At 44.7% G+C, this 57802-nt stretch overlaps 2 protein-coding genes across 4 annotated transcripts; one reads left to right on the forward strand and one right to left on the reverse strand.

Annotated features, from left to right (window-relative positions):
* Positions 1-6486: 6486 nt before the first annotated feature.
* On the forward strand, positions 6487-22687 carry LOC109879618 (zinc finger protein 395). Of its 3 annotated transcripts, none has more exons than XM_031800310.1 (10): positions 6487-6836; positions 8526-8671; positions 8859-9055; positions 9535-9653; positions 13704-13942; positions 14196-14296; positions 14794-15163; positions 15714-15821; positions 16075-16196; positions 18006-22687. In XM_031800310.1, exons 2-10 carry the CDS (start codon positions 8555-8557, stop codon positions 18115-18117), a joined length of 1485 nt encoding a protein of 494 aa, XP_031656170.1. In that variant the 5' UTR covers positions 6487-6836; positions 8526-8554; the 3' UTR covers positions 18118-22687. The 3 variants fall into 3 exon arrangements, with proteins under 3 accessions (XP_031656170.1, XP_031656168.1, XP_031656169.1); XM_031800308.1 differs by having other exon boundaries at positions 6489-6836; positions 14791-15163; XM_031800309.1 differs by having other exon boundaries at positions 6489-6836; positions 8535-8671; positions 14791-15163.
* LOC109879632 (proenkephalin-A-like) lies at positions 22685-44597 on the reverse strand. Its single transcript, XM_020471795.2, has 3 exons — positions 44485-44597; positions 29686-29927; positions 22685-27071 (listed from the first exon to the last, which is right to left on the reverse strand). The coding sequence occupies exons 2-3, from the start codon at positions 29830-29832 to the stop codon at positions 26412-26414; spliced, it is 807 nt and encodes a 268-aa protein (XP_020327384.1). The 5' UTR covers positions 29833-29927; positions 44485-44597; the 3' UTR covers positions 22685-26411.
* Between the last annotated feature and the right edge of the window lie 13205 nt (positions 44598-57802).

A 57802-nucleotide genomic window follows, 5' to 3' on the forward strand; every position in this document is an offset into this window, starting at 1 on the left:
AGGACCGGTCACGCCTCAGAGCCAGGTTCCTCTCTAGGTTTATAATCTCCACCCGGCACAGCCAGAAGAGGACCGGTCACCCCTCAGAGGCCGGTTCCTCTCTAGGTTTATAATCTCCACCCGGCACAGCCAGAAGAGGACCGGTCACCCCTCAGAGCCCGGTTCCTCTCTAGGTTTATAATCTCCACCCGGCACAGCCAGAAGAGGACCGGTCACCCCTCAGAGCCCGGTTCCTCTCTAGGTTTATAATCTCCACCCGGCACAGCCAGAAGAGGACTGGTCACCCCTCAGAGCCCGGTTCCTCTCTAGGTTTATAATCTCCACCCGGCACAGCTAGAAGAGGACTGGTCACCCCTCAGAGCCTGGTTCCTCTCTAGGTTTATAATCTCCACCCGGCACAGCCAGAAGAGGACTGGTCACCCCTCAGAGCCCGGTTCCTCTCTAGGTTTATAATCTCCACCCGGCACAGCTAGAAGAGGACTGGTCACCCCTCATAGCCCGGTTCCTCTCTAGGTTTATAATCTCCACCCGGCACAGCCAGAAGAGGACTGGTCACCCCTCATAGCCTGGTTCCTCTCTAGGTTTATAATCTCCACCCGGCACAGCCAGAAGAGGACTGGTCACCCCTCAGAGCCCGGTTCCGCTCTAGATTTATAATCTCCACCCGGCACAGCCAGAAGAGGACTGGTCACCCCTCACAGCCCGGTTCCGCTCTAGGTTTATAATCTCCACCCGGCACAGCCAGAAGAGGACTGGTCACCCCTCAGAGCCCGGTTCCTCTCTAGGTTTATAATCTCCACCCGGCACAGCCAGAAGAGGACTGGTCACCCCTCAGAGCCCGGTTCCGCTCTAGGTTTATAATCTCCACCCGACACAGCCAGAAGAGGACTGGTCACACCTCAGAGCCTGGTTCCTCTCTAGGTTTATAATCTCCACCCGGCACAGCCAGAAGAGGACTGGTCACCCCTCAGAGCCAGGTTCCTCTCTAGGTTTATAATCTCCACCCGGCACAGCCAGAAGAGGACTGGTCACCACTCAGAGCCCGGTTCCGCTCTAGGTTTATAATCTCCACCCGGCACAGCCAGAAGAGGACTGGTCACCCCTCAGAGCCCGGTTCCGCTCTAGGTTTATAATCTCCACCCGGCACAGCCAGAAGAGGACTGGTCACCCCTCAGAGCCCGGTTCCGCTCTAGGTTTATAATCTCCACCCGGCACAGCCAGAAGAGGACGGGTCACCCCTCAGGGCCCGATTCCTCTCTAGGTTTATAATCTCCAACCGGCACAGCCAGAAGAGGACCGGTCACCCCTCAGAGCCCGGTTCCTCTCTAGGTTTATAATCTCCACCCGGCACAGCCAGAAGAGGACCGGTCACCCCTCAGAGCCCGGTTCCTCTCTAGGTTTATAATCTCCACCCGGCACAGCCAGAAGAGGACCGGTCACCCCTCAGAGCCCGGTTCCTCTCTAGGTTTATAATCTCCACCCGGCACAGCCAGAAGAGGACTGGTCACCCCTCAGAGCCCGGTTCCGCTCTAGGTTTATAATCTCCACCCGGCACAGCCAGAAGAGGACCGGTCACCCCTCAGAGCCCGGTTCCTCTCTAGGTTTATAATCTCCACCCGGCACAGCCAGAAGAGGACGGGTCACCCCTCAGAGCCTGGTTCCTCTCTAGGTTTATAATCTCCACCCGGCACAGCCAGAAGAGGACCGGTCACCCCTCAGAGCCTGGTTCCTCTCTAGGTTAATAATCTCCACCCGGCACAGCCAGAAGAGGACCGGTCACCCCTCAGAGCCAGGTTCCTCTCTAGGTTTATAATCTCCACCCGGCACAGCCAGAAGAGGACGGGTCACCCCTCAGAGCCCGGTTCCGCTCTAGGTTTATAATCTCCACCCGGCACAGCCAGAAGAGGACGGGTCACCCCTCAGAGCCTGGTTCCTCTCTAGGTTAATAATCTTCACCCGGCACAGCCAGAAGAGGACCGGTCACCCCTCAGAGCCTGGTTCCGCTCTAGGTTTATAATCTCCACCCGGCACAGCCAGAAGAGGACCGGTCACCCCTCAGAGCCTGGTTCCTCTCTAGGTTTATAATCTCCACCCGGCACAGCCAGAAGAGGACCGGTCACGCCTCAGAGCCTGGTTCCTCTCTAGGTTTATAATCTCCACCCGGCACAGCCAGAAGAGGACTGGTCACCCCTCAGAGCCCGGTTCCGCTCTAGGTTTATAATCTCCACCCGGCACAGCCAGAAGAGGACTGGTCACCCCTCAGAGCCTGGTTCCTCTCTAGGTTTCTTCCTAGGTTCCTGCCTTTCTAGGGAGTTCTTCCTAGCCACTGTGTTTGCTTGCTGTTTGGGTTTCTGTATAAACACTTTGTGACATCTGCTGATGTAAATAGGGCTTTATAAATACATTTGGTTGGATCTTCTATCTAAAGCAAACAAGGAGCAGCTCAGAACATAGCACCAACAAGCTTTCATCTGGGTTGTTATAAATCTGACATGGTCACATGATTTAATTAATAGACAGGATTCCGTCTAGATTGGGTTTGAGATTGGCAGTGGGATTGGGTCCACTGTCTGTAACTCAGGGACTGAGTAGTGCTGTAGCTCAGACTAAAATCCCTGTCTGTGCAGCGTCTGTCTGTCTGGTCTGCTGAAGTAACTACACATTCATTCCAAAAACACAGACAGGGTTTGGGCTGTAATCCACTCACAAATATGCAGGGCTGTAGACACATATGAGGACACAGAAGTCCAGACCTCAATTATATTATCTAGGAACTCAGTCAGGGTCTAAAATGTACTTTTGAGAGTTAGAATTGTAGAATACACACCAAAGTGCAATTTGAAATGTTGTTGTGCATCAGCAGTTTTCCTCTTGTTATATGTCACTCACTAACCAGGTTTCCATGCAACATTTTTATGTGAGTAAAGTACAAAAATGTCACAACAGGCCTGATGGAAACCACACATTTTTCGTTAAACTTTCCAAATGTCGACATAAAAGGTGAGATCTTTTTGTGTTGCAAAATTAATTGTGTGACAAATGTCGTTAGGGGAAACGTTTTTTAATGCGTAAATGTTGATTATAATAACCATCATATTGAACTATACTTGGAGCCATCCGATGACATGTTGTGTGGTCCTCCCACTACGACTAATCGGGAAACCAGGTTATTAGGATACAGATTAAATACATGATGATGAACTTCCCAGGGAGGTGAATGGTCCTGTATGGCTTAGTTGGTTAGAGCAAGGCACCAGCAATGCCAGGATAGTGTGTTTAATTCCCAGGGGCCACCCATAAGGGACAGTAAATTGCTTTGAATAAAAGTGTCTGCTAAATGGAATTATTATTCTACAAATTGCAAGGCGATAATTGAGATGTTCCTTTTCAAATAAATATTGTGGGTTTTATATATGATATGATGATTGATGCTTTGCTACGGTTTGACAAACAATAATTTAGTCATGTAGGCTATAGGCTACCCGCACTATATCTGCGAGCTGTTGGCTAGAGCACAAGTGTCCATACCAGAGTGGCCACACGTGTCCATACCAGAGTGGCCACACGTGTCCATACCAGAGTGGCCACACGTGTCCATACCAGAGTGGGCACATGTGTCCATACCAGAGTGGGCACACGTGTCCATACCAGAGTGGCCACACGTGTCCATACCAGAGTGGGCACACGTGTCCATACCAGAGTGGGCACACGTGTCCATACCAGAGTGGCCACACGTGTCCATACCAGAGTGGGCACACGCTATATAGTGCACATTTTTTTTTGTGAGAATATCATGAGTAGAGTTGAAAATCCGATGGATTTTTTTATTCGGTATGTGGGAATGGAACAGTAAACTGTGTTTTTATGTGTACTCCAACATCACGCACAGCCTTTATCTGCAATAGGACAATTTGAGGAAAATCTGGTGGGAAAATGCACATATTGTTTCATGCATATTTTTTCCTGAACAAAAATATAAAGGCAACATGCAACAATTTCTACGATTTTGCTGAATTACAGTTCATATATAGTTAAAGCAGGGGGACTCGTCTGGATGGAAGGAGATGTATGGCCCCATTGATTCTTTCCTTTACACGGATCAGTCGTCCTGGTCCCTTTGCAGAAAAACAGCCCCAAAGCATGATGTTTCCACCCCCATGCTTCACAGTAGGTATGGTGTTCTTTGGATGCAACTCAGCATTCTTTGTCCTACAAACACAAGTTTTTACCAAAAAGTTATATTTTGGTTTCATCTGACCATATGACATTCTCCCAATCTTCTTCTGGATCATCCAAATGCTCTCTAGCAAACTTCAGACGGGCCTGGACATGTACTGGCTTAAGCAGGGGGACACATCTGGCACTGCAGGATTTGAGTCCCTGGCGGCGTAGTGTGTTACTGATGGTAGGCTTTGTTACTTTGGTCCCAGCTCTCTGCAGGTCATTCACTAGGTCCCCCCGTGTGGTTCTGGGATATTTGCTCACCGTTCTTGTGATTATTTTGACCCCACGGGGTGAGATCTTGCGTGGAGCCCCAGATCGAGGGAGATTATCAGTGGTCTTGTATGTCTTCCATTTCCTAATAATTGCTCCCACAGTTGATTTCTTCAAACCAAGCTGCTTACCTATTGCAGATTCAGTCTTCCCAGCCTGGTGCAGGTCTACAATTTTGTTTCTGGTGTCCTTTGACAGCTCTTTGGTCTTGGCCATAGTGGAGTTTGGAGTGTGACTGTTTGAGGTTGTGGACAGGTGTCTTTTATACTGATAACAAGTTCAAACAGGTGCCATTAATACAGGTAACGAGTGGAGGACAGAGGAGCCTCTTAAAGAAGAAGTTACAGGTCTTGAGAGCCAGAAATCTTGCTTGTTTGTAGGTGACCAAATACTTATTTTCCACCATAATTTGCCAATAAATTCATTAAAAATCCTACAATGTGATTTTCTGGATTTTTCTTTTCATTTTGTCTGTCATAGTTGAAGTGTACCTATGATGAAAATTACAGGCCTCTCATCTTTTTAAGTGGGAGAACTTGCACAATTGGTGGCTGACTAAATACTTTTTTGCCCCACTGTATAAGGCAATCAGTCAATTGAAATAAATTGAAATAAATTCATTAGGTCTATACACTGGGGAGCCAGGCCCAGCCAATCAGAAAAGTTTTTTCACACAAAATGGACAGAAATATTCCACAGCACCACGCCCTCCACCCTCAGACGATCACACAGGTGAAGAAGACACGTGGAAGTCTTGGGCTGCCACGGTTACACGTGGTCTGCGGTTGTGAGGCCAGTTGTCACGCCCTGGTCTTAGTATTTTGTGTTTTCTTTATTATTTTGGTTTTGTATCATTTGTTATTATCTTTATTAAAGATGTGTCAAAATAACCACGCTGCATTTTGGTCCTCCTCTCTTTCATCGGAAGAAAACCTTAACACCAGTTGGACGTACTGACAAATTCTCTAAAATGACATTGGAGGCGGCTTATGGTAGAGAAATGAACATTCAATTCCCTGACAATAGCTCTGGTGGATATTCCTGCAGTCAGCATGCAGCATTTCCCCTCGACTTGAGACATCTGTGGCATTGTATTGTGTGACAAAAGTGCACATTTTAGAGTGGCCTTTTATTGTCCCCAGCACAAGGTGCACCTGTATAATGATCATGCTGTTTAATCAGCTTCTTAATATGCCACACCTGTCAAGGGGATGGATTATCTTGACAAAAGTGAAATGCTCACTAACAAGGATGTAAACAAATTTGAGATAAATCTGCTTTTTGTGCCTAAGGAACATTTCTGGTATCTTTTATTTCAGCTCATGAAACATGGGACCAACACTTTACATGTTGTGTTTTATATTTTTTGTTCAGTGCAGCATATTTACATGAAAATCTGTCACCAATTGGATGGAACACTAGCTACTGACAGTCATTCAATTAGACCATGTCAGTTAAAAAAAAAAGTTAATTGGTAAATGAGTCTCGTTAGTCTAGCCAGGGTGAATCAGTGTAGACGTGCCAGGGTGTAGTGTTCATGGCCTAATTACCAACCAGGGCACCCACTCATTTTGTTTAGTTCCTCTCACTCAGATATCACAGTAACATGGCATAAGATCGACTGAGGTGAAATGAAGCTACAGCAACCAACGTTTTAATGACTGGTGTACATTTTGCTTGTTTTTGCTGTTCTCCAAATTGATGAGAGATGCATTTACATTGTCTACTGGTCTGTTGTAAAAATAAAAATAAAGATTATGACAATTCTGAGGTTATGACAAATGTTTAGATTTAAGTCATTGAATGTGTTTTCAGCTCATATGTTTTGTTTATGTTTGTTTATTTTCCGAATTGCGAGAATGAGAGGGGGAAACACATTATGATGACGTTGCACAGGGAAACCCATTATGATGACGTTGCACAGGGAAACCCATTATGAACATTTATATTTGAACATAACTATCTGCGCATTGAAAACACGCATCAAAAAAAATCTGAAGAAGTAAAAATCTCTGGTCATTGTGTTTCATGTAGCCTAGTTTCTCTGGCGCAGTTCTCCCTCCGTCTGTCTGTGTCTGTGCGCCGAGGGTATAATTTTGATCTCGTAACCTATCACCCAGATCTGCCCTTGTGCAGTCTGATATCTCGCGCTGTGGCCAGCTGTCGCTCTCCGCACTGCTCCACCATACACGCGCACGTAGCCACATCCGCACAGAGCGCATCCTGCAATCCGTTCCCCATCCAGCCACCCTTTCACTGGTAGTCATCAAGGCAGACCCGGTGGAGACGCCTACTTTCATTCACTCTCCAAACTGGACACAAGAATCTCGATCGCTCTAACGGTAAATATCATCATGTTTTATTATTAAATAGGATAGTAGTAATGTTTAGAAAATATTAATAACGTTAGTGATGGGTTTAGCTTTTTTTATACATGTTTGGGCATGTTTGTAATGAGGGGGATTTCCAAATCGTTCTGGGTTGCCGGGTAGGATAGATGTTTTCATTGAGTTCATCGGTGTTGTTTTGAGATTTCTCTATTTTCTTTTCACTATTACAACACATGACTTCGGACTAATACGAAAATGGCAATATTCTCAGGGAAATTATACTACTTTTTATTCAACATTAAGCGGATATGACTATATTCACCATCTCCAACGCTCCGGCCGAAACTCGTGTCCGAACACGTTGTCAGAAAGGGGTGTGTAGCCTGGAAAGAAGCTCTCAGCCAATGAGTGGCCGTCTCCTCCACAGTAGGGCTGTTTACTAGTGGATGTGAGCGCCTATTGGACTAGATGACTATACCTCCAGGGTCTTTACTAGCCTATCGGCACAGTCCCCAAATAATGCAGTTTAAAACAAGTCTATGTTTTAAAATTATAAACGTTAGGTTAAACAGAAATGGGATATTGTGCTCCACTAAAAGCCACTCAGGAGTCCACACACACTGCACACTTGCTACCTCTCGGTCAGTCAGACAGAGAGGGGTGTGTGATCTTAAAAAAACAACACTCTCGGTACAGGATGATGTCATTGGTTGTGTGGTTGACTTTTAGGAATTTTCGCAACATCACTCCTTTGTTAGATGGAAACTGTAATTACACATGCAGGTGCCGATAAACATGTAATTACCAGTAATGATTGAAGTAAAACATTTTGTGCTGTGATTTACATTCCAAAACATTACATAATATTTATATGCACACAAAAAAAAACATTTGCTGCTTTCCTTCCAATGAAGAGATGGCTTTTATTTTATGGTTCTAGAATAGCATAACTTTTATTTTATGGTTCTAGAATAGCATAACTTTTATTCTATGGTTCTAGAATAGCATAACTTTTATTCTATGGTTCTAGAATAGCATAACTTTTATTTTATGGTTCTAGAATAGCATAACTTTTATTCTATGGTTCTAGAATAGCATAACTTTTATTCTATGGTTCTAGAATAGCATAACTTTTATTCTATGGTTCTAGAATAGCATAACTTTTATTCTATGGTTCTAGAATAGCATAACTTTTATTCTATGGTTCTAGAATAGCATAACTTTTATTCTATGGTTCTAGAATAGCATAACTTTTATTCTATGGTTCTAGAATAGCATACCTTTTATTCTATGGTTCTAGAATAGCATAACTTTTATTCTATGGTTCTAGAATAGCATAACTTTTATTCTATGGTTCTAGAATAGCATAACTTTTATTCTATGGTTCTAGAATAGCATAACTTTTATTTTATGGTTCTAGAATAGCATAACTTTTATTCTATGGTTCTAGAATAGCATAACTTTTATTCTATGGTTCTAGAATAGCATAACTTTTATTTTATGGTTCTAGAATAGCATAACTTTTATTCTATGGTTCTAGAATAGCATAACTTTTATTCTATGGTTCTAGAATAGCATAACTTTTATTTTATGGTTCTAGAATAGCATAACTTTTATTCTATGGTTCTAGAATCGCACAACTTTTATTCTAATACAACTTCATGATGTATCTTAGATTTTTATTTTATTTTTTATCCTGAGCTCCTCCAGCCTCTACCAGCAGCAGCACCATGGCAACCAAGAGACCAGAGGACAGGATCTCTTCTTCAGGACCACAGTCATGTCCCTCTACAGCAGTAAGACCCACAGACACCAGGCAGCCTGGGGCAGAGACACGGGAGACACTGGTAAGTGGACCCATACAAGCAGAGATAGGAAGAAGGAATCCATCATTCAATTTCAATATTTTGTGGGTATCTAAAAGTATTGTCACAGTTTTACTGTACAGGTGTCATTGTCTCAACTGTGCCTCCATCTCTGCGTCTTGCCCATATCTTATCAGTGTTGCACCTCTGTACCTGTGTCTGTCTGCAGGTTTACATGCAGTGCTGTGGGCAGGAAGCCCCTAACTTGACAGAGAGGAACGGTCATAGGAAAATCATGGATAGGAACCATCAGGGCCCAGTCTTGGTGCCCCAGAGGAGGATTGAGAGGGTCTGGACCCACCCCTCGGCTCCCCAGCAGACTACAACTCCCACAATACCCTCCTGCCCTGTGTCTGCCCCTTACAGGTAGGCTCTCTCGCTGTGGGCATCCTTCAGCCTAAAGCTGTTCTTCATCTTTTCACACCACCTTACAACATCAACTGTTATCTTGGTACTCCTCAACGGAGTCTCCGTTCTTCATCTTGTCACACCACCTTACAACATCAACTGTTATCTTGGTACTCCTCAACGGAGTTTCCGTTCTTCATCTTGTCACACTACCTTACAACATCAACTGTTATCTTGGTACTCCTCAACGGAGTCTCCGTTCTTCATCTTGTCACACCACCTTACAACATCAACTGTTATCTTGGTACTCCTCAACGGAGTCTCCGTTCTTCATCTTGTCACACCACCTTACAACATCAACTGTTATCTTGGTACTCCTCAACGGAGTCTCCGTTCTTCATCTGCTCCTCTTCTTTAAGTTGTCTGTTTAGGTGAAGATTGTGATCGTTGCCCCAAGACTAAATCCATCTTGTAATTAATTGCCCCCCCCCCCTCAGTTTCTGGAGCCCAGGGTCGGTGGAGATGGATGAGATCATGGCAGCCATGGTTCTGACCAGTCTGTCCTGCAGCCCTGTGGTCCAGAGTTCTCCTCAGAGTCAGAATGACTCTCTACCAGGTAGGTTAGTCAATAAATCAGAACCATCTTGCTCTTCCTTTTTTTCTCACTCACTCACTCACTCACTCACTCACTCACTCACTCACTCACACACTCACACACTCACTCACTCACTCACACACACACACACTCTCTCTCTCACTCACTCACTCACTCACTCACTCACTCACACACACACTCACTCACACACACACTCACTCACTCACTCACTCACGCACTCACTCACACACACACTCACTCACTCACTCACTCACTCACACACACACTCACTCACTCACACACTCACTCACTCACACACACACTCTCTCTCTCACTCACTCACTCACTCACTCACTCACACACACACTCACTCACTCACTCACTCACTCACACACACACTGACCCAGTACCAGGTAAGTCAGTGTGTCACGATCGTCGTATGGAATGGACCAAGGTGCAGCGTGGTGAGCGTACATTCTTACTTTATGCAAATGTCGCCAACAAAACAATAATACAACAAAATGAACCTGAAGCTCAGTAAGGCTGTACGCACAAACGAAGACAACTACCCACAACTACCAAAAGGAAAAAAGGCTGCCTAAGTATGATTCCCAATCAGAGACAACGATAGACAGCTGTCCCTGATTGAGAACCATACCCGGCCAAAACATAGAAACAAACAACATAGAATGCCCACCCCAAATCACACCCTGACCTAACCAAATAGAGAAATAAAACGGCTCTCTAAGGTCAGGGCGTGACACAGTGAGGCAAACACACAGAGAACCAATTGCAACCCAGGGTTCCAATTACACATTGACTCTTTGAGGAGCCCAACCTGCCCTAGTCTCCCTGGAATTGGAACCTTTTAAGACAGTGGTTGTAGCCCATGAACCAGCTCACCTGATTCACCTAATCAAGGGCTTGACAGTTGTCAATTTAAATCAGGTGTGCTAGCTCTGGAATACTTAAAATACATGGAAAAGCTGAGGGTTCCTGAGGAGAAGTTAAACACCAACAGAAGTCCCCCCCCTCTCTCTAACATGGTTACATAGTAACCACCAACAGAAGCCCCCCCCCCTCTCTCTCTAACATGGTTACATAGTAACCACCAACAGAAGCCCCCCCCCCCCCCCTCGCTAACATGGTTACACAGTAACCACCAACAGAAGCCCCCCTCCCTCTAACATGGTTACATAGTAACCACCAACAGAAGCCCCCCCCCTCTCTCTCTCTAACTTGGTTACACTGTAACCACCAACAGAAGCCCCCCTCCCTCTAACATGGTTACATAGTAACCACCAACAGAAGCCCCCCCCCCCTCTCTCTAACATGGTTACATAGTAACCACCAACAGAAGCCCCCCCCTCTCTCTCTTACATGGTTACATAGTAACCACCAACAGAAGCCCCCCCCTCTCTAACATGGTTACATAGTAACCACCAACAGAGGTCCTCCCCCCTCTCTCTCTAACATGGTTACATAGTAACCACCAACAGAGAAGTCCCCCCCTCTCTCTCTAACATGGTTACATAGTAACCACCAACAGAAGCCCCCCCCTCTCTCTAACATGGTTACATAGTAACCACCAACAGAAGTCCCCCCCCCTCTCTAACATGGTTACATAGTAACCACCAACAGAAGTCCCCCTCTCTCTAACATGGTTACATAGTAACCACCAACAGAAGTCCCTCTCTCTCTAACATGGTTACATAGTAACCACCAACAGAAGCCCCCCCCTCTCTCTAACATTTTTACATAGTAACCACCAACAGAAGTCCCCCCCCCCCCTCTCTCTAACATGGTTACATAGTAACCACCAACAGAAGTCCCCCCCTCTCTCTAACATGGTTACATAGTAACCACCAACAGAAGACCCCCCCTCTCTCTAACATGGTTACATAGTAACCACCAACAGAAGCCCCCCCCTCTCTCTAACATGGTTACATAGTAACCACCAACAGAAGTCCCCCCCTCTCTCTAACATGGTTACATAGTAACCACCAACAGAAGCCCCCCTCTCTCTCTCTAACATTTTTACATAGTAACCATCAACAGAAGCCCCCCCCCTCTCTCTCTAACATTTTTACATAGTAACCACCAACAGAAGCCCCCCCCCCCGTCTCTCTAACATGGTTATATAGTAACCACCAACATAAGCGCCCCCTTCTCTCTCTAGCATGGTTTTATAGTAACTATACTGACCACCATGTTGTCTCTCTAACATGGTTATATAGTGACTATACTGACCACCATGTTGTCTCTCTAACATGGTTATATAGTGACAATACTGACCACCATGCTGTGTCTCTAACATGGTTATATAGTGACTATACTGACCACCATGCTGTGTCTCTAACATGGTTATATAGTGACTATACTGACCACCATGTTGTCTCTCTAACATGGTTATATAGTGACTATACTGACCACCATGCTGTGTCTCTAACATGGTTATATAGTGACTATACTGACCACCATGCTGTGTCTCTAACATGGTTATATAGTAACTATACTGACCACCATGATGTCTCTCTAACATGGTTATATAGTAACTATACTGACCACCATGTTGTCTCTCTAACATGGTTATATAGTGACTATACAGACCACCATGCTGTGTCTCTAACATGGTTATATAGTGACTATACTGACCACCATGTTGTCTCTAACATGGTTATATAGTGACTATACTGACCACCATGTTGTCTCTCTAACATGGTTATATAGTGACTATACTGACCACCATGCTGTGTCTCTAACATGGTTATATAGTAACTAGTAACTATACTGACCACCATGTTGTCTCTCTAACATGGTTATATAGTAACTATACTGACCACCATGCTGTGTCTCTAACATGGTTATATAGTGACAATACTGACCCCCATGTTGTCTCTAACATGGTTATATAGAGACTATACTGACCACCATACTGTCTCTCTAACATGGTTATATAGTGACTATACAGACCACCATGCTGTGTCTCTAACATGGTTATATAGTGACTATACTGACCACCATGTTGTCTCTAACATGGTTATATAGTGACTATACTGACCACCATGTTGTCTCTCTAACATGGTTATATAGTGACTATACTGACCACCATGCTGTGTCTCTAACATGGTTATATAGTAACTAGTAACTATACTGACCACCATGTTGTCTCTCTAACATGGTTATATAGTAACTATACTGACCACCATGCTGTGTCTCTAACATGGTTATATAGTGACAATACTGACCCCCATGTTGTCTCTAACATGGTTATATAGAGACTATACTGACCACCATACTGTCTCTCTAACATGGTTATATAGTAACTATACTGACCACCATACTGTCTCTCTAACATGGTTATATAGAGACTATACTGACCACCATACTGTCTCTCTAACATGGTTATATAGTGACTATACTGACCACCATGTTGTCTCTAACATGGTTATATAGTGACTATACTGACCACCATGCTGTGTCTCTAACATGGTTATATAGTGACTATACTGACCACCATGATGTGTCTCTACCATGGTTATATAGTGACTATACTGACCACCATGATGTGTCTCTACCATGGTTATATAGTGACTATACTGACCACCATGTTGTCTCTAACATGGTTATATAGTGACTATACTGACCACCATGTTGTCTCTAACATGGTTATATAGTGACTATACTGACCACCATACTGTCTCTCTAACATGGTTATATAGTAACTATACTGACCACCATACTGTCTCTCTAACATGGTTATATAGAGACTATACTGACCACCTTACTGTCTCTCTAACATGGTTATATAGTGACTATACTGACCACCATGCTGTGTCTCTAACATGGTTATATAGTGACTATACTGACCACCATGTTGTGTCTCTAACATGGTTATATAGAGACTATACTGACCACCATGCTGTGTCTCTAACATGGTTATATAGTGACTATACTGACCACCATACTGTCTCTCTAACATGGTTATATAGTGACTATACTGACCACCATGCTGTGTCTCTAACATGGTTATATAGTGACTATACGGACCACCATGTTGTGTCTCTCTAGGTTCATCATCATGGGGCGGAGACATGGAGTGTAGGGGCGGAGACATGGAGTGTGGGGGCGGAGACATGGAGTGTGGGGGCGGGGAGCTTTCGGACAGTGGCAGCAGTGGCTACTGGAGCTGGGACCACGGCAACGTTAGTCCCGCTCCGTCCCCTTCTGTCGCCGAGATGGACAGCCGCCCAGATGAAGGACTGCATATGGAGCTGGGGGGTGAGCTACATACAGCCGCAAGGTCAAAGGTGAGGGGAGAGGAGGCTGTCACCATGAAGATAGAGAGAGAAAAAGGCAGTTGAAGAATCGGTGAGGTAGCTGATGAGATTTGTTTTGTTCTTCTGTCTTTCTCTCTCTCTCTCTCTCTGTCTCTCTTTCTCTCCCTTCCATCTCTTTTTCTTTACCTCTCTCTCTCCCTCTACCGGTCCCCTCTCTCTCTCCCTCTACCGGTCCCCTCTCTCTCTCCCTCTACCGGTCCCCTCTCTCTCTCTCTAATCACAGAGTTCTTTCAGAGGAACGTACAGATGTCTGTGGCCTAGCTGTGGCAAGGTGCTCACGTCTTCAGTTGGGATGAAGAGACATGTCCGTGTGATGCACCTGGGGTGAGTTTCCCTCTCAGCCATCTGGTTTAGAGAAACACATGCATGTAGCCCAATTATATTGTTAACTTACTCTGTCTCCCTATCTTTGTCTCTCCCTTCCAAATTAACACGCACAAACCACACCCTGGCACACACACACACCACACCCCGGCACACACACACCACACCCCGGCACACACACACACCACACCCCGGCACACACACACACCACACCCCGGCACATACACACACCACACCCCGGCACACACACACACCGCACCCCGGCACACACACACACCGCACCCCGGCACACACACAAACCCACCCCGGCACACACACACACCACACCCCGGCACACACACACACCACACCCCGGCACACACACACACCACACCCCGGCACACACACACACCACACCCTGGCACACACACACACCACACCCCGGCACACACACACACACCACACCCTGGCACACACACCACACACACACACCACACCCCGGCACACAACTACAGCAGTGGATCGGAGCAGTCCCCAAGAGAGGAGGACTTCTACTACACAAAGATTTCCTGCGAAGCTCCAGCAGACCCCTCTCTCGTTTCCCCTCTTCCCCCAGACCCCTCTCCCGTCCGCCCTCTTCCCCCAGACCCCTCTCCCGTCTCCCCTCTTCCCCCAGCTCCCCTCCCGGCTTCGTCCCCTCACGTCCCCTGGGCATCCTGTGGCTCCCCTCTAAGCCCTGATCCAGATTCCGGACTCCAGATCACCTCCTCGGGGTCAGGGAGCTCCAGGCCCAGCTCAGGTCCAGAGTCAGCCCCATACCAGCACAGACCTCTCAGCCAGTCTGCCCCTAGCTCCTCCTGGCAGATACAGACAGACCATGTCTATCAGGTAGGTGGCCCTGGTCTCTTTTTCATTTCATATATATTCCACTCAGTAACAATTGCCACTGCTTTCTAGGGCGGACTGGGTCTTTTTTAATTTATTTTACCTTTATTTAACCAGGCAAGTCAGTTAAGAACACATTCTTATTTTCAATGACGGCCTGGGAACAGTGGGTTAACTGCATGTTCAGGGGCAGAACGACAGATTTGTACCTTGTCAGCTCGGGGGTTTGAACTCACAACCTTCCGGTTACTAGTCCAACACTCTAACCACTAGGCTACCCTGCCATGACCTGCAGAGGGTTGGTGCTTTGGATGTTGAGATCATTTGCAGTTCATGATTGTTTATTCATTTTTATGGTTTTAGGCTGGTTTCTCATTTCAACCAACTCGTCTTGTATGGCAAGGCAGTGATGTTGCGTTGTTGAATTGTTTTATGCGTTGTGTTTAGAAACAACAGCTAGCCATCTTGAAAAGAGTTTGACTAGAATTGCAGTCAAATAAATGTATGGGAGTTTGAGAGATGTCTGGTCTGTTGTTGTCTTCCTGTCCACCAGGCCTGCACTCCCCTCCAGGTAACCATGTCCTCCTGCAGCCCCGCCCCCTGTTGTTGGACCCCTCCCCCTCTCACCGTCTCTAACCAACACAGCCATCACAACACCCAGGTACGTCTGCTTTCCTCTCCTCTTCCTGGTTAGGCTCAACCTCCGCCGTTCCTTCCCAGGTCTCTCCAGAACGAGAATATCTTGTGATATCTAACATCTATGTCCTGGTTAACGTCAGAGCATCAGTAGGATAACGGATGTGAGCCTATTAACAGTGACTATTTCATTATTTCTTATTACTATTATTATTATTATTAAGACATGCCTTGCTTTTCTCTTCCCCCTCTTGCTCCTTCTCTCCTGCCCCCTACAGGTGGTGACGGGTCGCTGCAGGTCTGTGAGTGTGGGAGAGCAGTGGCTTCAACAGAACAGCGCCACCAACAGGCTAACCACCTTGAGAGCAGCCTCCCCGTCGGGCTCTCACTGCTCCTTCAGGTTAGAACTACCTATGACTGCTCCTTCAGGTTAGAACTACCTATGACTGCTCCTTCAGGTTAGAACTACCTATGACTGCTCCTTCAGGTTAGAACTACCTATGACTGCTCCTTCAGGTTAGAACCACCTATGACTGCTCCTTCAGGTTAGAACTACCTATGACTGCTCCTTCAGGTTAGAACCACCTATGACTGCTCCTTCAGGTTAGAACCACCTATGACTGCTCCTTCAGGTTAGAACCACCTATGACTGCTCCTTCAGGTTAGAACCACCTATGACTGCTCCTTCAGGTTAGAACTACCTATGACTGCTCCTTCAGGTTAGAACAACCTATGACTGCTCCGTCAGGTTAGAACTACCTATGACTGCTCCTTCAGGTTAGAACCACCTATGACTGCTCCTTCAGGTTAGAACTACCTATGATTGCTCCTTCAGGTTAGAACTACCTATGACTGCTCCTTCAGGTTAGAACCACCTATGACTGCTCCTTCAGGTTAGAACTACCTATGACTGCTCCTTCAGGTTAGAACTACCTATGACTGCTCCTTCAGGTTAGAACTACCTATGACTACCTTCTGTCTCAACTATCTCTCCTCTCCTCTCTGTCTTAACTATCTCTCCTCTCTGTCTCAACTATCTCTCCTCTCCTCTCTGTCTCAACTATCTCTCCTCTCCTCTCTCTCAACTATCTATCCTCTGCATTCTGTCTCAACTATCTCTCCTCTCCTCTCTGTCTCAACTATCTATCCTCTCCTCTCTGTCTCAACTATCTCTCCTCTCTGTCTCAACTATCTCTCCTCTCCATTGTCTCAACTATCTTCTTTCCCCTCTGTCTCAACTATCTCTCCTCTCCATTATGTCTCAACTATCTCTCCTTTCCCGTCTCTCAACTATCTCTTCTTTCCCCTCTGTCTCAACTATCTCTCCTCTCCATTATGTCTCAACTATCTCTCCTCTCCATTATGTCTCAACTATCTCTCCTCTCCATTATGTCTCAACTATCTCTCCTCTCCATTATGTCTCAACTATGTCTCCTCTCCATTATGTCTCAACTATCTCTCCTCTCCATTATGTCTCAACTATCTCTCCTCTCCATTATGTCTCAACTATCTCTCCTCTCCATTCCTGATAACTCCTCTATCTTTCTCTTTTTCTCTGCACAGATTCCACACCTCTCCCAATGTGATGGGAGGGCATGATTAGATGGCTAGATAAGAAACATGATGGAGAATGTGTAACTTATTCTCTCTAACACAACCTTTTCTCAATATTATGTATACTATTAGTCTGCCAAATGTCCCCATCTTGGTTTCTTGTGTATCATCCCTGTAGGAAGGGACGAGGGGAGGCTGAAACATTTCTTGTGTATCATCCCTGTAGGAAGGGACGAGGGGAGGCTGAAACATTTCTTGTGTATCATCCCTGTAGGAAGGGACGAGGGGAGGCTGAAACATTTCTTGTGTATCCCTGTAGGAAGGGACGAGGGGAGGCTGAAACATTTCTTGTGTATCATCCCTGTAGGAAGGGACGAGGGGAGGCCGAAACATTTCTTGTGTATCATCCCTGTAGGAAGGGACGAGGGGAGGCTGAAACATTTCTTGTGTATCATCCCTGTAGGAAGGGACGAGGGGAGGCTGAAACATTTCTTGTGTATCATCCCTGTAGGAAAGGACGAGGGGAGGCTGAAACATTTCTTGTGTATCATCCCTGTAGGAAGGGACGAGGGGAGGCTGAAACGTTTCTTGTGTTTCATCCCTGTAGGAAGGGACGAGGGGAGGCTGAAACGTTTCTTGTGTATCATCCCTGTAGGAAGGGACGAGGGGAGGCTAAGAAGTGTCGTAAGGTGTACGGAGTGGAGCACAAGGAGCAGTGGTGCACAGCCTGCCGCTGGAAGAAAGCCTGCCAGCGCTTCACAGACTAAACGAGTGTGTGAACGAAGGATGATGAAAGAAAGAGACTGAAAAAGAGAGGACGCGATCAGGATCAGGGCCTGTAAAGCCATCAACAAAAACAACTTCCTTTTTTTCTACCTTGTTTATTTTCCCCTCGAGGAATAAAGTTCAGTTTTTTTATACGTTGACCTGAGAAGTACGTCAGTGTGCGATGGTGGTGCTAGTAGCTAGTAGGTTAGACTGTGTTATGTGGTAGGCCTACCAATGTTCTTCCGTCCCAGACCTGTTTGTGCTGTGTAGCATGGCAACAACCATAGGAGTTAGCTATACACAGGGATGGGCACTGGCTAGTTGCCCTGGGTAACATTTGGGTCCAAAGTATGCGCCATACAATATTTCTAAGAACAAACTTTGACTGGCCTGGTGTGATCTGAATAGTACTAGCGGGCTAGCTTCATATCCTACTAGCCTGGTCTGAATAGTACTAGCGGGCTAGCTTCATATCCTACTAGCCTGGTCTGAATAGTACTAGCGGGCTAGCTTCATATCCTACTAGCCTGGTCTGAATAGTACTGGCGGGCTAGCTTCATATCCTACTAGCCTGGTCTGAATAGTACTAGCGGGCTAGCTTCATATCCTACTAGTATGGTCTGGTCTGAATAGTACTAGCGGGCTAGCTTCATATCCTACTAGTATGGTCTGGTCTGAATAGTACTAGCGGGCTAGCTTCATATCCTACTAGCCTGGTCTGAACAGTACCAGCGGGCTAGCTTCATATCCTACTAGCCTGGTCTGAATAGTACTAGCGGGCTAGCTTCATATCCTACTAGCCTGGTCTGAACAGTACTAGCGGGCTAGCTTCATATCCTACTAGCCTGGTCTGAATAGTACTAGCGGGCTAGCTTCATATCCTACTAGCCTGGTCTGAATAGTACTAGCGGGCTAGCTTCATATCCTACTAGCCTGGTCTGAATAGTACTGGCGGGCTAGCTTCATATCCTACTAGCCTGGTCTGAATAGTACTAGCGGGCTAGCTTCATATCCTACTAGCCTGGTCTGAATAGTACTGGCGGGCTAGCTTCATATCCTACTAGCCTGGTCTGAATAGTACTAGCGGGCTAGCTTCATATCCTACTAGCCTGGTCTGAACAGTACTAGCGGGCTAGCTTCATATCCTACTAGCCTGGTCTGAATAGTACTAGCGGGCTAGCTTCATATCCTACTAGCCTGGTCTGAATAGTACTAGCGGGCTAGCTTCATATCCTACTAGCCTGGTCTGAATAGTACTGGCGGGCTAGCTTCATATCCTACTAGCCTGGTCTGAATAGTACTAGCGGGCTAGCTTCATATCCTACTAGTATGGTCTGGTCTGAATAGTACTAGCGGGCTAGCTTCATATCCTACTAGTATGGTCTGGTCTGAATAGTACTAGCGGGCTAGCTTCATATCCTACTAGCCTGGTCTGAACAGTACCAGCGGGCTAGCTTCATATCCTACTAGCCTGGTCTGAATAGTACTAGCGGGCTAGCTTCATATCCTACTAGCCTGGTCTGAACAGTACTAGCGGGCTAGCTTCATATCCTACTAGCCTGGTCTGAATAGTACTAGCGGGCTAGCTTCATATCCTACTAGCCTGGTCTGAATAGTACTAGCGGGCTAGCTTCATATCCTACTAGCCTGGTCTGAATAGTACTGGCGGGCTAGCTTCATATCCTACTAGCCTGGTCTGAATAGTACTAGCGGGCTAGCTTCATATCCTACTAGCCTGGTCTGAATAGTACTGGCGGGCTAGCTTCATATCCTACTAGCCTGGTCTGAATAGTACTAGCGGGCTAGCTTCATATCCTACTAGCCTGGTCTGAACAGTACTAGCGGGCTAGCTTCATATCCTACTAGCCTGGTCTGAATAGTACTAGCGGGCTAGCTTCATATCCTACTAGCCTGGTCTGAATAGTACTAGCGGGCTAGCTTCATATCCTACTAGCCTGGTCTGAATAGTACTGGCGGGCTAGCTTCATATCCTACTAGCCTGGTCTGAATAGTACTAGCGGGCTAGCTTCATATCCTACTAGTATGGTCTGGTCTGTACAGTACTATCGGGCTAGCTTCATATCCTACTAGCCTGGTCTGAACGGTACTAGCGGGCTAGCTTCATATCCTACTAGTATGGTCTGTACGGTACTATCGGGCTAGCTTCATATCCTACTAGCCTGGTCTGAATAGTACTAGCGGGCTAGCTTCATATCCTACTAACCTGGTCTGTACGGTACTATCGGGCTAGCTTCATATCCTACTAGTATGGTCTGAATAGTACTAGCGGGCTAGCTTCATATCCTACTAGCCTGATCTGAATAGTACTAGCGGGCTAGCTTCATATCCTACTAGTATGGTCTGAATAGTACTAGCGGGCTAGCTTCATATCCTACTAGCCTGGTCTGAATAGTACTAGCGGGCTAGCTTCATATCCTACTAGCCTGGTCTGAATAGTACTAGCGGGCTAGCTTCATATCCTACAAGCCTGGTCTGAATAGTACTAGCAAGCTAGCTTCATATCCTACTAGTATGGTCTGAATAGTACTAGCGGGCTAGCTTCATATCCTACTAACCTGGTCTGTACGGTACTATCGGGCTAGCTTCATATCCTACTAGTATGGTCTGAATAGTACTAGCGGGCTAGCTTCATATCCTACTAGCCTGGTCTGAATAGTACTAGTGGGCTAGCTTCATATCCTACTAGTATAGTCTGTACGGTACTATCGGGCTAGCTTCATATCCTACAAGCCTGGTCTGAATAGTACTAGCAAGCTAGCTTCATATCCTACTAAGCTGGTCTGAACGGTACTAGCGGGCTAGCTTCATATCCATCCCTGGTTGAACTCTTGAACAAGACACTTAACCCTTAACTGCTCTCCATCCAGGATTCTTCTTCTTCTATACAGGAAACCGATCTGTCCCCAGGTTCCTTCCACCTTCCACTGAGAGCATCTCTACACACCTTCCACTGAGAGCATCTCTACACACCTTCCACTGAGAGCATCTCTACACACCTTCCACTGAGAGCATCTCTACACACCTTCCACTGAGAGCATTTCTCCTCACCTTCCACTGAGAGCATTTCTCCTCACCTTCCACTGAGAGCATTTCTCCTCACCTTCCACTGATAGCATTTCTCCTTCTCTTCCACTGAGAGCATCTCTACACACCTTCCACTGAGAGCATCTCTCCTCCTCTTCCACTGACAGCATCTCTACACACCTTCCACCGAGAGCATCTCTACACACCTTCCACTGAGAGCATCTCTCCTCCCCTTCCACTGAGAGCATCTCTCCTCCCCTTCCACTAAGAGCATCTCTCCTCACCTTCCACTGAGAGCATTTCTCCTCACCTTCCACTGAGAGCATTTCTCCTCACCTTCCACTGAGAGCATTTCTCCTCACCTTCCACTGAGAGCATTTCTCCTCACCTTCCACTGAGAGCATCTCTCCTCCCCTTCCACTGATAGCATCTCTCCTCACCTTCCACTGAGAGCATCTCTCCTCCCCTTCCACTGAGAGCATCTCTCCTCCTCTTCCACTGATAGCATCTCTCCTCACCTTCCACTGAGAGCATTTCTCCTCACCTTCCACTGAGAGCATTTCTCCTCACCTTCCACTGAGAGCATTTCTCCTCACCTTCCACTGAGAGCATTTCTCCTCACCTTCCACTGAGAGCATCTCTCCTCCCCTTCCACTGAGAGCATTTCTCCTCCCCTTCCACTGAGAGCATCTCTCCTCCCCTTCCACTGAGAGCATCTCTCCTCCTCTTCCACTGAGAGCATCTCTACACACCTTCCACTGAGAGCATCTCTCCTCCCCTTCCACTGAGAGCATCTCTCCTCCCCTTCCACTGAGAGCATCTCTCCTCCCCTTCCACTGAGAGCATCTCTCCTCCTCTTCCACTGAGAGCATCTCTCCTCCCCTTCCACTGAGAGCATCTCTCCTCCTCTTCCACTGAGAGCATCTCTCCTCCTCTTCCACTGAGAGCATCTCTCCTCCCCTTCCACTGAGAGCATCTCTCCTCCTCTTCCACTGAGAGCATCTCTCCTCCTCTTCCACTGAGAGCATCTCTCCTCCCCTTCCACTGAGAGCATCTCTCCTCCCCTTCCACTGTATGTTTTTTCTCTTCTTCTTCAACATTCCATTCTTCCCTGTGGTCTCTACTACGGAGGTGATGGAAACCTGTTACTTCTACATGGTGTGCTATCTATGAGTTCTTCCTTTGGACTATTTTGTGTGTGTGTCTCTTTTTAAATGATTGTCTTTCTGTCCCGCCTGAGAGGTAGGCAGAGGTTTATGTTTTGGCACATTTTATGGGAAATGTATTTTACAAGGATAATGATAAATAAGCTACATTTGGTTTGACTCGTTGTGGTTTTTAATCGAGTCAGTTCCTTCCATAACAGTATTTTACTCTTCCCCATCTTGGTAAGCATTGTTATGGTTCTGTCTGTATAAGCTTCTGGACAGTATTGGGGTCATTTTGAATTGGGCAGTCCAATTTTTAAAAAATTGTGTTTGTTCTCAATGATTTCTCAATAAATGGAAGAGGAGAAGCAAATTATTTCAAAAGTTTAGAATTTTTATTCAAAACACTTTCTGTATTGATTGATTTTAATTGGAATTGAACCCAATTCTACTATTGGACCACTACCAAGGGATCAGGCAATTAGACAACAAAATGTGTATTAGCCTTCGAATGAAACAACAAAAACGTATTGTCTAATGTTATTAACACATTCAAATAATATATCAACAGAAATAACCACTGAGAATATCGGGCACTGACAATTTTCTGTATCGACAATCCACAAGAGAAATAGCAAACTCATTTATTATATTTTTCTCTATACAGGTTTCTTAAAGACTTTTAAACAATAATACACATTAGAAATGTACACAAGTTCTTTGTGTATGAACGAGAGACATGTACTCACAAACACACACTCTTTAACATACCCCACTGGATAAATACTGCCTAAAGGTATGAGTGGCAAAACAATATCAACCTCTAACAGGTGAAATTCTAACCTAAAACCATAACATAGTGTTGTGTTATTGAGTATTTTCAGACAAGCAGACAAACTGTGTTTCATACAGTAGCAAGAAGATAACATGCACATATCTCTCATCTTGCCTTTTTTTTTTATCAGATAGGTGGTAAATTCAGTTTGGTATGTATCCTAGAAGACAAATACAGGACATGATCTACTCTACCAACACCAGGGGGCAGTGTTACCCTACTGTCTGGGATGCTGATCTACTCTACCAACACCAGGGGGCAGTGTTACCCTACTCTCTGGAATGCTGATCTACTCTACCAACACAACACCAGGGGGCATTGTTACCCTACTCTCTGGGATGCTGATCTACTCTACCAACACCAGGGGGCAGTGTTACCCTACTGTCTGGGATGCTGATCTACTCTACCAACACCAGGGGGCAGTGTTACCCTACTGTCTGGGATGCTGACCTACTCTACCAACACCAGGGGGCAGTGTTACCGTACTGTCTGGGATGCTGATCTACTCTACCAACACAACACCAGGGGGAAGTGTTACCCTACTGTCTGGGATGCTGATCTACTCTACCAACACCAGGGGGCAGTGTTACCCTACTGTCTGGGATGCTGATCTACTCTACCAACACCAGGGGGCAGTGTTACCCTACTGTCTGGGATGCTGATTCTACTCTACCAACACCAGGGGGCAGTGTTACCCTACTGTCTGGAATGCTGATCTACTCTACCAACACAACACCAGGGGGCAGTGTTACCCTACTCTCTGGGATGCTGATCTACTCTACCAACACCAGGGGGCAGTGTTACCCTACTGCCTGGGATGCTGACCTACTCTACCAACACCAGGGGGCAGTGTTACCCTACTGTCTGGGATGCTGATCTACTCTACCAACACCAGGTGGCAGTGTTACCCTACTGTCTGGGATGCTGATTCTACTCTACCAACACAACACCAGGGGGCAGTGTTACCCTACTGTCTGGAATGCTGATCTACTCTACCAACACAACACCAGGGGGCAGTGTTACCCTACTCTCTGGGATGCTGATCTACTCTACCAACACAGCACCAGGGGGCAGTGTTACCCTACTGTCTGGGATGCTGATCTACTCTACCAACACCAGGGGGCAGTGTTACCCTACTGTCTGGGATGCTGATCTACTCTACCAACACAACACCAGGGGGCAGTGTTACCCTACTGTCTGGGATGCTGATCTACTCTACCAACACCAGGGGGCAGTGTTACCCTACTGTCTGGGGTGCTGATCTACTCTACCAACACCAGGGGGCAGTGTTACCCTACTGCCTGGGATGCTGACCTACTCTACAACACCAGGGGGCAGTGTTACCCTACTGTCTGGGATGCTGATCTACTCTACCAACACCAGGGGGCAGTGTTACCCTACTGTCTGGGATGCTGATTCTACTCTACCAACACCAGGGGCCAGTGTTACCCTACTGTCTGGGATGCTGATCTACTCTACCAACACAACACCAGTTGGCAGTGTTACCCTACTGTCTGGGGTGCTGATCTACTCTACCAACACCAGGGGGCAGTGTTACCCTACTGTCTGGGATGCTGATCTACTCTACCAACACAACACCAGTTGGCAGTGTTACCCTAATATCTACTGTCTGGTAGCTGATCCAATCTGTGGTTCCCACTATATGCCCAAGCTGCAAAATCTAAATTGGCTATAGAGTAAACATTTATGAAAAAGGAGAAACATTTATGAAAAACTTAAAGGAGCTTTTTGGTGGAAATAAAAAATGAGGTGGGCAAGCCTAAGGTTGGAGGTAAATGTTAAGTTTAGGATTAAGGTTAGGGTTAGGTTTAAAATCAGATTTTAAGAAGAGAAATGTAGAATAGGCAGAGCTTCCAACTTTGCAACTTGGCCAGATAGTGACGACTGTTCTCTGCCCAGTGACATACAGTATATTCTCAGAATAGAGAAGATGCAGATCACCAGTTCTTTAATGACCCAGAGACCGTGAACAGTGCAAATAAAGTGCATACATACATCATAAACATCCATCCAGTCATCATCCTAACATGGGTTGGTATTATATCCAGGATCATGTCGTCTGGATTTTACGATACTGACACACAATATTACATTGTACTTTTATTTTTCAGGATGCAGTTCATTAACTGGGGTGGTAGAATGGGAGAAACATTGATTGGCTGGAAGGAAACGTTCCTTACTTCTCTTCACAACACCGGATGGGTTTCAGAATGACCATATCATTACTCTTCTTCATTAGGCTGATGAGGTACGAGGGAGTTCACGGTCCCTGTAGACATAGTTGGGAACTATAGGAATAGAACGCTCAAATAATAGTAGACAAACGGTAAACTATAGTTATTATAATTTCTATGGAGGTTCTTGGGAGGGCGGAGGCACGGGGAGAAGAGAATTCTGCTCCCCCAGGGGGTTGTGGAGGGAAGGGGAGAAGAGAATTCTGCTCCCCCAGGGGGTTGTGGAGGCACGGGGAGAAGAGAATTCTGCTCCCCCAGGGGGTTGCGGAGGGAAGGGGAGAAGAGAATTCTGCTCCCCCAGGGGGTTGTGGAGGCACGGGGATAAGAGAATTCTGCTCCCCCAGGGGGTTGTGGAGGGAAGGGGAGAAGAGAATTCTGCTCCCCCAGGGGGTTGCGGAGGGAAGGGGAGAAGAGAATTCTGCTCCCCCAGGGGGTTGTGGAGGCACAGGGAGAAGAGAATTCTGCTCCCCCAGGGGGTTGTGGAGGGAAGGGGAGAAGAGAATTCTGCTCCCCCAGGGGGTTGTGGAGGGAAGGGGAGAAGAGAATTCTGCTCCCCCAGGGGGTTGTGGAGGCACGGGGAGAAGAGAATTCTGCTCCCCCAGGGGGTTGTGGAGGCACGGGGAGAAGAGAATTCTGCTCCCCCAGGGGGTTGTGGAGGCACGGGGAGAAGAGAATTCTGCTCCCCCAGGGGGTTGTGGAGGCACGGGGATAAGAGAATTCTGCTCCCCCAGGGGGTTGTGGAGGGAAGGGGAGAAGAGAATTCTGCTCCCCCAGGGGGTTGTGGAGGCACGGGGATAAGAGAATTCTGCTCCCCCAGGGGGTTGCGGAGGGAAGGGGAGAAGAGAATTCTGCTCCCCCAGGGGGTTGTGGAGGCACGGGGATAAGAGAATTCTGCTCCCCCAGGGGGTTGTGGAGGGAAGGGGAGAAGAGAATTCTGCTGCCCCAGGGGGTTGTGGAGGGAAGGAGAAGAGAATTCTGCTCCCCCAGGGTTTTGTGGAGGGAAGGGGAGGCTACAGCCGGCTGGGTAGCCTCCTGAATCCCTGGCCTGGGTTATTGAACCGACCAACACCGCGGCCAGGGATGCTGCTGCTGGTCATCCCCAGGTACTGCCGGAGGAGCTGGCTCACCCTCTTCTGGTTGTTCCACTTCCTGGCCGACTTCCTGATCCCGATGAACCCTCCTAGGCGTTTCTGCAGTGGCCGCCCCACCGGCCCGCCAATAAACTTCCTATAACCGTGGTGACCTTTCAGGAAGCCCCCAAAACGCTTGGTCAGCTGGACCGTGGCCGCCTCCTCCTCCTCATCTCCTCCCTCCCCCTGACTGCTCCTCCTCCTGTCCTCTTCCTCCTTCTTCTCCTCCCTGTTTTCCAGAGCCAGGGAGTCTTCCTCCTCGGTCGAGCCCAGTGGGGAGGAGTCGTACTGGGCATCACGTTGCTCCAGGGCCCTGTCTTCCTGGTCTTCCCTGTCCTGCTGGTAGTGCTCCATGGCTGCAGAGTAGAGAAGTTGTCCATCAGACTCCAGGTGTACAGGGCCCAGGTTCAGCTCCTCTGCTGCTCTCTTAGACACAGCACCGCCATCTGGTGGGAGTAGGTAGTGCGGTAGGATGGCTCGCTGACACAGCTCCCAGGTGAGGGCAGTAGAGATGTGACCCTCACACTCCAACAGACACACCTGTGGACAGAGAAGGACAGGGAGAGGTGTTAGTAGAGTTAAGACTATATGTCCTCTGCGTCAAGTAGCCCTGTACGTTTGTTTGGGTTAAAGGGAGTCATTTGAGACTCATGCCGTACCTGACAGGCCCATGATAGCTGTAATTGTCCGTTTTGATGAAGTAAACAGTAAATCCTGTTAACTAATCCCCTTCGGATTGGAGATTAATTGAAGAGAGTTGTGTGAAATGCGGCTCACATCAAAAGAGAATGGGTAGCTTTTGACGGAAATGATTAATCCGTATCAAATGGAAATGGGATCACCGGGAGATTCTCCTCACGTCAGATCTTTGCAGCAATTTGTGTGTGTGTGTGTGTGTGTGTGAATGCAGACCATGTAATGGCCTCACAATCTCTCAGTGAGTGGTGGGGAATCTATGTACCAATAAAACAATAAAACCACAATCTTTCCATCTAGAAGTTCCTGATACAATGTGTCAATCATCAATCTCTGTCTGCATCACCCTCATAAACTGCTAATACAGAGCACCACCGAGCTCCATCCCCAGCTGCACCAATCAATTAGCTGCTATAATACCACCGAGCTCCATCCCCAGCTGCACCAATCAATTAGCTGCTATAATACCACCGAGCTCCATCCCCAGCTGCACCAATCAATTAGCTGCTATAATACCACAGAGCTCTATCCCCAGCTGCACCAATCAATTAGCTGCTATAATACCACAGAGCTCTATCCCCCAGCTGCACCAGCCAATTAGCTGCTATAATACCACCGAGCTCCATCCCCCAGCTGCACCAATCAATTAGCTGCTATAATACCACAGAGCTCCATCCCCAGCTGCACCAATCAATTAGCTGCTATAATACCACAGAGCTCTATCCCCAGCTGCACCAATCAATTAGCTGCTATAATACCACAGAGCTCTATCCCCAGCTGCACCAATCAATTAGCTGCTATAATACCACAGAGCTCTATCCCCAGCTGCACCAATCAATTAGCTGCTATAATACCACAGAGCTCTATCCCCAGCTGCACCAATCAATTAGCTGCTATAATACCACAGAGCTCCATCCCCAGCTGCACCAATCAATTAGCTGCTATAATACCACAGAGCTCTATCCCCAGCTGCACCAGCCAATTAGCTGCTATAATACCACAGAGCTCTATCCCCCAGCTGCACCAGCCAATTAGCTGCTATAATACCACAGAGCTCTATCCCCAGCTGCACCAGCCAATTAGCTGCTATATAACCACAGAGCTCCATCCCCCAGCTGCACCAGCCCACAGAATCATTGTCAGCACTGCTATGTCTCAGAACTACTTGGGTTCAAAGAGTATTTGAAACCATTTCAAATACTTGAGCTGGGCTTGATTAAGCTTGACTGGCTTAATGGAACCTATAGAATAGTCCCAGTACTGAAAAACTCATCACCCCATCTGGCACTCCAGGCAAGCTAGAGCAAACACTGAACAAAAATATTTCTAATAGTGTTTAAACCCAGGTGTGCTATTTGCTTCGTTAAGCTACCTCAGTCAGAAGCATCATTAGAATGATTATCTACATTAGCACTACTACATCCCATGAGTCACCTTAATGGCAGAATATTCCATTACTGTTCTAACTTGTAAATGCTGTGTCGTAAAACTTTTAGGGAGAACGTTTTTTTCTCTCCAAATAAACAATGATGATCACACTTCAACTTTCATTCATACAACCATCATCTATCATCCACACATCCATACAACCGTCATCCATACAACCATCATCCATACAACCATCATCTATCATCCATACAACCATCATCCATACAACCACATCTATCATCCACACACCCACACATCCATCATCCACACAACCATCATCCACACATCCATCAGCCACACAACCATACACCCTTCATCCATACAACCACCATCTATCATCCACACAGCCATACAACCATCATCCATACAACCATCATCTATCATCCACACATCTATTATCCATACAACCATCATCCATACAACCATCATCTATCATCCACACATCCATCATCCATACAACCATCATCCATACAACCATCATCCATACAACCATACATCCATACAACCATACATCCATCATCCATACAACCATACACCCTTCATCCATACAACCACCATCTATCATCCACACAGCCATACAACCATCATCCATACAACCATCATCCATACAACTATCATCTATCATCCACACATCTATCATCCATACAACCATCATCCATACAACCATCATCTATCATCCACACATCCATCATCCATACAACCATCATCCATACAACCATACATCCATCATCCATACAACCATACACCCTTCATCCATACAACCACCATCTATCATCCACACAGCCATACAACCATCATCCATACAACCATCATCCATACAACTATCATCTATCATCCACACATCTATCATCCATACAACCATCATCCATACAACCATACATCCATCATCCATACCACCATACAACCATCATCCATACAACCATCATCCATACAACCATCATCCATACAACCATCATCCATACAACCATCATCCATACAACCATCATCCCCATTCTGCATGCAGGACATACACACACACACAGTCACTCACCAGTGTGTTGAATGTTTGCTGCTGGGTCTGGGGGTTGGGTAGGGGTAGTAGGAGACCACAGGCCAGGCAGTCACCCTGGCAGTCACTTCGTCCTGGGGAACACAGACGCACCACCAGCAGCAGTAGGCTCCACAGGGACCACTTCATGACTCACTACAGAGGGAGGGGCGGGACGGATGGGCAATAGGGACGGGAAGAGGGTGGAGGCCCGGAAGTGTAGGGTATGTGGAGTAGGGCACGGCCTGGTGAGAAGACACAGAGGTGAGGAAAGAGGAGGTTAGTCGCTCATTTCAAAGGGGTGAGCAGGGGCACAACAACAACAACACCAAAAATAACAACAACAACAACAGCATAATACAACTGAGAAAAGTTCAATTGGTCAGGTGTGTCCACTTTCCAGATAGGATAGACAGACCTCGAGGGCCTGTTCTGTAAAGTGGATGAAGAAAGAGTTCTCAGTCGGCCCGACAGCGATGCAGGAAGCAGCTTGTTTCATACACAGTGCAATACGTTCACTAAAGAGTCACAAAAGGAGAGTTCATTATCAGCCTCAGTAATTGTACTGTGCATTAGCTGCCTGGTGGTTTTAATAGGGAGGAAATGAATGAGAGCGAGGAAACAAGAGAAAAAAAAGAGAGTGTGGGGGAACACGAAGAAGGAACACGAAGAAGGAACACGAAGAAGGAACACGAAGAAGGAACACGAAGAAGGAACACGCGCTGACGCTCGCTCACGATCCGACCAACCAACAAAGTTTTGCGCTTCTGACTCACATTGCCACCGTTTACTACTGTATTAGATACCAACATAAGGCCCTGGTACTTTACTCCTGTATTAGACACCAACATAAGGCCCTGGTACTTTACTCCTGTATTAGATACCAACATAAGGCCTTGGTACTTTACTCCTGTATTAGATACCAACATAAGGCCCTGGTACTTTACTCCTGTATTAGATACCAACATAAGGCCCTGGTACTTTACTCCTGTATTAGATACCAACATAAGGCCCTGGTACTTTACTCCTGTATTAGATACCAACATAAGGCCCTGGTGCTATACTACTGTATTAGATACCAACATAAGGCCCTGGTATTATACTCCTGTATTAGATACCAACATAATACCCTGGTACTTTACTCCTGTATTAGATACCAACATAAGGCCCTGGTACTATACTCCTGTATTAGACACCAACATAAGGCCCTGGTACTATACTCCTGTATTAGACACCAACATAAGGCCCTGGTACTTTACTCCTGTATTAGATACCAACATAAGGCCTTGGTACTTTACTCCTGTATTAGATACCAACATAAGGCCCTGGTACTTTACTCCTGTATTAGATACCAACATAAGGCCCTGGTACTATACTACTGTATTAGATACCAACATAAGGCCTTGGTACTTTACTCCTGTATTAGACACCAACATAAGGCCCTGGTACTTTACTCCTGTATTAGACACCAACATAAGGCGCTGGTACTATACTCCTGTATTAGACACCAACATAAGGCCTTGGTACTTTACTCCTGTATTAGACACCAACATAAGGCCCTGGTACTTTACTCCTGTATTAGATACCAACATAAGGCCCTGGTACTTTACTCCTGTATTAGATACCAACATAAGGCCCTGGTGCTATACTACTGTATTAGATACCAACATAAGGCCCTGGTACTATACTACTGTATTAGATACCAACATAAGGCCCTGGTGCTATACTACTGTATTAGATACCAACATAAGGCCCTGGTACTATACTACTGTATTAGATACCAACATAAGGCCCTGGTACTTTACTCCTGTATTAGATACCAACATAAGGCCCTGGTACTATACTCCTGTATTAGACACCAACATAAGGCCCTGGTACTTTACTCCTGTATTAGATACCAACATAAGGCCCTGGTACTTTACTCCTGTGTTAGATACCAACATAAGGCCCTGGTGCTATACTACTGTATTAGATACCAACATAAGGCCCTGGTACTATACTACTGTATTAGATACCAACATAAGGCCCTGGTGCTATACTACTGTATTAGATACCAACATAAGGCCCTGGTACTATACTACTGTATTAGATACCAACATAAGGCCCTGGTACTTTACTCCTGTATTAGATACCAACATAAGGCCCTGGTACTATACTCCTGTATTAGATACCAACATAAGGCCCTGGTACTTTACTCCTGTATTAGATACCAACATAAGGCCTTGGTACTTTACTCCTGTATTAGATACCAACATAAGGCCCTGGTACTTTACTCCTGTATTAGATACCAACATAAGGCCCTGGTACTATACTCCTGTATTAGATGCCAACATAAGGCCCTGGTACTTTACTCCTGTATTAGATACCAACATAAGGCCCTGGTACTATACTACTGTATTAGATACCAACATAAGGCCCTGGTACTTTACTCCTGTATTAGATACCAACATAAGGTCCTGGTACTATACTCCTGTATTAGATACCAACATAAGGCCCTGGTACTATACTCCTGTATTAGACACCAACATAAGGCCCTGGTACTTTACTCCTGTATTAGACACCAACATAAGGCCCTGGTACTTTACTCCTGTATTAGATACCAACATAAGGCCCTGGTACTTTACTCCTGTATTAGATACCAACATAAGGCCCTGGTACTTTACTCCTGTATTAGATACCAACATAAGGCCCTGGTACTTTACTCCTGTATTAGATACCAACATAAGGCCCTGGTACTTTACTCCTGTATTAGACACCAACATAAGGCCCTGGTACTATACTCCTGTATTAGACACCAACATAAGGCCTTGGTACTTTACTCCTGTATTAGACACCAACATAAGGCCCTGGTACTTTACTCCTGTATTAGATACCAACATAAGGCCCTGGTACTTTACTCCTGTATTAGACACCAACATAAGGCCCTGGTGCTATACTCCTGTATTAGATACCAACATAAGGCCCTGGTACTATACTACTGTATTAGATACCAACATAAGGCCCTGGTGCTATACTACTGTATTAGATACCAACATAAGGCCCTGGTACTATACTACTGTATTAGATACCAACATAAGGCCCTGGTACTTTACTCCTGTATTAGATACCAACATAAGGCCCTGGTACTATACTCCTGTATTAGATACCAACATAAGGCCCTGGTACTTTACTCCTGTATTAGATACCAACATAAGGCCTTGGTACTTTACTCCTGTATTAGATACCAACATAAGGCCCTGGTACTTTACTCCTGTATTAGATACCAACATAAGGCCCTGGTACTATACTCCTGTATTAGATGCCAACATAAGGCCCTGGTACTTTACTCCTGTATTAGATACCAACATAAGGCCCTGGTACTTTACTCCTGTATTAGATACCAACATAAGGCCCTGGTACTATACTCCTGTATTAGATGCCAACATAAGGCCCTGGTACTTTACTCCTGTATTAGATACCAACATAAGGCCTTGGTACTTTACTCCTGTATTAGACACCAACATAAGGCCCTGGTACTTTACTCCTGTATTAGATACCAACATAAGGCCCTGGTACTTTACTCCTGTGTTAGATACCAACATAAGGCCCTGGTGCTATACTACTGTATTAGATACCAACATAAGGCCCTGGTACTATACTACTGTATTAGATACCAACATAAGGTCCTGGTGCTATACTACTGTATTAGATACCAACATAAGGCCCTGGTACTATACTACTGTATTAGATACCAACATAAGGCCCTGGTACTTTACTCCTGTATTAGATACCAACATAAGGCCCTGGTACTATACTCCTGTATTAGATACCAACATAAGGCCCTGGTACTTTACTCCTGTATTAGATACCAACATAAGGCCTTGGTACTTTACTCCTGTATTAGACACCAACATAAGGCCCTGGTACTTTACTCCTGTATTAGATACCAACATAAGGCCCTGGTACTATACTCCTGTATTAGATGCCAACATAAGGCCCTGGTACTTTACTCCTGTATTAGATACCAACATAAGGCCCTGGTACTATACTACTGTATTAGACACCAACATAAGGCCCTGGTACTTTACTCCTGTATTAGATACCAACATAAGGCCCTGGTACTATACTCCTGTATTAGATACCAACATAAGGCCCTGGTACTTTACTCCTGTACTAGATACCAACATAAGGCCCTGGTGCTATACTCCTGTATTAGACACCAACATAAGGCCCTGGTACTATACTACTGTATTAGATACCAACATAAGGCCCTGGTACTATACTCCTGTATTAGATACCAACATAAGGCCCTGGTACTTTACTCCTGTATTAGACACCAACATAAGGCCCTGGTACTTTACTCCTGTATTAGATACCAACATAAGGACCTGGTACTTTACTCCTGTATTAGACACCAACATAAGGCCCTGGTACTTTACTCCTGTATTAGACACCAACATAAGGCCCTGGTACTTTACTCCTGTATTAGACACCAACATAAGGCCCTGGTACTTTACTCCTGTATTAGACACCAACATAAGGCCCTGGTACTTTACTCCTGTATTAGACACCAACATAAGGCCCTGGTACTTAACTCCTGTATTAGACACCAACATAAGGCCCTGGTACTTTACTCCTGTATTAGACACCAACATAAGGCCCTGGTACTTTACTCCTGTATTAGATACCAACACAAGGCCCTGGTACTTTACTACTGTATTAGATACCAACATAAGGTCCTGGTACTTTACTCCTGTATTAGATACCAACATAAGGCCCTGGTACTTTACTCCTGTATTAGATACCAACATAAGGCCTTGGTACTTTACTCCTGTATTAGACACCAACATAAGGCCCTGGTACTTTACTCCTGTATTAGACACCAACATAAGGCCCTGGTACTTTACTCCTGTATTAGACACCAACATAAGGCCCTGGTACTTTACTCCTGTATTAGACACCAACATAAGGCCCTGGTACTTAACTCCTGTATTAGACACCAACATAAGGCCCTGGTACTTTACTCCTGTATTAGACACCAACATAAGGCCCTGGTACTTTACTCCTGTATTAGATACCAACACAAGGCCCTGGTACTTTACTACTGTATTAGATACCAACATAAGGTCCTGGTACTTTACTCCTGTATTAGATACCAACATAAGGCCCTGGTACTTTACTCCTGTATTAGATACCAACATAAGGCCTTGGTACTTTACTCCTGTATTAGATACCAACATAAGGCCCTGGTACTTTACTCCTGTATTAGATACCAACATAAGGCCCTGGTACTTTACTCCTGTATTAGATACCAACATAAGGCCCTGGTACTTTACTCCTGTATTAGACACTAACTTGCACCCTATTCCCATGGGACTCTGGTCCAAAGTAGTGCACTATATAGGGACGAGGGTACCATTTGGTGCCATTATATGATCATGAGGATAATAAGGCATTGAGATGTCATATATATGATGTCACATATGTCTTTCCAGCGTTCATAAAGACGTGCAGAGTGAATATTGAAAAGGGCTATTCTATGTCAGACTAAGGTAAGGTGATTTTCGAGGAGAAAATGATTTTGAAACGATTAAAATTCTCTCTCATATTAAATCTTCAATCTTCACACATCATTAGTGTTTTTTTATACGTTTTTGAGAAGTGACTTGAAGTTTTTTTTTTTACGATGTTCTGTTTGATAATAACTTTTTCACTTGTTTGAAATGACATAAATACTGTATATAACGAGATATAAAGAGCAGACAGTGTTTCCGAGGACAAGACAGGGGTGAGGACGGTTCTTCAAGAAATGACTACACTCTTAGAAAAAAAAAAAACTAAAATGGTTCTTCCACTGCTCCCATATAGGAGAACCCTTTGAAGAACCCATTATGGTTCCAGGTAGAACCCTTTTGGGTTCCATGTAGAAACCTTTCCACAGAGGGTTCTACCTGGAACCTAAAAGGGTTCTACCTGGAACTGAAAATGGTTCTCCTATGGGGACAGCCCCCAAAAAACTTTTGGATCCCGTTTTTTTCTCAGAGTGTAAATTCCAATGTCTATGCTAACTAGTAGATGTGAAGTTGTAGTGCCTCAGAACCAGTGATTTATATAGACATTAGACGACTGATAGGGGGCGCTGTTTAAAAGCCATCACACCTCTCTCCCCCACTGCTTATTCACGTCTACATTTGTTTTCTGACACGTTTATTCTATCACAGACAACCTTAATACATATTTTTACAGTATATTATGTGAGCTAAACATAACATTTTTACTAAAGAAATATATCAAAACATTTTCCTTAAAATTAAAGTATAATTGTTTTTTTAAATTCTAATGTTACTGTACCCACTATATTACAATAACATAAAAATACTTAAACACTTGTAATTTTCTCTTTGAAATGTTTAAAGGGTTTATATACATCATTTCTCAGAGCCCTTTTGTTCAATTACTCAGCTCACTTCACTTGGATTTTACAACCAGGTGTGTCAACATCACTTTTCCGAATGGGCTTCAACATATTTGACAATACGATGTAGAAGAGCGACGCTGATTGAGTGCGATAGTCTGTCAGAATCTCTGTTAAGCAGTCATTCTGGAGGAGGAAATGTGAAATGACTGATCTATATCTGAGCCAGAGACAATGTGCTAATCCTCCCAGGGTAGGACTACCTGATTATACCAGCAGCTGGTAAACAGCAGCGCACTCCTGTCTCCAGACCTGGGCTCAATTAGTATTTGAAATCATTTCAAATACTTTAGCTGGAAGTGATTAAGGATTTCTGGTGCAATAAACCAATATAAATATCGCAAAACGGCAAACACTGCCCGCTTGGAACTCCACGCAGACTAAAGCAAACTCTCAAGGTTATCTGAAAGATTTCAAATAGCGTTTGAACCCAGGTCTGCAACAACCCTGTATAGATCCTAATCCTGCAGTATGGATCCACACACCTGTGGTATCACACAGGAGAAGGTTGAATCACTGTCAAACAGCAGAGGCTGGGGATACGGGATAGGTATAGTATGTACAGGATGTACAGGGATTAATGCCAAGGTGAAGGAAGACATGAGATTGTGCAGGTACTGATTATAACCCAATTGTCAAAATGGATTAAAAGGAAAACATCAACCTTTTTTTTTTTGGCCCACTGATAAGTCTCTCAGGATAAAAAGCTTCTGTCAAATTAATAAAATGTAAATAGATTATGTAAATGTACTGTCTGGAGGAAGAGAGTTAAACCGATGTCTGTGTAAGGAAATAACTATGAGAGGAGTGTTCAGTTCAGTGACACTTGTTCAGGTCCCACTGGGCCAAAAAAAACTGGTTCAATCAACGTTGTTTCCACATCATTTCAACAACAACAACAACAAAAAATGCAACGTGATGATGTTGAATCAATGTGGAATACTGATTGGATTTACAAAAATGTTGTTGTTGTTGATTTCACATTGAATTCACGTTAGTTGACAACTCAACCAAATGGAAATCAAACCTAGACGTTGAACTGACATCTGTGCCCAATGTGCTGTTGACCTTTAGAAGTAGTTTCATCATGAGTACCTCTGATGTTGCTGTCTCTAGGTCTGTTGAAATTAGCACTGTCTCTAGGTCTGTTGAAATTAGCACTGTCTCTAGGTCTGTTGAAATTAGCACTGTCTCTAGGTCTGTTGAAATTAGCACTGTCTCTAGGTCCGTTGAAATTAGCACTGTCTCTAGGTCCGTTGAAATGAGCACTGTCTCTAGGTCTGTTGAAATTAGCACTGTCTCTAGGTCTGTTGAAATTAGCACTGTCTCTAGGTCTGTTGAAATTAGCACTGTCTCTAGGTCTGTTGAAATTAGCACTGTCTCTAGGTCTGTTGAAATTAGCACTGTCTCTAGGTCTGTTGCAATTAGCACTGTCTCTAGGTCTGTTGCAATTAGCACTGTCTCTAGGTCTGTTGAAATTAGCACTGTCTCTAGGTCTTTTGAAATTAGCACTGTCTCTATGTCTGTTGAAATTAGCACTGTCTCTAGGTCTGTTGAAATTAGCACTGTCTCTAGGTCTGTTGAAATTAGCACTGTCTCTAGGTCTGTTGAAATTAGCACTGTCTCTAGGTCTGTTGAAATTAGCACTGTCTCTAGGTCTGTTGAAATTAGCACTGTCTCTAGGTCTGTTGAAATTAGCACTGTCTCTAGGTCTGTTGAAAGTAGCACTGTGTCTAGGTCTGTTGAAAGTAGCACTGTGTCTTCAGGGGTTTTGCCACTTCTATCCTACAGAATTTGAAATACATTTGTAATGCTTTGCGCAATCCTCTTGCGCCAGCCTGGGGACGAGGTTTCGCTTAATAAAATAGCATTTGTGTGGATAATATGAAGTAATTCTATTATATCGAAGCCTGTGACAACATGATAGACCACCACTGATTCTATCCGTTTCCAGCATCGTCGTGTTAGTTTAATTGAGCAGACTGTTTATATTATGCAGTATGACACTGCAATCTCCTAGGGTTATTATGATGGAGAACAGATGGAGCAGCTTTAGGGCAGACCTTCAGCTCCACAATACTTATTTTCTAATCATATTCAGGATCGTACTGATTATGCCTTTTATTTCGGAGAAAAACAACAATAATCATAGCCTACAGATAACGTTTTTTTTTTTTTTTTAAATCTCTTTCCATCTATCAAAAAAATACAAAAATAAAACCCCAGGCTACAGCTTGTATGGATTATAATGCAAGGTATTCGGATTATAATGTTGGGGTATTCTGTCTGGTGTAATTGGGTGCTAAAGGACAAAGAGGAAGTAGAATTTAATTGAATTTTACCTTTATTTTTACTAGGCAAGTCAGTTAAGAACAAATTCTTATTTTCAATGACGGCCTAGGAACAGTGGGTTAACTGGTCTAGGAACAGTGGGTTAACTGGTCTAGGAACAGTGGGTTAACTGGTCTAGGAACAGTGGAAAAACCTACGGAAAAAAAAAACCTACGTTCAGGGATCATCTCCCAAAGCAAGGAGACAAGCTAAATTCTAAAAGCTTTAACAAGAGCAAGGTATTGTGTTTCATTTGAAAACAGCATAACAGTTTGTAAAAGCAGAATATTTCAGGTCACCCCCCTTTATGTATTACATAAAGATGCAGTAGATGCTATAGAGTACAGTATATATGTATACATATGAGATAAATAATGTAGGGTATGTAAACATTATATTAAGTAGCATTGTTTAAAGTAGCTAGTGATATATTTTACATAAATTCCCATCAATTAACCACCCTGTTAGAGCTAGCTACCTTAGTAAACCCCTCTGTTAGAGCTAGCTACCTTAATAAACCCCTCTGTTAGAGCTAGCTACCTTAATAAACCCCTCTGTTAGAGCTAGCTACCTTAATAAACCCCTCTGTTAGAGCTAGCTACCTTAATAAACCCCTCTGTTAGAGCTAGCTACCTTAATAAACCCCTCTGTTAGAGCTAGCTACCTTAATAAACCCCTCTGTTAGAGCTAGCTACCTTAATAAACCCCTCTGTTAGAGCTAGCTACCTTAATAAACCATCCTGTTGGAGCTAGCTACCTTAATAAACCCCTCTGTTAGAGCTAGCTACCTTAATTAAATCAAATCAAATCAAATTTTATTTGTCACATACACATGGTTAGCAGATGTTAATGCGAGTGTAGCGAAATTCTTGTGCTTCTAGTTCCGACAATGCAGTAATAACCAACGAGTAATCTAGCTAACGATTCCAAAACTACTACCTTATACACATAAGTGTAAAGGGATAAAGAATATGTACATAAAGATATATGAATGAGTGATGGTACAGAGCGGCATAGGCAAGATGCAGTAGATGGTATCGAGTACAGTATATACATATGAGATAAGTATGTAAACAAAGTGGCATAGTTTAAAGTGGCTAGTAATACATGTATTACATAAAGATGCAGTAGATGCTATAGAGTACAGTATATATGTATACATATGAGATAATAAATAATGTAGGGTATGTAAACATTATATTAAGTAGCATTGTTTAAAGTAGCTAGTGATATTTTTACATCAATTCCCATCAATTAACCACCCTGTTAGAGCTAGCTACCTTAGTAAACCCCTCTGTTAGAGCTAGCTACCTTAATAAACCATCCTGTTGGAGCTAGCTACCTTAATAAACCCATCTGTTAGAGCTAGCTACCTTAATATTTCGGTCCGACTCTCTCTCAACAAACGAAGAACGCCGTTACAGAATCACCCACCACATACGGACCGAGCGGCGTGGTAACAGGCAGGAAAAGCGAAAGGAGGACGTTATGGACAGCAATGGCATGGAGTATACGACGTGGGAAGAAATTGACAGGTGGGTGGCCGACCCAGAGAGAGTGCAGGAGCCCGCATGGGATTCGCTAGAGCAGTGCGAAGAAGGCTATAGGCGAATGGAGTTGGAGAAACAGACACGGCGGCGCAGAGCGAAACCCGAGAGTCACCCCAAAAAATTTATTGGGGGGGGGGCTCAGAGGGAGAGTGGCTGAGTCAGGAGATGGACCTGAGCCAACTCTCCTTGTTTATCGTGAGGAGCCAAGAAGGAGGAGACCAGAACCAGAGCCGGTGTTAGAGGTGAGCGAAGCAGAGACTGTGAAGGAGTTAATGGGGAAAGTGGAGTGGAGAGTAATGAGGGAGTTGCTAGCTTGGTGCTATAGATATCATATTCGTCCGACGGATCGTGTCGGGGATTTGATGGCACCTGAGTTAGTGCTCCATACTCGTCCTGAGGTGCGTGTTAGTCGGCTGGTGAAGTTGGTGCCAGCCTCACGCACCAGGCCTCCTGTGCACATCCCTAGCCTTGCACATCCTGTGCCACCTCCACACACCAGTCCTCCGGTAGCAGCTCCCCGCACCAGGCTTCCTGTGCGTGTCCTCGCTCCAGTATCACCAGTGCCCCCACCACGCATCAGGCCTACAGTGCGCCTCGCCTCTCCTGCTCTGTCGGAGTCTCCCCCCTGTTCAGCACAGCCAGAGCCTTCCTTCCCTCCTGCGCTGTCGGAGTCTCCCACCTGTTCAGCGCAGCCAGCGTTTTCCTCCTCTCCTGCGCTGTCGGAGTCTCCCGCCTGTTCAGCGCAGCCAGCGTTTTCCTCCTCTCCTGCGCTGCCGGAGCCTCCTGCCTGTTTGAAGCAGCCTGAGCTGCCAGTCTGCAGGGTGCTGTCAGTCTGCAAGGAGCTGCCAGTCTGCAGGGAGCTGCCAGTCTGCAAAGAGCTGTCAGTCTGCAAGGAGCTGCCAGTCTGCAGGGAGCTGTCAGTCTGCAAGGAGCTGTCAGCCTGCATGAAGCAGTCGGAGCTGTCAGCCTGCATGGAGCAGTCAGAGCTGTCAGTCTGCATGAAGCAGCCAGAGATGTCAGTCTGCAAGGAGCTGCCAGTCTGCAAGGAGCTGCCAGTCTGCAAGGAGCTGCCAGTCTGCAAGGAGCTGTCAGTCTGCAAGGAGCTGTCAGTCTGCAAGGAGCTGTCAGCCTGCATGGAGCAGTCAGAGCTGTCAGTCTGCAAGGAGCTGTCAGTCTGCAGGGAGCTGTCAGTCTGCAAGGAGCTGCCAGCCTGCATGGAGCAGTCAGAGCTGTCAGTCTGCAAGGAGCTGTCAGTCTGCAGGGAGCTGTCAGTCTGCAAGGAGCTGCCAGTCTGCAGGGTGCTGACAGCCTGCATGGAGCAGTCAGAGCTGTCAGTCTGCATGAAGCAGCCAGAGCTGCCAGTCTGCAAAGAGCTGCCAGTCTGCAAGGAGCTGTCAGCCTGCATGGAGCAGTCAGAGCTGTCAGTCTACATAGAGCAGCTAGATCCGCCAGTCAGCCATGATCTTCTAGATCTGCCAGTCAACCAGATTCTTCCAGATCAGCCTGTCAACCAGAATCTTCCAGATCTGCTAGTCAACCAGAATCTTCCAGATCTGCTAGTCAACCAGAATCTTCCAGATCTGCTAGTCAACCTGAATCTTCCAGATCCGCCAGCCAGCCAGGATCTACCGGAGCCTACTACCTACCTGAGCTTCCTCTCAGTACTGGGCTTCCTCTCAGTACTGGGCTTCCTCTCAGTACTGGGCTTCCCCTCTGTTCCGAGCTTCCCCTCTGTTCCGGGCTTCCCCTCTGTTCCGGGCTTCCCCTCTGTTCCGGGCTGCCCCTCAGTCCCGAGCTGCCCCTCAGTCCCGAGCTGCCCCTCAGTCCCGAGCTGCCCCTCAGTCCCGAGCTGCCCCTCAGTCCCGAGCTGCCCCTCAGTCCCGAGCTGTCCCTCAGTCCCGAGATGCCCCTCAGTCACGAGCTGCTCCTCAGTTCTGTGGGGTTCTGGGTGAGGACTATTAGGCCATGGTCGGCGGCGAGGGTGGATTATCCCAGGACGCGAAGGGGAGGAACTATGACATTTATGGAGTGGGGTCCACGTCCCGAGCCGGAGCCGCCACCATGGACAGACGCCCACCCGGACCCTCCCTATGGTTTTGAGGTGCGTCCGGGAGTCCGCACCTTGGGGGGGGGGGTTCTGTCACGCCTTGGTCATTGTATTTTGTGTTTTTCGTTATATATTTGGTCAGGCCAGGGTGTGACAGGGGTTTATGTTATTGTATTTCGTATTGGGGTTTGTAGTATTTGGGATCGCGGCTGATTAGGGGTGTTGTATAGGCTTGGCTGCCTGAGGCGGTTCTCAATCAGCAGTCAGGTGATTCTCGTTGCCTCTGATTGGGAACCGTATTTAGGTAGCCTGAGTTTCGCTTTGTCTTTTGTGGGTGATTGTTCCTGTCTCTGTGTAGTGTTCACCAGATAGGCTGTAATAAGTTTCACGTTCCGTTTGTTGTTTTTGTATTTATTTAGTTATTTCATGTATCGTCACTTTCTTCATTAAAGAACATGAGTAACTTCCACGCTGCATTTCGGTCCGACTCTCTTTCGACAAACGAAGAACGCCGTTACAGCTACCTTAATAAACCATCCTGTCAGAGCTAGTTACCTTAAGCTATATCCCTCTGCTACCTTAATAAACCATCCTGTCAGAGCTAGTTACCTTAAGCTATATCCCTCTGCTACCTTAATAAACCATCCTGTTAGAGCTAGTTACCTTAAGCTTTATCCCTCTGCTACCTTAATAAACCATCCTGTCAGAGCTAGTTACCTTAAGCTATATCCCTCTGCTACCTTAATAAACCATCCTGTCAGAGCTAGTTACCTTAAGCTATATCCCTCTGCTACCTTAATAAACCATCCTGTCAGAGCTAGTTACCTTAAGCTATATCCCTCTGCTACCTTAATAAACCATCCTGTTAGAGCTTAATAAACCCCCCTCTGAAGCACGTAGGCCTAAAGGCATAACACTTTAGGCCTACGTGGCATAAAACTACATGACGTAGTGCACACTTGTACACTTAAAACAATACATAAAGGTACATGACGTAGTGCACACTTGTACACTTAAAACAATACATAAAGGTACATGACGTAGTGCACACTTGTACACTTAAAACAATACATAAAGGTACATGACGTAGTGCACACTTGTACACTTAAAACAATACATAAAGGTACATGACGTAGTGCACACTTGTACACTTAAAACAATACATAAAGGTACATGACGTAGTGCACACTTGTACACTTAAAACAATACGTAAAGGTGCATGGTCCAGTGGGCTTTGTACACTACAAGCACTTCTTATAGATTAGAACATAATGAATTAATGTAACTTCCTGTTACTAATTTATGATGATAAATCCGGTAATAACGGCGCAAGTAGTCACTAATTAAAGATACCATGTACCTGATGTTACGGCAGAAATCAATTCTGCACGCCGACATCATTGATTGGACAAATTACACACACACACACACACACACACACACACACACACAAGACATCAAAAGAGGTTCCTCGTGAAAGCATGATTTAGCTGGACGATAACTACTGAAACGAAGGACAACTACGAAGTCAGCAGATAGGCTGAGTGTTGTGACTCTCGATGAGATTTTTATTCCTCTGTTAATGAATTGGCGAGCCAGAGAAACAGGTGGACAGTTGCTATGATGCTATGGGAATGGAACATACTCAGCACGGTGGTAACGGGCCAGGGGACACAGCAAGGTGATAACAACGCAATGAAACACGGGAAAAGCAAAATGGAGTAAATGGAAATACAAGTGTTATTCAAGGTGGAATGTATATCCTGGGGACACAACGTTGTCCACATTGTAGTTTTTGCTCTAGTGTTACACTCACGTGGTTCCACTGATCAGAGGTTTGATGATGAGTTGATTAGTGGAATCAGGTGTGCAGTGCTAGGGTAAAAACTAAAAGGTGAACCCCTTTGGGTCTTCCAGGACCAGGTTTAAGAAATGCTGGTATAAAGTATATCAGGAAAGATAGAAAATCCAGTGTGAATGAAAGGAACAGAACCCTTTGAAACAATATAGAGAAAAGTACATGATGATGATTGGCTAAACAATGTAATAAGCATTCTGTCCAATGATATTACCCTTAGGCATAATTAAGGATTAAACCCATGACTACACAAACGGCGTGTCAATTTCTCTTATTAGATATTTTTCTTCCAACCCCCTCCCAAAATATAAATATTATCTTATCCAATGCACACACACACACACACACACACACACACACACACACACACACACACACGCACACACACACGCACACACACACACACACACACACACACACACACACACACACACACACACACACACACACACACACACACACACACACACACAGACACACACACACACACACAGACACACACACAGACACACACACACACACACACACACACACACGGAAATCAAACGAATCTCTCTCGTACCTGTATTTGTGGCTTTTGAATCTTAGTCTCTTGTGGATGCAGAGTGGCAGTAGCGGTAAGGTGTTGTCCTTAGGCTTCGAAGAGTTTCTCTGAACCAACTGTCTGCATGCTCCCCTCTCTGGCTTCTTATAGTGACACACTCGTTCCCCTAGCACATACCCCGACCCCTCCCCCTTCCCCTCACCTCACCATTCACGTAGCCGAGGGGAGGGAGAGAGTGACGTGCGGTATACCCTGTTACGCACACAATGGAGATACCATACATTAATTCTGTGATCAACACTGATGTACTATATGAGGCTTGGCCTACATCACTTTTATCTCTAGTGCTCTAAGAACAAACAAACAAATTGTATATCCACCATCTACGCTAAACTGCATCTACAGACTGTATTTCTATTGCTTTCACATCAAACCACTATCAAACCCACTATCAAACCACTATCAAACCACTATCAAACCACTATCAAACCCACTATCAAACCCACTATCAAACCACTATCAAACCCACTCTCAAACCCACTATCAAACCACTATCAAACCCACTATCAAACCACTATCAAACCCACTCTCAAACCCACTATCAAACCACTATCAAACCCACTATCAAACCCACTCTCAAACCCACTATCAAACCCACTATCAAACCACTATCAAACCCACTATCGAACCACTATTGAACCACTATCAAACCCACTATCAAACCCACTCTCAAACCACTATCAAACCCACTATCAAACCACTCTCAAACCCACTATCAAACCACTATCAAACCCACTATCGAACCACTATTGAACCACTATCAAACCCACTCTCAAACCACTATCAAACCACTATCAAACCCACTATCAAACAACTATCAAACCCACTATTGAACCACTATCAAACCCACTATCAAACCCAATATCAAACCCACAATCAAACCACTATCAAACCCACTATCAAACCACTATCAAACCCACTATCAAACCCACTATCGAACCACTATCAAACCACTATCAAACCCACTATCAAACCACTATCAAACCCACTATCGAACCACTATTGAACCACTATCAAACCCAATATCAAACCCACAATCAAACCATTATCAAACCCACTATCAAACCCACTATCAAACCCACTATCAAACCCACTATCAAACCCACTATCAAACCACTATCAAACCCACTATCAAACTACTATCAAACCCACTATTGAACCACTATCAAACCCACAATCAAACCCAAAATCAAACCACTATCAAACCACTATCAAACCCACTATCAAACCACTATCAAACCACTATCAAACCCACTATCGAACCACTATGAAACCCACAATCAAACCCAAAATCAAACCACCATCAAACCACTATGAAACCACTATGAAACCACTATCAAACCACTATCAAACCCACTATCAAACCCACTATCAAACCCACTATCAAACCCACTATCAAACCACTATCAAACCAACTATCAAACCCACTATCAAACCCAAAATCAAACCACTATCAAACCAACTATCAAACCCACAATCAAACCACTATCAAACCACTATCAAACCCACTATCAAACCACTATCAAACCTACTATGAAACCCACAATCAAACCCACAATCAAACCACTATCAAACCACTATCAAACCACTATCAAACCTACTATCAAACCCACTATCAAACCACTATCGAACCACTATCAAACCCGCAATCAAACCCAAAATCAAACCACTATCAAACCCACTATCAAACCCACTATCAAACCACGATCAAACCACTATCAAATCCACAATCTAAGGTCAAACTAATCCACATCGATTCTAAAGATGCAAGTTAGAAACACAATCCCAAAACAATCGATCAGTGATCAATAAATGACGTTCCTGACGTGTTCCTAACGCAAAAATACTGATACTTTCCTCAGACAAAGAGCCAGAAAACCTCTAGATTCATTCACACTGGGATGAAAAAACAGGTCCGTTAGACATGGAGACCTCAGAGGACTCTGGTGCAAGACTCGATGAAATCACATTCTGTGGAGACTGGTCCGAAAGAGCTGTGAAGGATATGGTTTCTGTGAGGTCTGATACTGAAGGAGGAGTTGTGTCCCCTGTCTACCAGCCCGGCAAAAAAGACACACACACACACATACACACACACACACACACATACACACACACACACACACACACAGATCACACACACACACACATCACAACTGATGATCTCAGAATCTTATTTACTATAGGTAATACTGCACAATTTAAACACTTGCCCTCCACACACAGAGACAGATAGACAGACACAAAGACAGACACGCACACACACAAACACAAACACACCTGGTCTAGCTCTGGGACAGCTGTGATAAGCGCTAGAATAGAGAAAACACTAGTTCAGGAGACCACTGTCTCTGCTATCTCTGCTCTGCTATCTCTGCTCTGCTATCTCTAGCTGCAGGACGTAGGGTGCTGATGATGCTGCAGCACCCCCTGAAAAATCAGAATGTAAAAAAAATTATAAATGTACAAAATTATATATATATATCTACTATCAGTATATCTACTCTCTGCTATCAGTATCTCTAATATCTGCTATCAGTGCTATGTCTGCTATCGGCATATATACTCTCTGCTATCAGTATCTCTACTATCAGTATATCTACTTTCTGCTATCAGTATATATACTCTCTGCTATCAGTATCTCTGTTCTCTGCTATCAGTATATCTACTCTCTGCTATCAGTATCTCTACTCTACTATCAGTATATCTACTCTCTGCTATCAGTATATCTACTCTCTGCTATCAGTATATCTACTCTCTGCTATCAGTATCTCTATTCTCTGCTATCAGTATATCTACTCTCTGCTATCAGTATCTCTACTATCAGTATATCTACTCTCTTCTATCAGTATATCTACTCTCTGCTATCAGTATATCTACTCTCTGCTATCAGTATATCTACTCTCTGCTATCAGTATCTCTACTCTCTGCTATCAGTATATCTACTCTCTGCTATCAGTATCTCTATTCTCTGCTATCAGTATATCTACTCTCTGCTATCAGTATCTCTACTATCAGTATATCTACTCTCTGCTATCAGTATATCTACTCTCTGCTATCAGTATATCTACTCTCTGCTATCAGTATATCTATTCTCTGCTATCAGTATATCTACTATCAGTATATCTACTCTCTGCTATCAGTATATCTACTCTCTGCTATCAGTATATCTACTCTCTGCTATCAGTATATCTACTCTCTGCTATCAGTATCTCTACTATCAGTATCCCTACTCTCTGCTATCAGTATATCTACTCTCTGCTATCAGTATCTCTACTATCAGTATCCCTACTCTCTGCTATCAGTATCTCTGTTCTCTGCTATCAGTATATCTACTCTCTGCTATCAGTATCTCTACTATCAGTATATCTACTCTCTGCTATCAGTATCTCTACTATCAGTATATCTACTCTCTGCTATCAGTATATCTACTCTCTGCTATCAGTATATCTACTCTCTGCTATCAGTATCTCTGTTCTCTGCTATCAGTATATCTACTCTCTGCTATCAGTATCTCTATTCTCTGCTATCAGTATATCTACTCTCTGCTATCAGTATCTCTACTATCAGTATATCTACTCTCTGCTATCAGTATATCTACTCTCTGCTATCAGTATATCTACTCTCTGCTATCAGTATATCTATTCTCTGCTATCAGTATATCTACTATCAGTATATCTACTCTCTGCTATCAGTATCTCTATTCTCTGCTATCAGTATATCTACTCTCTGCTATCAGTATATCTACTCTCTGCTATCAGTATATCTACTCTCTGCTATCAGTATCTCTACTATCAGTATCTCTATTCTCTGCTATCAGTATCTCTACTATCAGTATATCTACTCTATGCTATCAGTATCTCTATTCTCTGCTATCAATATACATGTATCTACTCTCTGCTATCAGTGTATCTACTCTCAGCTATCAGTATATCTACTCTCTGCTATCAGTATATCTACTCTCTGCTATCAGTATCTCTATTCTCTGCTATCAGTATATCTACTCTCTGCTATCAGTATATCTACTCTCTGCTATCAGTATATCTATTCTCTGCTATCAGTATATCTACTATCAGTATATCTACTCTCTGCTATCAGTATATCTACTCTCTGCTATCAGTATATCTACTCTCTGCTATCAGTATATCTACTCTCTGCTATCAGTATCTCTACTATCAGTATCCCTACTCTCTGCTATCAGTATATCTACTCTCTGCTATCAGTATCTCTACTATCAGTATCCCTACTCTCTGCTATCAGTATCTCTGTTCTCTGCTATCAGTATATCTACTCTCTGCTATCAGTATCTCTACTATCAGTATATCTACTCTCTGCTATCAGTATCTCTACTATCAGTATATCTACTCTCTGCTATCAGTATATCTACTCTCTGCTATCAGTATATCTACTCTCTGCTATCAGTATCTCTGTTCTCTGCTATCAGTATATCTACTCTCTGCTATCAGTATCTCTATTCTCTGCTATCAGTATATCTACTCTCTGCTATCAGTATCTCTACTATCAGTATATCTACTCTCTGCTATCAGTATATCTACTCTCTGCTATCAGTATATCTACTCTCTGCTATCAGTATATCTATTCTCTGCTATCAGTATATCTACTATCAGTATATCTACTCTCTGCTATCAGTATCTCTATTCTCTGCTATCAGTATATCTACTCTCTGCTATCAGTATATCTACTCTCTGCTATCAGTATATCTACTCTCTGCTATCAGTATCTCTACTATCAGTATCTCTATTCTCTGCTATCAGTATCTCTACTATCAGTATATCTACTCTATGCTATCAGTATATCTACTCTCTTCTATCAGTATCTCTACTATCAGTATATCTACTCTCTGCTATCAGTATATCTACTCTCAGTATATCTACTCTATGCTATCAGTATCTCTATTCTCTGCTATCAATATACATGTATCTACTCTCTGCTATCAGTGTATCTACTCTCAGCTATCAGTATATCTACTCTCTGCTATCAGTATATCTACTCTCTGCTATCAGTATCTCTATTCTCTGCTATCAGTATATCTACTCTCTGCTATCAGTATATCTACTCTCTGCTATCAGTATATCTACTCTCTGCTATCAGTATATCTACTCTCTGCTATCAGTATCTCTATTCTCTGCTATCAGTATATCTACTCTCTGCTATCAGTATCTCTACTATCAGTATATCTACTCTCTGCTATCAGTATATCTACTCTCTGCTATCAGTATATCTACTCTCTGCTATCAGTATATCTATTCTCTGCTATCAGTATATCTACTATCAGTATATCTACTCTCTGCTATCAGTATCTCTATTCTCTGCTATCAGTATATCTACTCTCTGCTATCAGTATATCTACTCTCTGCTATCAGTATATCTACTCTCTGCTATCAGTATCTCTACTATCAGTATCTCTATTCTCTGCTATCAGTATCTCTACTATCAGTATATCTACTCTATGCTATCAGTATATCTACTCTCTTCTATCAGTATCTCTACTATCAGTATATCTACTCTCTGCTATCAGTATATCTACTCTCAGTATATCTACTCTATGCTATCAGTATCTCTATTCTCTGCTATCAATATACATGTATCTACTCTCTGCTATCAGTGTATCTACTCTCAGCTATCAGTATATCTACTCTCTGCTATCAGTATATCTACTCTCTGCTATCAGTATCTCTATTCTCTGCTATCAGTATATCTACTCTCTGCTATCAGTATATCTACTCTCTGCTATCAGTATATCTACTCTCTGCTATCAGTATATCTACTCTCTGCTATCAGTATATCTACTCTCTGCTATCAGTATATCTACTCTCTGCTATCAGTATCTCTATTCTCTGCTATCAGTATATCTACTCTCTGCTATCAGTATCTCTGTTCTCTGCTATCAGTATATCTACTATCAGTATATCTACTCTCTGCTATCAGTATATCTACTCTCTGCTATCAGTATATCTTCTCTCTGCTATCAGTATCTCTATTCTCTGCTATCAGTATATCTACTCTCTGCTATCAGTATATCTACTCTCTGCTATCAGTATCTCTACTATCAGTATATCTACTCTCTGCTATCAGTGTCTCTACTCTCTACTTTCAGTGCTATCTCTGCTATTAGAATCTCTAATCTATGCTGTCAGTGCTTTCTCTGCTATCAGTATCTCTACTCTCTGCTATCAGTATATCAGTATCTCTAAATACTGCTGAACCTGTCTTGAACAGCTATGAAAGGCAGCCATGAACCTGTCCTGTACAGCTATGAAAGGCAGCCGTGCTGAACCTGTCCCGTTGGGTGCATCACTACCCTGCCTGGTTTATAGCACTCTAAAGCATAATCTGTCAGACCAACTGGTCATAACTAATACTGCATGGACCCTTCATTCATTTAGTCTATAAACAATACATGTTAAGCCAAGTTAATTAAAAAACACCATTTCAAAAACACTGGCCACCAAAAGCTATGTGGGTGCCCTAAGCGAGAGAGAAAAATTTACATTTTAAAATACATTTCCTGCAATTCTACACATTTTGCCACGGGGAGTAGAGAAGTTTAGCAATTTTATAACACATTTCATGCAATTTCACTCATTTTGCCATATGGTAGAGAGAACAAATGTGCAATTTCACAGCTAATTTCCTGCAATTCTTCCGATTTTGCCATGGGGTGGAGATTTTGCCACTGGGGCCATGCTCTCCCCCATCCAGGACATCTACTTGAAACGATGCCTAAGAATGTCCCGCAGCATCATCAAGGACCCCACAGACCCCGGCCATGAGCTCTTCACTCCCTTACCGTCAGACAGATGGTATCGGAGCACGGGGTCTGATGTCAACAGGCTCAGTTTCTATCTACAAGCCATCAGACTGCTGAACACTTTAAATGGACTCTCCACACCTTAGCACGCATGCACTCACTCACACACACACACACCCACACACACCCACACAGACATACACAGACATACACAGATATACACCCCGTCACTGGAAGAAAAAAAATCTGCAACATTTTCAGCTGGTCCTTGTAATGCTTCATCTGCCCCACTGCAGACTGCCGGTGATGTAGCTGGCCATTGAGGATCTTCTGCGGCAAGCACTCCTGAGACATTCTAATGACATGCCCAAGCCAGCGTAGTTGATGTTGGGTGACCATGGCCTCCATACTCTTGTAGTTGGTCTTAGCAAGTATTTCTGTATGGGGCACACGGTTGCACCAGGTGATTCCCAGGATGCACTGCAGGCATCTTATGTGGAGTCACTCAAGCTGCTCGTTGTGGCGACTGTAAGTGACCCAGGCTTCCCAGCTGTAAAGAAGTGTGGTGATGCAGATGGCTTGATAGACGGTGAATTTGGTGTGGAGGTGGAGATTTTTGGAAGACCCTAAGTCTGAGTTTCCCGAAAGCAGCTGATGCTTGATCCTATTTTGAATTTGAACGTGCTGCCCAGGTATTTGAAGGAAGGGACAATTGCCAGTGATTTGTGTTTAATGGTGAAGACAGGCATGGTGGGTGGAGGGCAGGATCTCCATTGGCAGACCACCTCTGTCTTGGGGGTGTTGATAGACAGTCCTATAGACCCTCACAACCTCACAGACCCTCACGGACTGAAGGTCTTCTGGCGTGTGGGCCACAAGAACACAGTCATCAAAGATGAGATTGTGCTCGGCACATAGAGTTAGCAGTCTCATGCCGTTCTCATTGACCTGGCCAACAGCATGCCTACCCAGCACTCCACTCCATATCCTGTTGTTCTGTCCCAACCTTGCATTGAAGTCCCCCACATCGATACGGAGAGACATGAGTCTTTCATTTATGCCTACAGGTGGTTTCGGTGAAGGCTGGGTAAAAGGCTGTTCTTAGTTGCCAGTCCCACGCTGTGCTGATGTTGTCCACCTGGAGGGCAACCTTTCCAGGATAAGGCCTTCTCCCTCCTCTTTCAGGGACTCTTCATCCAGGAACCTGTTCTCACTCAGGGCAGCAATGTCAATGTTGAAGAGCCTTAGTTCTGCAGAAATCAAAGCTGTTCTCCGATGGGGCCTATCGCTATTATCGTCAGTTTTCCAAAAGAGTTCTGATGTTCCATGTCTCCAGTTTCAAGGGAATTATTTTCTTTAGCATTTTTCGACTACTGAGTGGAACTCCCGATAGGTGCGGTAGCCTATCCAGGATGTAGTGAGTGAGCAATTTTTAGGCCACTTTTTCCATGCCTCTCCCAAGCTGGGGTGAGCAATGTGGTTCCTAAATAGGGATGCTCATTCATACTGCCACTCAAATCCCAACTGCTGGCGACCATAATAGTCCTGTGCCGCTGGCGTGCAGGGGTCTGATTAAGGGCTTCCGGTGCATTCACTCCTGCCCCCATAACTGGATACCCCAACGCCACCAGACATTAGTCCGGTTTCACGGTTGATGGCTTCAGCTGAGGTCAGAAGTGGATACCTGCACAAAGGAAGTTATTTAAAGTTCTACTGAGGGTGTGTGATCTCCAACAGCACTTCCTCACTGTAGGAAGGTGAATTCCAGTGGCAAGGGGGGAAACCCAGGACGACCAGTATCTTCCACACCTGCAGGAGGCTTCCGGATTCCCCAGTCTGTCCACATCCGCCTACCGCGCGCCGCCAGCACGCTGCTTTTCTCTCAGGGTGTTCTCCCCTAGCCTTTGTCATGCCTGACTAACCCACAAGGCAGCGGGGTAGTGGTCGATGGTTGCCAGGACGTGTCCATACAGAGGTGGGCCTGTAGAAACGCATCTCTGCGGCCCACTGCTGCTCTGAGATCCCCTGCCTGTAGAGATGCATCTCTGGGGCCCACTGCTGCTCTGAGATCCCCTGTCTGTAGAGACGCATCTCTGGGGCCCACTGGTGCTCCGACATCCCCTGCCTGTACAGACGCACCTCTGGGGCCCACTGGTGCTCTGAGATCCCCTGTCTGTAGAGACACATCTCTGGGGCCCACTGCTGCTCTGAGATCCCCTGCCTGTACAGACGCATCTCTGGGGCCCACTGGTGCTCTGAGATCCCCTGCCTGAACAGACGCATCTCTGGGGCCCACTGCTGCTCTGAGATCCCCTGTCTGTAGAGATGCATCTCTGGGGCCCACTGCTGCTCTGAGATCCCCTGCTGGTTAGCCTAGACTTTCAAGACAACCAGGTAACTTGTGCAGCTGTGAGGAGGCCCGACAGGAGTCTTTGTCATGGAGAGGCTTTGTACCGCAAGGGGAGACTTGTGCATGAAGTTGCTCCCCAATTCACCACAAGGAATGAACCCGGCGGCAGGGAGCTGTAAGAGAGAGTATGCAAGCACGTGGTAAGCGGGCATTCAACTTTGCTCTACCTAGGCACTATTGCAGTAGACGCATCACATGCACCCTGCAGCTGCACACACACACACACACACACATTCATCATCACAACTGCTGCTACCAGACCCTTATTTATTATAGCTAATACTGCACCATTTAAAAACTTGCCCCCCAATCCCCCCCCCTCTCCTGTTACAGGTGTAAATATTGTACAATAAATGGTCCCTTCCTGTATTATACTTATGCTAAAATATTTATTCTATTTTACTGAGCCATTTAATTTATGTTTGTTTTCTCATCTTGTATTATTTCTTATTGTCGAGAAGGAACCTACAAGTAAGCATTTAGTTGGACAATGCGTATACCATGTGTATCCTGTACATACAACTAATAAACCGTTAAACTTGAGGTCAGGGCCCCTGGGCACATGCCATGTGTGCCCTGTCGGTATTCGGCTATGATTAGCTGGCTAGACTAACTTATTTTTTTTATTTTTTTTTGCTGACATAGCTAATTGAGTGACTGACATAACAAGAGAAAAACTGATAATGAGCAATCACATTGTGACTTGTTTATTCTACTATTCTCTAAATTGTGACCTCGACTGAGTTTCACATTTTTATATATTTTTTATTTATTGCCTTTGCAGATGTAACAGTACAATTTTAGACCGTCCCCACGCCCATACCCGGGCGCGAACCAGGGACCCTCTGCACACATCAACAACAGCCACCCACGAAGCATCGTTACCCATCGCTCCACAAAAGCCGCGGCCCTTCCCAAGGGGAACTACTACTTCAAGGTATCAGAGCATGTGACGTCACCGATTGAAACGCTATTTAGTGCGCACCACTAACTGAGCTAGCCGTTTGACATCCGTTACACTGACGGCAGATTGACATGAAGTGTAGTTAACTTTGTTCTAAGGGCAGAAACAATCTGACTGGTTTGTGGCAGAACAAATCCGATTGGTTTCTTAAAGGTCAATGGGTGGAGTTTAACAGATGCACAACTTTTGAAAACATGGTGGAGGTTTGAACTGAGAATCTTGTAAATGAAATGTTGAATTACAAGTTCGAAAATAATTTTAAATCATTGTGTTACAATAGTCAGACTTCATGTGACAATATCTCTAAGATACAACTGGTCTTCTGACTTGAAGCAAAAAAAGTACAATGTAGCAAGCTAGCAGCAACATGCTAAAATAATCAGAGCAAGCAAGCCAGCTAGGCATTTAGCAACCTCTTAGCTACGTATGTTGAATTAATACATAGAGCTAGCTAGATAGCTAGGTGTCAAATATACAAGTAAGTCAGCTAACATTTGCTGTATTGAAATTTGAAAAAGATAGCTTGAAAAGATCACGTGAGGCCATCAAGGCACTTCAAGCACAAAAGGTAATACTAGAGTCTTTACTGTCCTCGGGGAAGCCATTGGAATGCGCTGTTTAAATGCTTCCCCAGGCGAAGTAATGTTAGTTTGGGTTAAGATAAATTTTGTGCCCTAAAGGCAGACTTCAAGCAAATGTTGTTAATTCATGCAATAAGTATCTAAAATATATCCTATGGTTATCTCAGGTGACGCACTGGAAGGGGTGCGTCACCTGAGTGGGTTGATTCACTGATGTGGTCATCCTGTCTGGGTTGGCGCCCCCCCCCCCCCCCCCCCCCCCCTTGGGTTGTGCCATGGCGGAGATCTTTGTGGGCTATACTCGGCCCTGTCTCAGGATGGTAAGTTGGTGGTTGAAGATATCCCTCTAGTGGTGTGGGGGCTGTGCTTTGGCAAAGTGGGTGGGGTTATATCCTTCCTGTTTGGCCCTGTCCGGGAGTGTCCTCGGATGGGTCCACAGTGTCTCCTGACCCCTCCTGTCTCAGCCTCCAGTATTTATGCTGCAGTAGTTTATGTGTCGGGGGGCTAGGGTCAGTTTGTTATATCTGGAGTACTTCTCCTGTCCTATTCGGTGTCCTGTGTGAATCTAAGTGTGCGTTCTCTAATTCTCTCCTTCTCTCTCTCGGAGGACCTGAGCCCTAGGACCATGCCCCAGGACTACCTGACATGATGACTCCTTGCTGTCCCCAGTCCACCTGGCCGTGCTGCTGCTCCAGTTTCAACTGTTCTGCCTTCTTATTATTCGAACATGCTGATCATTTATGAACATTTGAATATCTTGGCCATGTTCTGTTATAATCTCCACCCGGCACAGCCAGAAGAGGACTGGCCACCCCACATAGCCTGGTTCCTCTCTAGGTTTCTTCCTAGGTTTTGGCCTTTCTAGGGAGTTTTTCCTAGCCACCGTGCTTCTACACCTGCATTGCTTGCTGTTTGGGGTTTTAGGCTGGGTTTCTGTACAGCACTTTGAGATATCAGCTGATGTACGAAGGGCTATATAAAGAAATTTGATTTGATCTTCACCCAAACTAACAATAATGCTCCTGGATCAGCATTCCGATTTGTAGTTTATTAAAATTAATTTTACCAATTATTCTTGCTTATCATTTTCTGGAATATTTGAGACCTAGCTAGCTAGCTATATTTTATGACTCAACATTAGTAAGAAATAGCTATTTGCTAGCCAACTAGCTCTGTTTAGCTTAGCATTTAACTTTGCTGCCCCAGCGGCAGCATAGCTGTCCATTACTTATTTAAGTTCATGAACCTTATTCAACTTAACATTTCAATAAAGCAAATGTTAGCTGACTTACTTGTATATTTGAGACCTAGCCAGCTAGCTCTATTTATTCATTCAACATGAGTAGCTAAGAGGCTAAGAACTTGCACTGACTAGTTTAGCAAGTCGCCGCTAGCTTGCTATATTTTACACTTTGCTTCGAGTCAACAGACCAGTTGTATCTAAGAGATATTGTCACATTTGTCTAACTACCGTAACACAACAATTATTCATTTAAAAAAATAAAAACACTAACTCAAAGTTTTATTTTCAAGATTCTCACTTCAAACCTCTGCCATGCTTGCAAAAATTGTGCATCTGTTTAAACTCTGCCCATTGACCTTTTTAATAACCAATCAGATTTGTTCTAAACCAACCAGATTATGTCTGCCCTAAGAGCAAAATTGACTACACTTTATGTCAATCTGCTTATGTCAGGAGCCAGCCCTGAACCAAAGAATCGAGGAGAAATAATGTGTTGAGTGGGTTATTGAGAGTAGCTGGGTGGAAGTTTGAATGTGCATATGTCATTCATATTTTGTATGAAATATTTTATGTGAATCATAGATGTACCAGCTCCCCACATATTTCCTTTTATAAGCTCCTTGTTGGTGCAATTTAAGGCATGAAGAAACTCTTAACTGTTGACTAACCAAAGGTCAGCAATGGGTCAACCCAGGAGACCGATGTATTGACATGTCATTTCATTTCCTGTTCGCTAAGCTTTAAAAGATAAGGATACTGTGAGAAAGAGAAGACTGTGGACTTCAATAACAGCTCGGCTCCAGTCGAGAAACAAATAATGATTCATGACAACTGTCTTCTATTAAATGGAGCATGGAACTGAAATGCTGTGGAGAATGTCTCTCTCTCTGAGAGGTGCTGACACACACATACGAACGCACACACACACAGAGAAACAGACAAACACACACACATGCACACACGCGCACACACACACACACGCTTTAGAACTAAACGAGAGGCTTTGACCCCAATTAGAGATAATTACAAGAGCTACGTGATAATTAGCAACACAACAGCAACCTCACAGAAGCACCATTTAGTTACAAAACACATGGCAATTAAAGCACTAACTGTTGTTGGAGTCATTATGTAGTTTACAACCTTCCGTTTCCCATCTACCACACACACACACACACACACCATGTATTTAGAGGCCTGAATGCGCTACAGAACTAGCTGAAGGACTTCCATTTTTGCCCACACCAGTAGTTCCTAAAAGTCATGACAATATATCATAAGCATTTTGTATTGATATTAATAATAC

The sequence above is a fragment of the Oncorhynchus kisutch genome, linkage group LG21, assembly GCF_002021735.2.
Source record: "Oncorhynchus kisutch isolate 150728-3 linkage group LG21, Okis_V2, whole genome shotgun sequence".
NCBI classification, from domain to species: Eukaryota; Metazoa; Chordata; class Actinopteri; order Salmoniformes; family Salmonidae; genus Oncorhynchus; species Oncorhynchus kisutch.

Excerpts from the sequence above, each read along its gene's own strand:
- LOC109879618 (XM_031800308.1), top strand. The coding sequence starts at position 8,555 with ATGGCAACCAAGAGACCAGAGGACAGGATCTCTTCTTCAGGACCACAG. Across the intron at positions 14,297-14,790 it reads GTCCGTGTGATGCACCTGGG|CAGTGGATCGGAGCAGTCCC; the intron begins GTGAGTTTCCCT and ends ACACAACTACAG. Across the intron at positions 15,164-15,713 it reads AGACAGACCATGTCTATCAG|GCCTGCACTCCCCTCCAGGT; the intron begins GTAGGTGGCCCT and ends CCTGTCCACCAG.
- LOC109879632 (XM_020471795.2), bottom strand. The coding sequence starts at position 29,832 with ATGAAGTGGTCCCTGTGGAGCCTACTGCTGCTGGTGGTGCGTCTGTGT. Across the intron at positions 27,072-29,685 it reads AGCAAACATTCAACACACTG|GTGTGTCTGTTGGAGTGTGA; the intron begins GTGAGTGACTGT and ends CTCTGTCCACAG.